The 68,510-nt window shown below is 39.3% G+C and overlaps 2 protein-coding genes across 4 annotated transcripts in view; both read left to right on the top strand.

Annotated features, from left to right (window-relative positions):
* The first annotated feature begins 9,075 nt into the window (after nucleotides 1–9,075).
* CTSS (cathepsin S) lies at nucleotides 9,076–45,368 on the top strand. 2 transcript variants are annotated; one of them, XM_025378823.1, is made up of 8 exons: nucleotides 9,076–9,335; nucleotides 10,520–10,646; nucleotides 17,090–17,212; nucleotides 22,780–22,929; nucleotides 26,244–26,471; nucleotides 28,088–28,253; nucleotides 30,406–30,508; nucleotides 44,602–45,368. In XM_025378823.1, exons 2-8 carry the CDS (start codon nucleotides 10,521–10,523, stop codon nucleotides 44,699–44,701), a joined length of 996 nt encoding a protein of 331 aa, XP_025234608.1. In that variant the 5' UTR covers nucleotides 9,076–9,335; nucleotide 10,520; the 3' UTR covers nucleotides 44,702–45,368. The 2 variants fall into 2 exon arrangements, with proteins under 2 accessions (XP_025234608.1, XP_025234617.1); XM_025378832.1 differs by lacking the exon at nucleotides 22,780–22,929.
* A 10,940-nt stretch (nucleotides 45,369–56,308) lies between these two features.
* HORMAD1 (HORMA domain containing 1) overlaps nucleotides 56,309–68,510 on the top strand; it is a 19,691-nt gene continuing 7,489 nt past the window's right edge. The window contains exons 1-9 of one of the 2 annotated variants that reach the window (XM_025378804.1): nucleotides 56,309–56,341; nucleotides 58,233–58,377; nucleotides 60,544–60,607; nucleotides 61,104–61,140; nucleotides 63,239–63,259; nucleotides 63,522–63,548; nucleotides 65,091–65,158; nucleotides 65,647–65,798; nucleotides 67,244–67,500. In XM_025378804.1, the coding sequence (XP_025234589.1) occupies nucleotides 56,309–56,341; nucleotides 58,233–58,377; nucleotides 60,544–60,607; nucleotides 61,104–61,140; nucleotides 63,239–63,259; nucleotides 63,522–63,548; nucleotides 65,091–65,158; nucleotides 65,647–65,798; nucleotides 67,244–67,500 (804 nt within the window). The remainder of the gene's footprint in view (nucleotides 56,342–58,232; nucleotides 58,378–60,543; nucleotides 60,608–61,103; nucleotides 61,141–63,238; nucleotides 63,260–63,521; nucleotides 63,549–65,090; nucleotides 65,159–65,646; nucleotides 65,799–67,243; nucleotides 67,501–68,510) is intronic. The other variant, XM_025378813.1, reaches the window with a different exon arrangement.

The following is a 68,510-nucleotide window of genomic DNA, read 5'->3' as shown; positions in this document are numbered from 1 at the left end:
AGGCCGGGCGCGGTGGCTCACGCCTGTAATCCCAGCACTTTGGGAGGCCGAGGCGGGCGGATCACGAGGTCAGGAGATCGAGACCATCCTGGCTAACATGGTGAAACCCCGTCTCTACTAAAAATGCAAAAAAAAATTAGCCGGGCGAAGCGGCGGGCGCCTGTAGTCCCAGCTACTCGGGAGGCTGAGGCAGGAGAATGGCGTGAACCCGGGAGGCGGAGCTTGCAGTGAGCTGAGATCGCGCCACTGCACTCCAGCCTGGGCGACTAAGCGAGACTCTGTCTCAAAAAAAAAAAAAAAACAGTCTTTATTTAGTCCAAAAGATGGCCACGCGCAGTGGCTCACGCCTATAATCCCAGCATTTTGGGAGGCCAAGGCGAGTGTATCAACTGAGGTCAGGAGTTCAAGACCAGCCTGACCAACATGGAGAACCCCCCCATCTCCACTTAAAATACAAAATTAACTGGGTGTGGTGGTGAACACCTGTAGTCCCAGCTACTTGGGAGGCTAAGGCAGAAGAATCACTTGAACCCAGGAGATGGAGGTTGCAGTGAGCCGAGATTGCACCACCGCACTCCAGCCTGGGCAACAGAGCAAGACTTCATCTCAGAAAAAAAAAAAAAAAAAAGGGAGGGGGGAAATATAGAACATCAAAACATCTCCTCTGATACTCTTCCTTTTGCTTCTCAAGGTGGCAGCTTAGACCACTGATTTTTGGCCATTTTTCTTTTCTAATATATGCATTAAAAAGTTATAAATTTCTTTCTAAGCACTGGTTTAGCTGGATCTCACACATTTTTATATGTCATTTTAAAAAATTATTGCTCGGTTCAAAATATTTTCTAATTGCCATTATGATTTCTTCTTCTTAATAACCATAGTTATTAAGAAGTATATCACTTTTAATGGGAGGTTTTCTAATTACCTTTTTGTTATTGGGCCTAGCTTAATATCACCGTGGTCAGAGAACATACTCTAAATAATCTGAATATTTTATGGCCCAGCACATACAGAGTCAATTTTGTCAAATATTCTGTGTGCCCTTCAAAAGAAATTTTCTGAGCCCAGTGCAGTGGCTTGGGGCTGGGGTCCCAGCTACTTGGGAGGCTGAGATAGGAGAATCACTTGGGCCCAGCAGTGAGCCATGATCCTGCCTCTGCTCTCCTGCCTGGGTGAAAAAAAAAAAAAAAAAAAAAAGGATTCTGTTGTTGAGAACAGGCTGTATAAGTCTTAATTAGGACAAGTTTGTTAATTGTGTTATTCAGATCTTCTATATCGTTATTAATTTATTCCATTTGCTTATTCTACAAGCTATTGAAAGAGGTATCTCAAAGCCTCCCACTATGATTGTAAATTTTGTCCATTTTTCCTTTTAGCTCTGGCAATCTTTGCTTTATGGAACTCTGAGGCCGTGTTTTGAGGAGCATACAGATTTAAGATTTTAATCTCTTCCTGGCGGATCTCTTTATCATTTATTTCTTTATCATTATGAAAGTTCCCTCTTTAGCCTCATAATGCTTCTTGCTTTAAAGTCTACTCTGACTGATATTTGAATAATTATACCCGCATTTTGCTGTTGCTTGCGTTTGTGTGATCTAGCTTTCAGCTTCCTATTATGGTCAACCTTTCTGTGTTTTTGTATTAAAGATGTTTTTCTTGGCCAGGTGCAGTGGCTCACGCCTGTAATCCCAACACTTTGGGAGGCTGAGGCGAGTGGATCACCTGAGGTCAGGATTTCAAGACCAGCCTGGCCAACATGGCGAAACCCTGTCTCTCCTAAAAATACAAAACTAGCCAGGCGTGGTGGCACGCCTATAATCCCAGCTACTCAGGAGGCTGAGGCAGGTGAATCATTTGAACCCGGGAGGCAGAGGTTGCTGTGAGCCGAGATCGCGCCACTGCACTCCAGCCTAGGCGACAGAGCAAGGCTCTGTCTCAAAAAAAAAAAAAAATGCCAGTAGCATTAGTATTTCAAATGAATATCCTAAATGGTAGCACTTGCTCATAACCATCTATCTTAATACTGAGTACTTCATTAGAAACTTGTTCTGCAAAAGGAACGGACTTAGGAATAATTAGTTGGAACTGTAAAATCTTACATTTTACATGGAGCAATATTATAATTACATTCTAATGCTGGTGTCTTCTACTGTTTAGTTGCCATTAAGTCAGCATTCTCTTACTTATGCCTAGGGAAAGTGAGCCACGGGCATGTTAACTTACTTGTTCCAGGCCTTATAACCAATAGATGGTAGAACCAAGACATATGCAAAAGCTTTTAGGCTTTTTACTCAGCCCACGTCCTGACAATAGAAAATACAATAGCAGTTAATATGTCACTTGTTCTTTTTCTCACAAAAGGTAATTCATCTCTATTCTCCCTGCCTTCCATAAGTAAAATTTTTGTTTCTTCTACAACCTACATATTAACCAGGGGTCATGTGTATCAACAGTCTCTGCTTACTTATTGAGTCTGAAGGCAGGCTGGGAAGAAGTGGGTATGTCCCTGAGAGCCCTGTTCAATTTGGGGACCAACTCAACTTAGTTTCTTGGTAAATTTGGAATTAATTTATGGATTTAGAAATAAACAAGGGAAGACATTTAGATGGCCATTGCCGTCCTGAATCCGGTTTAGAGTACCACTAGAAAACACAATTAACCTCGAATTTTTTTCCCACTTGGTAGAGGATTACCGGAAACAGCTAGAGACATAATTTCATACACAATTCCATGTAGGCAATACCCAGGAATGGAGGCAGAAGGTGTGCCGTTGTCTAATCACCACGTTTATGCTCTGTACTAAGTGTAGATTTATAGACCTCGTCAGACAGAGAAATAATGACTGGAAAAATACGTGATCCCTTGTAAAAGCAGTTGTCTACCATTTTAATCTTGATGGGAAGAAATTTGTTCCTCTGCTAATTTCCTCATTAAGGAAATTGAACTATATATTTCTGTGGTTAGAAATACATATAAAGGAATCAAGGCTAAAAGCAAAAAACATCAGATATGAGATGAGACATGTAAAGAAGAATAGCGAAGGCAATCTGAAATTATTGAGAGCTCCACAATAGCTCTCTTCTTGACTTTCCTGTTTGCAGCCTGAGAAAAGCACCTTCCCCATTCTAGCTTCTGACACTCCACCCTTGTTTTTCCAAACTCAACACAGCTGTGGATGTCATTACCAGGTTCATCTAGCTGGGTACTACAGTTTATTTAAAATGTGCAGGAAGTGGCCAGGCGCGGTGGCTTGTGCCTGTAATCCCAGCACTTTGGGACGCCGAGGTGGGCAGATCACCTGAGGTCAGGAGTTCCAAACCAGCCTGGCCAATGTGGCGAAACCCCATCTCTACTAAAAATACAAAATTAGCCGGGCGTGGTGGCGCATGCCTGTAATCACAACTACTTGGGAGGCTGAGGCAGGAGAATCACTTGAACCTGGGAGGCGGAGGTTGTAGTGAGCCGAGATCGTGCCATTGCACTCCAGCCTGGACAACAAGAGTGAAACTCCGTCTCAAAAAAAAAAAAAAAAAGAATTGCAGAAAATTCAAAGAATCTATGAAAGGCCAGAAAGTCGGTGAGGTTTGTTTATTGTATAACCACAAACATCACCAAAACCACACAGAGAGGACTGCTCAAGCTATGATGCCACTGAGCACACACAATATTTGACATAAACACTACAGCTTGAACCGGTGACACTGGGGACCAGATGTTAGAATATCTGCTGCTGCTGCTGCTGCTGGGAGACATCGCTACTGCCATTCTCACCAAAAGGAGGATTTTACATACTTCTGGTTCATCACTTACCCACTTGCAAAATGGTGTTCTATACAGGTGTGTCTGACTGGCAAAGGCTAGGTCTCATGTCTGTGCCTTAACTGCATTGGAGCCTTGAAGATGGAGTTTTGGCTTCAGTTTGGAGAAGCAAAATTTAGAACGTGGGAAATTCTCCAGACATGGGAATATTGTTCAAAAGATGCGAGGTGGCCATAAAAATAAATGAACACTGTATACTACTGTGGAGTTATCAGGATTTAATTGCTAAAGTATAGTTTCTAAAAAGTTGAGAACAAATATACAACTAACGCATCAAAGATTTTCTTTACCTCATTAATTAATAAGGGATCAGTAAGATTAAAGTCAGTTCAAATAAGAATTTGAGGCCAGGTGCAGGGGCTGGTGCCTGTAATCCTGGCACTCTGGGAAGCCGAGGCGGGTGGATCGCCTGAGGTCAGGAGTTTAGGACCAGCCTTGCCAACATGATGAAACCCTGTATCTACTGAAAACGCAAAAATTAGTTGGGCATTGCGGTGCATGCCTGTAATATCAGCTACTGGGGAGGCTGAGGCAGGAGAATCACTTAAACCTGGGAGGCGGAGGTTGCAGTGAGCCGAGATCCGAGATCACACCACTGCACTCCAGTGTGGGCGACGGAGTGAGGCTGTGTCTTTAAAAAAAAAAAAAAAAAAAAAGAATTTGACTGACAGAGATCTACGTTCTCTGTATTTCTCTATTCAGTAAAATCTACAATACAAAATTTATTTGCATTGCCATGTATAGATATCATTTGCATAGTTATCAGTTTTTTACAACTTAACTTTAAAAAGAATCAAACAAATCATATAAAGGTCCACTAAATAATACCCAGCACATCACTGAAAGGACACCTGATAATCTCTTTTGCCTGAATAATTTTTCTTAATAAAATGTTAAGTGATTGACTGAAATAAAAAGAAATGCTAAGTGAAAAAACAAGATAAAGTATGTATAATATGTTAGTGTTCACTTAAGATGAAAGAATATTAATATATAGGCATATTTGCATAGTTTTAAAAATGGGAAGATAAACCATAAATTGTTTAAATGATTACCAATTAAGGAAAAAAGGAAATAGTGTAAAACAAACAAAAGGAGAAAGGCTAGAGTTCTTTGAATATACCTCATTGCGTTGATTTCACTTTGGATCCACATAAATGTTTTACATAATTATAAGATGAAATTACATAAGTGTAAAAAGCAATCCCTAAAAGGAAGAAGTAAAATGAAACAAATAAACCTGTGTATGGAGGTGGAGCATAACCATACCGGGAGCTATTCCAGGTGACTTCAAAACACAGTAATTGACTTACATCCTTAGCAGAATATGGCTTAATGGAGAAAAACCTGTCCCCCTCTACTTTAAAATCTCTAATTTGTTTTCATTAATAATCTTATTGGTCATAGGCTTGTTGTTGTTATTCTGCAATTTTACAGGATAAATCAAACAAGTACTTGAGTTGATACTTTAGAGAACCCAGATGTTTTAAGCATGTTTGAAAAGAAGTGTAGATACAAGATTGATGGGGTGAGTAAACCCTATAGTCTTGAATTTGAATTTGAAGTATCAGTGTCAGCTTGTTATCTATTTAATTTTTTTAAAAAAAGATATTTCCTAGTTCCATCTACTGAAAAGGCTTAGCAACAATGGTCAATCTGCTATCCCAAACACTGCTAGTTCCTAGATTATGGTATTTAAACATTGTTTCCACTAAAAGGAACCAGACCTCCTTGGAGAAATGGCTGATTCGAGGTCTGGGGCAGGAATTGTTCAAGACAAACCTGCAATAGTCTGTCATTATTAGAAAGAAAGGAAGCTTTTAAAGAGTACTAATATTATGCCAAACATACAAACTCTGTCTGCAATAAAGAGCCAATTTGAATAAATTCCTACTGACCAAAAATGAGACAATATGAGTATCAATAAGGAGAAAACTGGAATGGATTGAAACACATCAAATATGTTTAAATCCATGAATTCATAATGATATAAACATAACTCAATGGTTTCACAATATATGGCATTTATTTAAATCTCAATTCAAACAAGTAAAAAATGTATAAGACAGGGAAATGTGAACATTGATAGGATGTCTGATGACATTAAGAAATTATTGTCATAATTTCTTATGACAATAAAGTGGCTCACGCCTGTAATCCCAGTACTTTGGGAGGCTGAGGTGAGTGGATCACCTAAGGTCAGGAGTTCGAGACCAGCCTGGCCAACATGGTGAAACCCCATCTCTATTAAAAATACAAAAATTAGCTGGGTGTGGTGGCACACGCCTGTAATCCCAGCTACTTGGGAGGCTGAGGCAGGAGAATCGCTTGAACTTGGGAGGCAGAGGTTGCAGTGAGCTGGGATCACACCAGCGCACTCCAGCCTGGGCAAGTGAGTGAGACTCTGTCTCAAAAAAAAAAAAAAAGAAATTATTGTTCTTTTATTTTAGATGTGATAATAGTATTGTGGTATTGTATTTGTTTAATAGTCTCTGTCTTTTAAAGACACACACAGGGACATTTACATATGAAATGATAGAATGTCTGGAATTTATTTAATATAATTCAGGTAGTAGGAGTGGGAAGATTAATAAGATTGGCCATGTACTGATCCTTGTTGAAACAAGACAATGGTTTCATGGCAGCTCATTTTACTACTATCTTTACTTTTACATGTGTTTTAAATTTTCCATAAGAAGTATCTTTTTAAAAAAAATCTGTATGGTTACAAACACAAACATGTCTACTATAGCTGAGATGAATCAACATAATGATGCTACTTCTCCCCAAATGTATGCATATATTCAAATAAAAACTCTAATAGCCAGACTTGGGGGCTCATGCCTATATTCCAGCACTTTAGGAGGCCGATGCGGGCAGATTGCTTGAGCCCAGTTGTTTGAGGCCAGCCTGGGCAACATGGTGAAACCCCTTATCTACAAAAAATAAAAAACAAAATTAGCCGGGCATGGTGGTGTGCGCCTGTAGTCCCAGCCACTCCGGAGGCTGAGGCGGGAGGATCACTTGAGCCCAGGAGGTCAAGGCTGCAGTAAGCCATGATTGCATCACTGCACTTCAGCTTGGGTGACAGAACGAAACCCTGTCTCCAAAAGAAAAAAGCAAAAAACTCTAACAGAGTTTTTCAGGGAACTTGATAAACTGATTTGAAAAGTTCATATAAAGAAGACAAAATGCAAAGACAATGTTTAAAAAGAAGAACAATGATGGGGTGACCTAGATGACTTGCATCACCAGACATCAAGACATATTACAAAGCTGGTTTTTTTTTTGGTTTTTTTTTTTTTTTGAGATGGAGTCTTGCTGTGTCGCCCAGGCTGGAGTGCAGTGGCACCATCTCGGCTCACTGCAAACTCCGCCTCCTGGGTTCACGCCATTCTCCTGTCTCAGCCTCCCAAATAGCTGGGACTACAGGCGCCCACCACAATGCCTGGCTAATTTTTTGTATTTTTAGTAGAGACGGGGTTTCACCGTGTTAGCCAGGATGATCTTGATCTCCTGACCTCGTGATCCACCCGCCTCGGCCTCCCAAAGTGCTGGGATTACAGGCATGAGCCACCGCGCCCGGCCTACAAAGCTGTTTTAATTAAAACTGTGTGATACTGAAGTAGCAATTGATAAAAAGAACAACTTCATGAGCTCAGAAACTGACCTATCTATGTATGAGAATTTGGTGTATGATAGAGGTAGAATCAAAATGGGAAAACAAAGAAAATAAGTTCTCTACCTCATACCATACACAAAACTAAATTCCAGGTGAATTAAACACCTAAAAGCAGTAGCCATAGAAAAGATAAATAAAATGCTTTCTAAAAGTATAAAAATGAGTGTATCTTTATTACATTTGGATGAGGAAAACTTTCTTATACGAAACACAAACAGTATAGATTATACAGAAAAGCTGAATAAAATGTTCTACCTCAACACAAAAAAAAATTTCATATAGAAAAACTCACTATAAACAAGACTAAAAGACAAGTGGAATTTCATAGGCTTATTCAAAGGAAGAAAAAACAAAATAAAAGACAAATGGAAGACTAAGGGAAGATGTTTTTAAGGGTATATAACTGTCAAAGATTAGAAGCCAGGATATATTTTTAAAACACATACACCTTGGCCAGGCATGGTGGCTCACACCTGTAATCCCAGCACTTTGGGAGGCCGGGGTGGGTGGATCACGAGGTCAAGAGTTCAAGACCAGTCTGGCCAAGATGGTGAAACCCCGTCTCTACTAAAAATACAAAAATTAGCTGGACGTGCTGGAAGGCGCCTGTAATCCTAACTACTTGGGAGGCTGAGGCAGAGAATCGTTGAACCTGGAAGGCGGAGGTTGCAGTGAGCCAAGATCACGCCAATGCACTCCAGCATGGGAGATAAAGCACAGCTCCATCTTGGAAAACACACACACACACACACACACACACACACACACACACACACACCCCTCCCACAAATCCCTAAGAAAAAGCAACAATACAATAGAAAAATGAGCAAAAAAGATGAACAGGAAATTCACAGAAAATTCAAACGGTCAATAAATGTGTGAAAAGATCCTCGACCTCATTAGTAATTAGGAAAATGCAAATTTAAAAGATGATAGTTCATCTTGCTCCCACTCCACCCAGATAACCATTCTCAATTGGATATATTTGAGTGTATTCTTTTTTCCATGAATATACTAACACACACACACACACACACACACACACGCATATTACTAAACTACACATATAGTATATATTAATAAAGACATTTTGAGTTGATGAACGAAGGAATGGGTGAGTGAGAATCAGACAATATCAGATCATGAATGAATGGTGTTAAAAGCAGTAAGACAGGTTTTCCTAGGAAATCATAAAAGGAGCTGGGATTTTGGGAGCTTTATCTTAATCTCTTTATAACTAAGTGTTTTCCATGTAAAAGTTGGTGTTTTTAAAATTTAATTTAATTTTTTTTTGAGATAGGGTCTTGATCTGTCATCCAGGCTGAAACACAGTGGTATAATCATGGCTCACTGCAGCCTTGTCCTCCTAGACTGAAGCAATTCTTCCAACTCACCCTCCCTCTCAGCTGGGACTACAAGCATGCACCACCATGTCCAGCTAATTAAAAAAATTTTTTTGCAGAAACAGGATCTTGCTATATTGCCCAGGTTGGTCTTGAATTCCTGGCCTCAAGTGATCCTCCCGCCTCAGCCTCCCAAAGTGCTGGGATTATAGGCGTGAGCCACTGGGCTCAGACAAGGGCTCTTCTTGATGGCTTACTGTATCCACTTTGTCCCCAAGACCATAGGGAGACAACTAGAGGTGACTGTACTAGCTAGATTTTAAACGAAACTGAAATGAAAGTTCACTTCCTCATTATGGATACCTCATGTGACAAGTTCCAATTTCTTTTAAAGTCAGTTGAACTGAAATCTCCCTGCTGCTTTGAAATCTTAGAAGAGAGCCCATCAATTCAAGGATTCTTACTGTGGGAGCACCTGCTGGTTCTATCACGTATGTACTGTTTGTTCTTTTTCTCCCATTTGGTCTTCAAACACTCTGTTTGTGTTTGTAACTTGTTCTGCCTGCTAGGTTTTCAATCTTTGGTTTCAGGAAGTAAACTAAAAAGTCATATCGTTCAATTTGCTTCTCCATTTTTAAAAAGCTAATGTCTGCTTGAGCATCTAAGCATCTAAGTTGAGGCTGAAACGTGGCTTTCTTTGGAATATAATTAAAAGGTTTACATGTTTAAAATTCCAGATGTTTTCAATTGAAAAGAAACGGAAAAGAAAGTAGAATCCAGTTTGAGGGAGCTAGTCGCTAAATTTCTGTTGAAGTCTCTTGAATTAAATACAGAAGTGGCATTTTAAAGAGTAGTTAATTGCTTCATTTGAAACAGATGTCTGATCATTGGAAAAAAAAGATAAAAAGGAAAATAACCTACCTAAAGATGTGAATGAGAGTTGTCTTTTAACTATCTGTAAAGACTGTGGATATTTAAATAAGTCAGTTAAGAAGAGCTCATGTATTCAAAAATTCAGGAGATAAACTGATTTTTCAGAGGTTTGCCTCTCTTAAGGATGATTTTTTTTTTTTTTGAGAGAGAGAGAGAGAGAGAGAGAAAGAGATTTCCTTTGATTAGATTTGTTGGCAAATCCTGGAAAGTCCCTGTTTTCTAACCCCCTAGATGTGTTTGGTTTACCAGATACTGGGAAATTCCTGAAAATCACTTTTTAAAGTGGTACTAAGCATTGGAAGTAGTATTTCAGACATAAATCTGCAGCTATTCCCTGTGACTATATATCCCAGGAATTTTCCTGTATAATTCTCTTTATAATACTCTGTCCCTATTGAACAATGAGGTCACTTGGACACGGGAAGGGGAACATCACACACTGGGGCCTATTGTAGGGAGGGGGGAGTGGGGAAGGATGGCATTGGGAGTTATACCTGATGTAAATGACGAGTTGATGGGTGCTGATGAGTTGATAGGTGCAGCACACCAACATGACACAAGTATACATATGTAACAAACCTGCACGTTGTGCACATGTACCCTAGAACCTAAAGTATAATAATAATAATAAAAAGTCTGTCCCTTTGATAGACTTTGCATTGTTATTTTCTCTTATGAAAAAATATGGTCACAATATATGCAGCTAATAGCAACACTTCCTATGTTACCTTTCCTTACACAGAATGAAACGGCTGGTTTGTGTGCTCTTGGTGTGCTCCTCTGCAGTGGCGCAGTTGCATAAAGATCCTACCCTGGATCATCACTGGCATCTCTGGAAGAAAACCTATGGCAAACAATACAAGGAAAAGGTAGACTGGATTGCCACTCGAGCGATATGCTTTTAAAGGAGTACTGTTTTCTACCTCTCAAAATTGCGTTCTTACAGGCAGTGTTTTCAGTAAATATTTAGGCTGGGCGTGGTGCCTTGCGCCTGTAATCCCAGCCCTTTGGGAGGCCAAGATGAGCGGATCACCTGAGGTCAAGAGTTCGAGACCAGCCTAGCCAACATGGCAAAACCCCGTCTCTACTAAAAATACAAAAATTAGCTGGATGTGGTGGTAGGCGCCTGTAATCCCAGCTACTCAAGAGGCTGAGGCAAGAGAATCGCTTGACCCGGGGAGGCGGAAGTTGCAGTGAGCCAAGATTGCGCCATTGCACTCCAGCCTGGGCGACAGACTGAGACTCCATCTCAAAAATAAATAAATAAATATTATGTACTTGTTTCTTGCCAGATACTATTCTTGGTACCATACAGCAGGTGTCAAAACAAAATTCCTATTATGGAGCTTTTATTATAGTGAGAGAGACAGGAAATAAGAAAATAAACAAGCAGACATGTAGTATGCTAGATGGTGATAAGTGTTGTAGTTAAAAGTAACGGAAGGCATGGAGAGGAGGAAGGGCGCTGGGTGGCGGTAGTGGTGGTAAGAAGTCTATCTATATGACAGGAGGGTTAGGAAAGGCCTCACGGATAGGGGTGCCATTTGAGCAGAGAATTGATGGAAGCCAGGGAGCAAGCAAAATACTTGCTTGCTATCAGGCCAAGGGCAAATGAGCACAAGCTCCTGAAGAAGGGCCACATTTGGGATGGCTGAGGAGCGAAAAGGCCTTATTACCCACATAGTGCGGCTAGATATTGTTTCTTGACTATCACTTCCCATTTTGTACTTCTGTTTTTATTTCAAAGCACGCTTGCTGATGTTAAGACCTTAACCCTACTGCTTTAAATAACTAAGTCCTGTAACTATGTAATATTTCTGTTTGTAAGCTAGCATCATATATTTCTTTATTTGACATATTATTTTGTATAAAAATGACACTCTTAGTAGGTCATATACTCTAAATTTTATTTTTATTTATTTATAATTAAATAATAATTGTGTATATTTATGGAGTACAATGTGATGTTATGATACAAATATATATTGCAGAATGATTAAATTAGGCTAATTAACATATTCAGCACCTCACATACTTATCCTTTCTTTGTGATGAGAACATTTAAAATCCACCCTTTCAGTAATTTCGACATATAAAATACATTATTACTATTATCGGTAGCCACCATGCTATGCAATAGATTGCGAGAACGTATTCTTCTTGTCTAAATGAAACTCTGTACTCTTTGCCTAGCATCTCCCCTTTCCCTGTCTACCCTCCTCCCAGCCTCTGCTAACCACCATTCTACTCTCTATTTTTATGAGTTCAACTGTTTTAGAGTCCACATGTAAATGAGATTATGCAGTATTTGTCTTTCTGTGCCTGGCTTATTTCACTTAGCATAACATTCTCTAGACCCATCCATGTTGTTGAAAATGACAGAATTTCCTTTTTTTTTTTTTTTTTAAGGCTAATTGGTATTCCATTATACATGGAATACAATAAGTACGACACTTTTTTATCCATTCATCTTTTAATGGACACTTTATAAGGTTGATTCCATATCGTGACTATTGTGAATAATGCTACAATGAACCTGGAAGTGCAGCTACCTTGTTGACATACTGATTGTGCTTCCTTGGGACATATACCCAGAAGTGAGATTGCTGGATGATATGGTAATTATGTTTTTAGTTTTTTGAGGAATCTCCATACTGTTTTCCAAAATGACTGTACTAATTTACATTCCCACTAACAGTGTATGAGGGTTCCCTTTTCCCCACATCCTCACCAACACGTATCTTTCATTGTTTTGATAATAGCCATTCTAACAGATGTGAGGTGATATCTCATTGTGGTTTTACTTTACATTTCCCTGATGATTGGTGATGTTGAGCATTTTTTCATATATCTGTTGGCCATTTGTATGTGTCTTGTTTTGAGAAATGTCTATTCAAGTCTTCTGCCCATTTTTAAACAGGGTTATTTTCTTGATGGTTACTTTGAGTTCCTTCTATATTTGGGATATTAGCCCCTTATGAAATGTATGATTTGTAAATATTTTCTCCCAATCTATGAGTTATCCTTTCACTCTGTTAATTGTTTCCTTTATTTTACAAAAGCTTTTTAGTTTGATGGAGTCCTGTGTGTCTATTTTTGCTATTGTTGCCTGTTCTTTAGGGGTCATATTCAAAAAACCATTGCCTGGACCAATGTTGTGGAGTTTTCCCCTATATTTTCTTATAGTAATTGTGTAGTTTCAGGCCTTATGTTTATGCTTTAATTCATTTTGAGTTGATTACTGTATATGGGGTGACATAAGGGTTCAATTTCATTTTTCTGCATTTGGATAGCCAGCTTTCCCAATGCTATTTATTAAACAGACTATCCTTTCCCCATTGTGTGTTCTTAGCACCTTTGCTGAAAGTCGATTGACCATAAAATTGCAGGTTATTTCTGGGCTCTATATCCTATTCCACTGGTAAATGTGTCTGTTTCTATGCCAGTACTATGCTGTTTAAATTACTATAGTTTTGTAATATATTTTGAAACCAGGCATTTTGTAATGCCTTCAGCTTTGTTCCTCTTGCTAAAGATTGCTTTGACTATTCAAGGACTTTTGTAGTTCCACATGAATTTGAGGATTGTTTTTTCTATTTCTGTTAAGAATAACATTAGAATTTTGATAGAAATTGCACTGAATTAGTTTGCTTTGGGTAGTATGAACATTTTAGCAATATTAATTCTTCCAATCCTTGAGCATGGAATATCTTCCCATTTATTTATTTTATCTTAAATTTCTTTCTTTCTTTCTTTTTCTTTTCTTTTTTTTTTTTTGAGACAGAATTTTGCTCTTGTTGCCCAGGCTGGAGTGCAATGACATGATCTCGGCTCTCCACAACCTCCGCCTCCCAGGTTCAAGCAATTCTCCTGCCTCAGCCTCCCGAGTAGCTGGGATTACAGGCATGCACCACCACGCCCAGCTAATTTTGTGTTTTTAGTAGAGTCAGGGTTTTTCCAAGTCGTTCAGGCTGGTCTCAAACTCCCGACGTTAGGTGATCCTGACCTCAGCCTCCCAAAGTGCTCGGATTACAGGCGTGAGCCACTGTGCCTGGCCTATTTTGTCTTCAGTTTCTTCCATCAATGTTTTATAGTTTTCAGCATATAACATTTCAACTCCTTGGTTAAATTTACTCCTAAGTATGTTTTAAATGCTATTGTAAATAGAATTGTTTTCCTAATTTCTTTTTCAAATAGTTGTTAGTGTATAAAAACACTACTGACTTTTGTATGTTGACTTTGTGTCCTACAACTTTACTGAATTCACATATCAGTTGTAATAGTTTTTTGATGGAGTCTTTCCTTTCTCTCTCTCTCTCTCTTTTTCTTTTTTCTTTCTTCTTTTTTTTTTTTTTTTTTTGAGATGGATTCTTGCTCTGTCGCCCAGGCTGGAGTGCAGTGGTGCAGTCTCGGCTCACTGCAAGCTCCACCTCCTGGGTTCAAGCGATTCTCCTGCCTCAGCCTCCTGAGTAGCTGGGATTACTGGCACATGCCACCACACCCAGATACTTTTTGTGTTTTTAGTAGAGACAGGGTTTCACCATGTTGGTCATACTGGTCTCGAACTCCTGACCTCATGATCCACTCACCTTGGCCTCCCAAAGTGCTGGGATTACAGGCATGAACCACTGTGCCCAAACCTTTTTTTTTTTTTTTTTTTTTTTTTGAGATGAGATCTTGCTTTGTCACCCAGGTTGGAGTAAAGTGGTATGATCATAGCTTACTGCAGCCTCAAACTCCCAGCTCAAGTGATTCTCTTGCCTCAGCCTTCCAAGTAGCTGGGACTATAAGCACATGGCACCACACCTGGTTAATTTCTATTTTTGGTTTTTGTAGAGATGGGGTCTTGCCATGTTGTCCAGGCTGGTGTTAAACTCCTGGATTCATACAATCCTCCCATCTCAACCTCCCAAAGTATAGGCATGAGCCACCACACCTGGCCAAGACTTTCTATATGATCATGTCATCAACAAACAAAGGCAATTTTACTTCTTCCTTCTCTTATTTGGAGGCCTTGTATTTATTTTTCTTGCCTAATTGCTCTGGCTAGGATTTTCAGCACTATATTGACTAGAAATGGTGAAAGTGGGTACCCTTGTCTTTTTCTGATCTTAGCAGAATTGCCTTTAAATTTTCACCCAGTTGAGTATGGTGTTAGCTGTAGTCTTGCCATATATGGCCTATTTGTGTTGAGGAACATTCCTTCTACATGTAATTTGTTGAGAATGTTTGTCATGAAAGGATGTTGAATTCTGTCAAATGCTTTTCCTGCATCTATTGAAATGATCATATGGTTTCCTTGGTGCTGATGAATTTCACCCTCACCCACACCCTTTATGAAGAGGTTCCTCATTTCAAGGTTAACTGGAGTTAGATGTGCAATTAGCACCATTATCTGGTTAAATGAATGCTATCCCTCTGTTTAATAATTCCAATCCCTCAGGAGGAATGAACCTGACTTTTGATTAGTATCCTACCTTTATAATTGATCTCAAAGTGCACTTCTTTTTATTTTTTTTTCCTTTCTTGTACTTAGATTTGTTTGTCTTTATACCATTGCTTCTCATCTTGCGGTTTGGAAGTAAGCCCATCATGCATGCCCATTATGTCAATTACTGGGGTAACAGTAAAACCTTGCTCCAAGGGAGAGAAACCTGCATCCAGACTTGCTACCTAGCAAGTCTGGCTTCAGCTATTCTAGGAGGCACCATCCACCTTGCCTTCTACATCATTGTATTCTATGTGAATGAATCTCCTGAAGGACAAGAAAATTGACAGTCATCTTGTAAATTCACTGTGAATAAAATTAAAATAATAGAACCAAAAATAACTTTTCAAAAGACTATATATAAAGGAATAATATGTACACTAATAGACAAGAAAAAAATTAGAAATCTTAGAAATAAAAAATATTGTCACTGCAATAAAAATCAAAAGGATTTCCAGACTGTAAGGAGTTGGATAGTATCTGAAAGATACTACTGAGGGATTCACCCTGAATGCAGCACCTAGAAATAAAAAGAAAAATATAAGAAAACGCAAGTAAGAAGATGAAAGAGAGTTTGAGGCTCCAAAATACTTCGGATAGGAGTTTCTGAAAAAGAGAATTAGATGGAATGGTGGAGAAGTAATATATGTGGAGACACTGATTGAGAATATTCCAGATATGAGACAAGGTCCTGAGTCATCCAATCAAAAGTACACAGCTGAAGGTAAATAAAGAAACCTACACCCAGACACATGTAATGAAGTTGTAAAACATGAAAAAGAAAGAGAAAATCATGGCTGGGTGCATGGTTCACACCTGTAATCCCAGCACTTTGGGAGGCCAAGGGGGGACGATCCTTTAAGGCCAGGCGTTTGAGACCAGCCTGTCTCTACAATAAAATAAAACAAAATAAAATAAAATAAAATAAAATAAAAATAAGCTGGTTGTGGTGGTGCATGCTTACAGTCCTAGCTACCTGGGCAGCTGAGATGGGAGGATAGTTTGAGCCCAAGAATTTGAAGCTGCAGTGAGCTGTGATCATACCACTGCACTCCAGCCTGGGCAACAGAGCAAGACCCTGTCTTTAAAAAAAAAAAAAAAACAACTGGCTGCAGTGGTACACACCAGTGATCCCAGTTATGCAGGAGGCTGAGATGTGAAGATTGCTGGATCCCAGGAGGTCAAGGCTATAGTGAGCGGTAATCACGCCACTTCGCTGCACTCCATCCAGCCTGAGTGACAGAGCAAGACTGTCAAAAATAATAATAATAATAATAGTAAATTTTAAAAAGAGAAGGAAATTCATGTTTATCATAAAATAATATTAATCACCATCAAAGCAGTTAAGAGCAAGAATTAAAATTAATATGTGAAGTTAGCAGTTATATTGGATATATTTATGCATTTGCATGCTCTCAGATCCACATTTGGTAGAATGCTTCAAAAATGCTATTTTCGGGTGGTGCAGTGGTTCACACCTGTAATCCCAGTACTTTGGGAGGCCGAGGCAGGCAGATCCCCTGAGGTCAGGAGTTTGAGACCAGCCTGGCCAACATGGCGAAACCCTGTCTCTACTAAAAATACAAAAATTAGCTGGTGTGGTGGCATATGCCTGTAATCCCAGATACTCGGGAGGCTGAGGCAGAGAATCACTTGAACCTAGGAATCGGAGGCTGAAGTGAGCTGAGATCATGCCACTGGACTCCAGTATGGGTGACAGAGTGAAACTCCATCTTAAAAAAAAAAAAAAAATGCCATTTTCATTATCAAACACTTATTTGTCCAGGATGCAGTATGACTATGTTCTTCTTCATTATGTTTTAGAATGAAGAAGCAGTACGACGTCTCATCTGGGAAAAGAATCTAAAGTTTGTGATGCTTCATAACCTGGAGCATTCAATGGGAATGCACTCATATGATCTGGGCATGAACCACCTGGGAGACATGGTAGGTACATTACAAGGAATCCCACTTTCATGTCTGGGTAAACATCATTTCCTTTCTGTCTCCCCAAAAGCAATTTGAAGGTAAACAGCAATAACAAAGGAACGTATAGTACAAAGTTGGAAAACAGTAGAATTTAAGGACATAAGAACTTGTACAGAAATTCCTTACTTAGTTCTACTTTGACTGCTTTCTTTCTTTAACAAATCACTTCTTTAAAGGAAATTTTAAACTCACAGACTACCATTGTTTTTTTAAAATAAATTCTAGAAAATATTACCTAAAGATTATCGACAGGCTTTTATAGAAAGTTGCCATACTTATTTAAGTCTAGATTGACAATTTAGTATGATCCATCTGCTTTCTTAATGGGAGCATGTGGGTATTTAATCTCACAAATAATCTTCTATTGGTTTTCAGATTCTATTCTGTCCTACAAAACTTTACCGCTGTTGCCAAAGTGAAGAAGGGAACGCCCTAGGTAGACTAAACTCCTTCTTAAATGCAGGAATCTCCTTTGTAATTCTTTCTCACATGGGAAACCAGTTTAGTCCACTTTTTAGACAGCGCTTTTATAAAATTCTGCCTTGCTTTGAAACAAAAATCTGCCTCCCTGTAACTTCTAGTTTTTACCATTCTCTTTTCCTCCTTCCCCATGAGGGTGCCTAACTGGGATGCTAGTGTGAAGTGTGAAACTAAACAAATCCAGATAATTCACCCCACCAGATCCTAATGGAACCTCTCTTGGTCACAACTATTACTGGTTTTTCTCAGTTTTTTTATTCCATGTCAGTTTTAAAATATATTCACAGTTACAGTTATTAGGATATTAGAAAGAAGGATAGGCTGGGCGCAGTGACTCACGCCTGTAATCCTAGCACTTTGGGAGGCCGAGGTGGGCAGATCACGAGGTCAGGAGTTCAAGACCACCCTGACCAACATGGAGAAACCCTGTCTCTACTAAAACTACAAAATTAACTGGGTGCGGTGGCTTATGACTGTAATCCCAGCACTTTGTGAGGCTAAGATGGGCAGATGACCTGAGGTCGGGAGTTTGAGACCAGTCTAACCAACATAGAGAAACCCCATCCCTACTAAAAATACAAAATTAGCTGGATGTGGTGGCACATGCCTGTAATCTCAGCTACTTGGGAGGCTGAGGCAGGAGAATCACTTGAACCTGGGAGGCAGAGGTTGCAGTGAGCCGAGGTCACGCCATTGCACTCCAGCCTGGGCAACAAGAGTGAAACTCCGTCTCAAAAAAAAAAGGAAGAAAAGAAAGAAGGATATAAGTGAAAGAGATATATATATAGTCATGTGTCATATACATTTTGGCCACTGATGGACCACATATACCTCAGTGGTCCTTCAAGATTATAATGGAGCGGAAAAGTTCCTCTTGCCTAGCGAGTGATGTTGTAGCCACCATAGCAATGTAGCACAATACACTACTCACTTGTCTGTGGTGATGCTGCTGTAAACAGATCTACTGCTCTGCCAGTGGTGTAAAAGTATAGCACATAAAATTTTGCACAGTACAAAATGTTTCATAATAATAAATGACTATGTTACTGGTTTATGTATTTACTATACTATACTTTTAATTGTTATTTTAAAGTGTACTCCTACTTATACTTTTAAAAAGTTAACTGTAAAACAGCCTCAGGCAGGTCCTTCAGGAGGTATCCAGTAGAAAACATTGTTATCAGAGATGACAGCTCCATAAGTGTTATTGCCCCTGAAGACCTTCCAGTGGGACAACAGGTGGAGATGGAATGCAGTGATACTGATGATCCTGACCTTGTATAGGCCTAGGCTAATATATGTGTGTGTGTGTGTGTGTGTGTGTGTGTGTGGTTGTATATTAGTTTTTAACAAAAAAGTGTAAAAACTTTTTTAAAAAAATTTTTTATTATACTTTAAGTTCTAGGGTACATGTGCACAACGTGCAGGTTTGTTACATATGTATACATGTGCCATGTTGGTGTGCTGCACCCATTAACTCGTCATTTACATTAGTTATATCTCCTAATGCTATCCCTCCTCCCTCCCCACAATAGGACTCAGTGTGTGATGTTCCCCTTCCTGTGTCCAAGTGATCTCATTGTTCAATTCCCACCTATGAGTGAGAACATGTGGTATTTGGCTTTCTGTTCTTGCGATAGTTTGCTCAGAATGATGGTTTCCAGCTGCATCCATGTCCCTACAAAGGACACGAACTCATCCTTTTTTATGGCTGCATAGTATTCCATGGTGTATATGTGCCATGTTTTCTTAATCCAGTCTGTCACTGATGGACATTTGGGTTGATTCCAAGTCTTTGCTATTGTGAATAGTGCCGCAATAAACATACGTGTGCATGTGTCTTTATAGCAGCATGACTTATAATCCTTTGGGTATATCCCCAGTAATGGGATGGCTGGGTCAAATGGTATTTCTAGTTCTAGATCCTTGAGGAATCGCCACACTGTTTTCCACAATGGTTGAACTAGTTTACAGTCCCACCAACAGTGTAAAAGTGTTCTTATTTCTCCACATCCTCTCTAGCACCTATTGTTTCCTGATTTTTTAATGATTGCCATTCTAACTGGTGTGAGATGGTATCTCATTGTGGTTTTGATTTGCATTTCTCTGATGGTGAGTGATGATGCGCATTTTTTCATGTGTCTGTTGGCTGTATGAATGTCTTCTTTTGAGAAGTGTCTGTTCATATCCTTTGCCCACTTTTTGATGGGGTTGTTTGTTTTTTTCTTGTAAATTTGATTGAGTTCTTTATAGGTTCTGGATATTAGCCCTTCGTCAGATGAGTAGTTTGCAAAAATTTTCTCCCATTCTGTAGGTTGCCTGTTCACTCTGATGGTAGTTTCTTTTGCTGTGCAGAAGCTCTTTAGTTTAATTAGATCCCATTTGTCAATTTTGGCTTTTGTTGCCATTGCTTTTGGTGTTTTAGACATGAAGTCCTTGCCCATGCCTATGTCCTGAATGGTATTACCTAGGTTTTCTTCTAGGGTTTTTATGGTATTAGGTCTAACATTTAAGTCTCTAATCCATCTTGAATTAATTTTCGTATAAGGAGTAAGGAAAGGATCCAGTTTCAGCTTTCTACTTATGGCTAGCCAATTTTTCCAGCACCATTTATTAAATAGGGAATCCTTTCCCCGTTTCTTGTTTTTGTCAGGTTTGTCAAAGATCAGATGACTGTAGATGTGTGGTATTCTTTCTGAGGGCTCTTTCTGTTCCATTGGTCTATACCTCTGTTTTGGCACCAGTACCATGCTGTTTTGGTTACTGTAGCCTTGTAGTATAGTTTGAAGTCAGGTAGCATGATGCCTCCAGCTTTGTTCTTTTGGCTTAGGATTGTCTTGGCAATGTGGGGTCTTTTTAGGTTCCATATGAACTTTAAAGCAGTTTTTTCCAATTCTGTGAAGAAAGTCATTGGTAGCTTAATGGGGATGGCATTGAATCTATAAATTACCTTGGGCAGTATGGCCATTTTCACAATATTGATTTTTCCTATCCATGAGTATGGTATGTTCTTCCATTTGTTTGTGTCCTCTTTTATTTCACTGAGCAGTGGTTTGTAGTTCTCCTTAAGAGGTCCTTTACATCCCTTGTAAGTTGGATTCCTAGGTATTTTATTCACTTTGAAGCTATTGTGAATGGGAGTTCATTCATGATTTGGCTCTCTGTTTGTCTGTTACTGGTGTATAAGAATGCTTGTGATTTTTGCACATTGATTTTGTATCCTGAGACTTTGCTGAAGTTGCTTATCAGCTTAAGGAGATTTTGGGCTGAGACAATGGGGTTTTCTAAATATACAATCATGTCATCTGCAAACAGGGACAATTTGACTTCTTCTTTTCCTAACTGAATACCCTTTATTTCTTTCTCTTGCCTGATTGCCCTAGCCAGAACTTCCAACACTATGTTGAATAGGAGTGGTGAGAGAGGGCATCCCTGTCTTGTGCCAGTTTTCAAAGGGAATGCTTCCAGTTTTTGCCCATTCAGTATGATATTGGCTGTGGGTTTGTCATAAATAGCTCTTATTATTTTGAGATATGTTCCATCAATACCGAATTTATTGAGAGTTTTTAGCATGAAGGGCTGTTGAATTTTGTCAAAGGCCTTTTCTGCATCTATTGAGATAATCATGTGGTTTTTGTCTTTGGTTCTGTTTATATGCTGGATTACATTTATTGATTTGTGTATATTGAACCAGCCTTGCATCCCAGGGATGAAGCCCACTTGATCATGGTGGATAAGCTTTTTGATGTGCTGCTGGATTCAGCTTGCCAGTATTTTATTGAGGATTTTTGCATTGATGTTCATCAGGGATATTAGTCTAAAATTCTCTTTTTTTGTTGTATCTCTGCCAGGCTTTGGTATCAGGATGATGTTGGCCTTGTAAAATGAGTTAGGGAGGATTCCCTCTTTATCTATTGATTGGAATAGTTTCAGAAGGAATGGTACTAGCTCCTCCTTGTACCTCTGGTAGAATTCGGCTGTGAATCCGTCTGGTCCTGGACTTTTTTTGGTTGGTAGGCTATTAATTATTGCCTCAATTTCAGAGCCTGTTATTGGTCTATTCAGGGATTCAACTTACTTTAAAAGTAAAAACTTTTAAAAAATTAAAAATAGAAAAAGCTTATATAAGAAAGTGATAAAGAAGAAAAATATTTTCATACAGCTATACAATGTGTTTGTATTTTAAGGTGTTACTATAAAAGACAAAACATTTAAAAAATTAAAAGTTTATTAAGTAAAAAAGTTGCATTAAACCAAGGTTAATTTATTACTGAAGAAAGAAAAATTTTTTAACAAATTTAGTGTAGCCTAAGTGTTTATAAAGTCTACAATAATATCCTGGGCCTTCACATTCACTCTCCACTCACTCACTGACTCACCCAGAGCAACTCCAGGCCTTTCATAGTAAATGACCTATACAAAAGTACCATTTTTCCTTTTTTTTTTTTTTTTTTTTTGAGATGGAGTCTCACCCGTTGCCCAGGCTGGAGTGCAGTGGCACGATCTTGGCTCGCTGAGACCTCTGCCTCCCAGGCTCAAGTGATTCTCCTGCCTCAGCCTCCTGAATAGCTGGGATTACAGGCATGCATCACCACGCCCAGCTAATTTTTATATTTTTGGTATAGACGGGGTTTCACCATGTTGGCCAGGCTGGTCTCGAACTCCTGACCTCAGGTGATCTGCCTGGCTCGGCCTCCCAAAGTGCTGGGATTGCAGGTGTGAGCCACTGTGCCCAGCCCCCATTTTTACTTTTTATACTGTATTTTCACTATACCTTTTCTATGTTTAGACATATTTAGATACACAAGTACTTCATATTGTTCTACAATTGCCTACAACCTTCAGTACAGTACCATGTTGTGCAGGTTTGTAGTCTAGGAGCAACGGGCCCTTCCATACAGCCTAGGTGTGTAGGAGCCGATACACTCTAGGTTTGTGTAAGTAGACACTATGGTGTTTGCACAATGACAAAATCACCTAACGACGCATTTCTCAGAACATATTCCAGTCATTAAACGATGCCTGACTGTATATTTGCTTTGTAGACCAGTGAAGAAGTGATGTCTTTGATGAGTTCCCTGAGAGTTCCCAGCCAGTGGCAGAGAAATATCACATATAAGTCAAACCCTAATCAGATGTTGCCAGATTCTGTGGACTGGAGAGAGAAAGGGTGTGTTACTGAAGTGAAATATCAAGTGAGTATTACCATCCCAAGCCTCTGAACCCTAGGTAGAGCTCTTTAAATGCTTAGTCTAGCTACAGAATTTGACAGTGAATCTTACAGTCCCACGTGTTACTTTCTAATTATTTTCATTATTCTTGTCTTCCCAACTAAATTATAAGTTCCTTAAGGGCAAGGATCACATATTATATTTTATTTATACAGTTGGCCCTCCATATCCACAGGTTCCATATCTGCAGATTCCACCAACCGTGGATCAAAAATATCCAGAAAAAGGTGAAGATAAAAAAACAGGCCAGGCGCTCACGCCTATAATACCATTACTTTGGGAGGCTGAGGCGGGTGGATCACCTGAGGCCAGGAGTTCGAGACCAGCCTGGCCAACATGATGAAACCTCGTCTCCACTAAAAATACAAAAATTAACAGGGCCTGGTGGCACACGCCTGTAATCCCAGTTACTCAGGAGGGTGAGGCAGGAGAATCACTTGAACCTGGGAGGCAGAGGTTACAGTGAGCTGAGATCGCACCACTGCACTCCAGCCTGAGCTACAAAGCGAGACTCCATCTCAAAAAAAAAAAAAGTAAGTAAAGTATATGGGAAGACCAGGCATAGTGGCTTATGCTTGCAATCCCAGCACTTTTCCAGGTCAAGGGAGGAAGATCACTTGAGGTCAGGAGTTCGAGACCAGCTTGGCCAACATGGTGAAGTCCCGTCTCTACTGAAAATACAGAAATTAGCCTAGCATGGTGGCAGGTGCCTGTAATCCCAGCTACTCGGGAGGGTGAGGCAGGAGAATCACTTGAACCTGGGAGGTGCAGGTTGCAGTGAGCTGACATCTTGCCACTGCACTCCAGCCTGGGCCATAGAGTGAGATCCTGTCTTTAAAAACAAACACACACACACACAAAAAAACAAAAAAACACATATAGGAGGATGTGTAGATTATATGCAAATACTTAGTCATTTATATAAGGAACTTGAAAATTCTTGACTTTTGGTATGCTCAGAGGTCCTGGAACCAATCCCTTGTAGATACTGAGGGACAACTGGATTCTCCACAGTGTTTTTTTTGTTGTTGTTTGTTTTTTTGTTTTTGAGACAGAGTCTCCCTCTGTTTTGCCCAGGCTGGACTGCAGTGGTGCGATCTAGGCTCACTGCAACCTCTGCCTCTGGGGCTCAAGTGATCCTCCCACCTCAGCTTACATAGTGACTACAAGCACACACCACCACACCCCGCTTTTTTTTTTTCCTTTGTATTTTTAGTAGAGATGGGTTTTGCCATGTTGCCCAAGCTGGTCTCAAGCTTCTGAGCTCAAGTGATCCTCCCACTTCCGCCTCCCAAAGTGCTGGGATTATAGGCATGAGCCCTTGCGGTCAGCCTCCACAGTGCTTTTCTAAGTGATCATAGAACCACCTACTTAGACAAACACTGAACTAAGCAAATAGGTGTTTAACACAGACTTTCATTGCTCATGCTACGCATTGACTGCACTGGACTCTCCAATAAGCCAATTGCTTGAAAAGCAGTGTTGCGTGAGAGAGCCCTGGTGATCAGGAAGTTTCTCCATTTCACTTGTGAATTTCAAAGTTGAAGGAGAAGAAAGAACTAGAGCTAGAGTGGTCTATAAATTGTGCCACTCAAGTTAATTCATGGTTAGTCTTGCATCGTTAGAATATGAAATATGTGCCTTGTAAAATTATTGTTCCTATGCTGTTGTATTTTCCTTTAGTTTGCTTGTTTTAAAAAATTGCAAAAATCCTAAATTAGTTAGAGGTAAAACACATGTATCACCATAGAGGTCAGGGTAAGTGAGAGGAATCAGAGCATTCTGAGCAGCTACCCCAGCTTGTGATCAATGAAGAAAGTAAAAATTTATTAGGAAGTAAATGGTGGCCAGGCACAGTGGCTCATGTCTGTGATTCCAGCACTTTGGGAGGCAGAGGCAGGAGGATCGCTTGAGTCCAGGAGTTAGAAACCAACCTAGGCAATATAGTGAGGCCCTGTCTCTACAAAAAATAAAAATAAAAATTAGCCAGGCATGGTGCGCTCCTGTAGTCCCAGCTACTTGAGGGGCTGAGATGGGAGGACTGCTTGACCCTGGGAGGTTGAGGCTACAGTGAGCCATGATCGCACCACTGCACTTCAGTCTGAGTGACAGAGGGAAACCCTGTCTCAAAACAAAAAAAAGAAGTAAATGGTACTGCTAATCTCTTATTCTTTTCCACCTACATATTTTTCTTTCAACTAGTTTTGGATTTCTTACCTGAGGTTCTCTAAAATAACAGCTTTAGAAGACCCAATAAACCACATATTTAGATGTTAACTCTGAGTAAGTTAATGAACTTCTTTCTCTGGGTGCTTGCGTTTTAATGAACAATTTTGCTTCAATCAAAAGCAATGTCAATTTCTTTCCTTTGGGTGGAGAGCAAAGTGGGAGGAGGGGAGGAGAGAGAAAGAGAACAATTATGATGGGGCTCTGGACACTCTGCCCCTTTTAAAACTAAATCAGCTTTGCCTTTTTTTGTTTGTTTATGCCTCCTTGTAAAATTTTTTTTTTTTTTTTTTTTTTTTTTGAGACGGAGTCTCGCTCTGTCGGCCAGGCTAGAGTGCAGTGGCCGGATCTCAGCTCACTGCAAGCTCCGCCTCCTGGGTTCACGCCATTCTCCTGCCTCAGCCTCCTACAGGCGTCCACCACCTCGCCCGGCTAGTTTTTTCTATTTTTAGTAGAGACGGGGTTTCACCGTATTAGCCAGGATGGTCTCGATCTCCTGACCTCGTGATCCGCCTGTCTCGGCCTCCCAAAGTGCTGGGATTACAGGCTTGAGCCACCGCGCCTGGCCTATATTTTTTGATCAAAAAAATTCTGAAGGTAACAAAGGTTTGAAAAATGCCAACCTAGGAGTAAATTTCTTATGTTTCAGGCATCATTTGACAGGAGAAAGGGTATTTTAGGTCAAGGAAATCATCCCAGCTTCTCTCAAAATCTCATTACTATAGGCAACTATCTCCCTTACTTACGTGTGAAAATAGGTGCAATTTGGTACATGCTCAGTGAGTATTGTTTCTTAGTATATTTGAATATGGTCATTATGCTCTGAGCTTGGTCGACCGCAAATCTCTATCAAGGTTGGACCTTGCCTAGATAACCATCAAGTATTTAGTCTTCATTCCCATTGTTAAAGACAGAAGGAAACTGTAGTGGCGGAGCTCTTTCTGGGAACTCGGGACAGAGCTGATGTAGTTGAGCGTTGTCCAGTTTGGGTTATGGAAGTAATTCCAAATGATTTTCTGTGATTTGCGTTTGTGACCTTGTATCTGTTTTAGGGTTCTTGTGGTGCTTGCTGGGCTTTCAGTGCTGTGGGGGCCCTGGAAGCACAGCTGAAGCTGAAAACAGGAAAGCTGGTGTCTCTCAGTGCCCAGAACCTGGTGGATTGCTCAACTGAAAAATATGGAAACAAAGGCTGCAATGGTGGCTTCATGACAAGGGCTTTCCAGTACATCATTGATAACAACGGCATTGACTCAGACGCTTCCTATCCCTACAAAGCCACGGTGTGTCACAAGCAAACTTTTTGTGCTGCCCCATGATCTCATGTTATCCACTGACTGACTGCACTGGGCTTGCCACCACGCCAATTGCTTGAGAAGCAGTATTGTGTATGAGAGAGAACCCTGTACAAGAATTCTTAAATTCTCAAGAGTTCTCTTTCTGATGAAGTACTCTTCTTAATATATCAGTAGTACAAATAAGCAAGTAGCACTCATGCTTAAAAACCGATTTTAATGACTGGGTGTAGTGGCTCACGCTTGTAGTCTCAGCACTTTGGGAGGCCAAGGTGGGTGGATCACCTGAGGTCAGGAGTTTGAGACCAACCTGGCCAAAATGGTAAAACACTGTCTCTACCAAAAATAGAAAAATTAGCCAGGCATAGTGGCGCATGCCTGTGGTCTCAGCTTCTTGGGAGGCTGAGGCAGGAGAATCACTTGAACTCAGGAGGCAGAGGTGCAGTGAGCCGAGATCACATCACTGTACTCCAGCCTTGGCAATGGAGCAAGACTCTGTCTCAAAATTAAACAAAACAGATTTTAAGCAAACTATCCTTAAAATTACTTCACTGTAAACTTTTTCTTCTGCAGCCTCCCATGCTCAACCTTATTCTCAGATCATTAACCACATCATTCTTCCACCCACCGAGAAGCTAAATAATACTCTCCTCTTCCTCGCAAATTCATTATACATTTTGATATAACGATAGCCTAAGGATTGTGTCCATGTTACAGAAGATTTTAAAAATATAAAAATATCACTCAAAAACCTTCTACCTTAACCACTATTATTTTGGTTTATTTCTTTCAAGTTATTTTCCTGTTAAGCACTTAAAAAACATAGTTGGCCCGGTGTGGTGGCTCACATCTGTAATCTCAGCACTTTGGGAGGTCGACGTGGGAGGATTGCTTGAGCTCAAGAGTTTGAGACCAGCCTGTGCAACATAGTGAGACCTCACCTCTACTAAAAATCAAAAAAATAGCCAGGCATGGTGGTGCACACCTGAGTAGCAGTTCCAGCTACATAGGAAGCTGAGACGGGAGAATCACTTGGCCCAGGAGATGGAGGCTGCAGTGAGCCATGATTGTGCCACTGCACTCCAGCCTGAACAATGGAGGGAGAGCCTGTCTCAAAAAATAAATAATATAAATAAATACAAAACATAGTTGTATATACAACAAACATGAATTTGTAACTTTCCTTTTCCCACTTGAAATACACTTGTGTTTCCCATATTATGTGGTCTTTATATACCATCATTTTAACTGCAGATCATCTTGCAGGCATCAAAAAGATTTTAAAGCTCTCACCTAGAGTTTTTTATCTCTATGTAATATTTCCCTACAGTCCACCTCAGAGTCGAGGGGACATTGCCCTGGCAAGTTTTGCCTGTATGAGGATGTTCACAATTTGAAAGAATAGAATAGTTCTGTATTTCCTCCATTATTGCTGAAATCCGAGACTGTTAGGATTTGGAAGATTTGCAAAGGAAGGAACATTAGACACATGAAAAAGTTAAAGAAAGGACAGAAGACATATTTAAAATCTAGGCTTAGGATACTGGTGATTTATAAAGGAGTTGAAGTATACTTCTTTATCTGCTTTATACTTCTTTTTGCAGGATCAGAAGTGTCAATATGACTCAAAATATCGTGCTGCCACATGTTCAAAGTATACTGAACTTCCTTATGGCAGAGAAGATGTCCTGAAAGAAGTTGTGGCCAATAAAGGCCCAGTGTCTGTTGGTGTGGATGCGAGTCATCCTTCTTTCTTCCTCTACAGAAGTGGTAAAAAGATAAATAAATAAAAAATAATTAGAATTTAAAGAAAGAAACAAAGGATATTGGCTGAGCACGGTGGTTCATGCCTGTAATTCCAGCTTTGGAGGCTGAGGTGGGAGGATTGCTTGAGCCTGGGAGTTTGACACCATCCTGAGCAACATCGCAAGACCCCTATCTCTACAAAAAATAAAAATAAAAATAAAAATTAGCCAGGTATGGTGGCACTCACTTGTAGTCTCAGCTACTTGGGAGGGTGAGGCGGAAGGATTCCTTGAACCCAGGAATCTGAGGTTACAATGAGCTATGATCATACCACCGCATTCCAACCTGGGCAACAGAGTGAAAACCTGTCTCTAAAAAACAAGGAAGAAAGAAAGAAAGACAGAAGAAAGAAAGAGGGGAAGGGCCGGGCAGGGCAGGGCAGGGCAGGGCAGGGCAGGGCAAGGTGGGGCGGGGTGGGGTGAGGCGACTTTAAACCTCATGAACCAACATCTGCTGCCTTCAAACTTTTCTTCTGCAGCTTCCTCGCCTCTCTCAACCTTCTTACAATAGAAGAGAGTTAAGGTCTTGTTCTGGATTAGGTTTTGGCGTAAGGGCATGCTTGGCTGGCTTACTCTTTTATCTAGACCAATCAGATTTTCTCTGTATCAGCAATAAGGCTGTTTCACTTTCTTGTCATTTGTGTGTTCAGCAGAGTAGCATTTTTAATTTCCTTCAAGCACTTTTCCTTTACATTCACAGCATAGCTGACTGTTCGGTACAAGAGGCCTAGGCTAGGTTCTGGCCTGTCTTGGCTTTCAACATGCCTTTCCCACTAAGCTTAATCACATCTAGCTTTTAACTTAAAGTGAGAGATATGCAACTTTTCTTTTTACTCAAACACTTAGGAGCTATTATAGGGTTATTATGTGGCATAATTTCAATATCATTGTGTCTCAGGGGATAGGGAGGCCTGAAGAGAGAGACAGCGGTGTGGCCAGTCCGTGGATCAGTCAGAACACACACAACATTTGTGGGTTAAGTCTGCTATCTTATATAGGTGTGGTTTGTAGCTCACCCCCAAAATTATAAAGTAACATCAAAGATCATTGATCACAGATGAGCATAACAGATATAATAATGATGAGAAAGTTTGAAATATTGTGAGAATTACCAAAATGTGGTACAAGGACACAATGTGAGCACATGCTTTTGGGAAAATGGTACCAATAGACTTGCTGAATGTAGAGTTGCTACAAACCTTCAATTTGTAAAAAATGCAATATCTAGCTGGGTGCAGTGGCTCATGCCTATAATCCCAGTGCTTTGGGAGGCCAAGGCAGGAGGATGACTGGAGCCTAGGAGATTGAGGTTACAGTTAGCTATGATCATACCACTGTATTACAGCCTAGACAACAGAGCAAAACTCTGTTCCTTAAAAAAAAAAAAAAAAAAAAAAAAAGGTAATATCTGCAAAGCACAATAAAGCAAAGCACAATAAAATGAGATATGTCTGTATACACAGAGAATTACAATAACTGATTGTGTGCAAGTTTAAAAATACTTAGAAAAAAAACAAAAAAGAAAAGAAAAAAACTTAGAAAAAGGTGGTGTGCTTATCAAACAAGGTTTCTGGGGGAACCATGACTGGAGTGATGCTAAGCTTGGCAAGAACACTGACAAATACAGCATTGGTGGCAAATAATTATGAGCCCTAGTTTATGCATGAGAGTATACGTCCTTAACTTTTTTTTCTTTTTTCTTTTTTTTGAGATGGAGTCTCACTCTGTTGCCAGACTGGAGTGAAGTGGCACAATCTCAGCTCACTGTAACCTCCACCTCCCGGGTTCAAGCAATTCTCCTGCCTCAGCCTCCTCAGTAGCTGGGACTACAGGAGCGTGCCACCACGCCCGGCTAATTTTTGTATTTTTAGTAGAGACGGGGGGTTTCACCATGTTGGCCAGGATGGTCTTGATCTCTTGACCTCATGATCCGCCTGCCTCGGCCTCCCAAACTGCTGGGATTACAGACTTGAGCCACCACGCCCGGCCATGTCCTTAACTTTTTAAATTAATCTTGCTATGTAGTCAAAGCAGGCTAATAAAAAGTAATACAGTTTTTAAATGCCCTTTATTATCCTATAGTATTCACTCTTTTTTCCTACCCAATTGATTCTCAGGTGTCTACTATGAACCATCCTGTACTCAGAATGTGAATCATGGTGTACTTGTGGTTGGCTATGGTGTTCTTAACGGGAAAGAATACTGGCTTGTGAAAAACAGGTAATATATTTACACTTTATATTTAATTGGAATCAGGAATTTGAGGGAGTTTCAGCAAATACTCTCTTATGATTTTGATGATGATGATTATGATCATGATATTGACAATGATGAACTTTATAGCTTCTTACAAAGTGACATTCTAAATTTCTCAGTGCCCCCATCTCTTCACTTACTATTCCTTCTTCATCAGTTTGTTTTCATGGTTTGTCTTCTGTACTACTTCTCTGATCATTCCTTCTCAGCCTCTCTTACAAACCTATTCCTCTGTTTAGCCCAAAAATGTTGGTATTTCCCAAGGCCCTATCCTCTGCCCATTCCTCCTCTTATTTTATTTTTTCTTGGGTGCCATAATTCCACTCTTAGGACTCTAGCTATAACCTTTATATGCCAATAGCTTTTGAATCTCTAGCTCTAGTTCCGACATCTTCCCAGAACTTTAGACTTATCTGGACACACCCACTTGCACATATCTTAGTCTCTCCAAACTCAATACATCCAAATAATTCAGTACTCTCTCCCCCATGCTGTTCCTCCTTCAGAATTTCCCACATCAGTAAAGAGCCACACAACACAGTCACCCAGTAAGATATGATGGATTCATCTGAGACCTCCCCAAGTCTGACCAAGCAACCAATTAGTCAAAGCAATTTTACTTCATCTGTGTCCTTGATTCTGTCCCTTCTCTGTTTCTTCTATTACGGCTCTAGTTCAGGCATCTCTGGTGTGGACTATTGCTGTCCCCTTGTAACTGGTCTCCTTTACTCTCTCTTTTCTTCCCCTTTACCCTCAAATCCATCTTTCATACTGCTGCCAAACTTATTTGTCTAAAATATGAACGAGTCTGGGCTTATAACTCTTCTACTGAGTTTCATGCAGTGTAAAATTAATGTTCCCTGACAGAAGACAAGTCCTGTAGGCCGTGCTCCCTGCCTTGCCAGCCTCACCTCCTGGCATTCGTTGCCTCCTATTTTCACTCTGGTTATATTGCGCTATCCACAGTTGTAGTTCCCATACATTCCACTTTATCTGTAATACCTTCCTTTCTATCTCGGTTTGTGTTCCCTCTGCCTAGAATATCCTGTCTTCTCTTTTGGTTTACTTCTCCTTTTCTTCAGAAGCAGCTCAGGCACAATCTATTCCAGAAAGTCTTTCCTGAATCCTTGGGATGAGCAAAATGTCTTTTTTCTATGCTGCCAAAATGTCCTATACATACTGGATCACAGCATTTTAGGCATTATATTTAAATTGCATTTTTACCTGTCTGTCACTCCAATGTTCTGTACGTGCCTTTGGGGAGAGATTATGTCTTGTCTTCGTATCCGCAGCACAGACTAAGTGGGTGGCACCGAAAGGCCCCTCAATATATGTGTTGAACTGACATCTATATCACTCATAAACAAAAGGAACATAACTTCTAGAGGGAAAAAAGGGAGGATATATGAAGAGTTGAGACTTTGGGGCACGCTTGGAGTTTCTCTTTGTGTTAGTTTGCTATGGCTGCCATGACAAAGTGCCACGAACTGAGCAGCTTAAATAACAGAAATTTGTATCTCCCAGTTCTGGAGGCTGGAAGTCTAAGATCAAGGTGTTACTAGCTTCTCATGCTGTGAGGAAGAAATATTCGTGGACACAGGAAAAAAAAATTACTGTATGATCTTACTTATATGTGGGATCGGAAAAAGTCAAACTTACAGAAACAGACAGTAGAATGATGGCTGCCAGGGACTGGAGGCTGGGTAAATAAGGAGATGTTGATCAAAGAGTGTAAACTTTCAGGTATAAGATGAACAGGTTCTGGGAATCAAAGGTACAGCCCGGGTGGAGATGGATGCATTATTTCATTTGATTATGGCAGTCATTGCACAATGTGCACATACATCAAGTCATCACACTGTACACCTTGAGTTTATACAATCTGTGTCAATTAAATATGTTCTTTTAATTAAAAAAAAAATGTTTGATGCCTCTCCCCTAGCTTCTGAAAGTTTGCTGGTGATCTTGGACTTTCCTCGGCCTTTAGAGCCATCCCCCTGACCTCTGCCTTCATTTTCACATGACATTCTGCCTGTATGCATTTCTGTATCTATTCATAATTTTACTTTCTTCCCCTTCTTGAGACAGGGTCTCACTCTGTCACCCAGGCTGGAGTGCAGTGGGGTGATCAATGTTCACTGCAGCCTCAAACTCCTGGGCTCAAGCAATCCTCCCACATCATCCACCAAAGTAGCTGGCACTACAGGCATGCACCACCGCACCAGGCAAATTTTAATTTCTATTTGTAGAGACAGGATCTCTCTCTGTTTCCCAGACTGGTCTCAAACTCCTGGGTTCAAGTGATCTTCCTGCTTTGGTCTCCCAGAGCCCAGAGCTCTGGGATTATAGGTGTGAGCCACCGTGCCTAGCCAATTTTCCCTTTTCATGAGCATCATTCATGTTGGATTAGGACCCGCCCTAATGACCTCATCTTAATTTAATTAATTATGTCTACATCAACCCCATCTCTCAATAAGTTCACATTCTGAGGTACTGGAGGTTAGGATTCCAACATGAATTTTGCGGGGACACAATGCAACCCATAACACCCCTCAAATCTTTACTTGAAGTACGTAGTCTACAAATAAAACAAAAGGTGCTTTCCTACCCTTTTCCCATTGTGGCACACATAGAAGATGATGATATTTGTATGGCCATCTGGGAAAGTAGCTGAGAGGATCAATATCTTGGCTCACTGATAACCTATTCACGGCACTGGTCAGCTTGGGTGTAGACCAGTGATAGCTTTTTAAAATGAAGCCATTTCCCTCATATCTTATTGACTCTCTAAGGAACTCCCTACAGCAGGTGTTCTAAATTCTCTCCTCTACTGAAGCTGCTCTTGAAGATCATCTCATCTTTTAGTGTTGAAATTCAAAGCTGCTTCTCTTCACTCATTCATTCAACAAGCACTTACTAGGCATCTACAATGTGATTGGCATTATCTAGGCCCTGGAGATACAAAAAATAGTAAGAAACCATCCTGTCCTAAAGGCACTCACAATCTAACATGAAAAAAATATATATTTTTTATATATACATACATAATATATAATATATAATATACATTATATACAATTTGTATTATATATACATACTTCTATAATGCATATATAATACATATATAATATATATTATATTTGATTATGGCAATTATGTCTAGGGTTGATGTAGACATAATACATACATATACATACATATATAATATATAATATATACATACATATTATATATTATACATACATACATACATAATATATAATATATTACATATACATACATTGTATATTACATACATATTATGTAATATATATTATGTATATGTACATATTATATAATATATAATGTATACATACATTATATAATATATAATATGTATACATACATATAAATCTCTCTATCTATCTATCTATAGAGAGAGAGAGAGGCTGCAGTGAACATTGATCACTCCACTGCACTCCAGCCTGTCTCAAAAAGGGGAAAAAAAATAAAATTATGAAGAGAGACAGAAATTCATGCATATATATATATATATATATATATATATATAGGTTTTTTTCTTTTTTTGAGACAGAGTCTCACTCTGTTGCCCAGGCTGGAGTGCAATGGTGCAATCTCGGCTCACTGTAGCCTCCACCTCCCAGGTTCCAGCAATTCTCCTGCCTTAGCCTCCTTGGTAGCTGGGATTACAGGCGCTCACCACCACGCTGGCTAATTTTTGTATTTTTAGTAGAGATAGGGTTTCACCATGTTGGCCAGGCTGGTCTCAAACTCCCGACCTAAGGTGATACACCCACCTCGGCCTCCCAAAGTGCTGGGATTACAGGTGTGAGCCACCGCGCCCAGCCTAGATAGATTTTTAAATGATACAACAAACACATCGTGGTATAATGATACATGTCTAAATGCTATGGGAGGAGGAAATGCCTAACAGTCTAAACTTCCACAGAGAAGACGCTGTTTGCATCAAGTTTTCAGATGTATGGAATTATTCATGTATTGGAGGAAGAAAGTGCATTAGAGGTTGGAAAGTTGCTCAACGACCCAGAAAACATATGCAATGGCACATTTCTCACTATCTTGATTCATCTTGTTACATCAACTTTAGCCTCATATCTTACATTATTTTATCCACCTGTCTGTTACATGAGTTTGCTATATCAAAGCAAACTCATCTGCTCCTTCAGTTTCAACTATTGCCATTATGTAGATGATCCCCAGTTCATAATCTCTGAAAATGACCTCCTAACTGACAGACTTTCTTGTCCAACTTCCAATTTGGCAGCTCTACTTGAAAAATCCAAACTCCCCACCTACATCACCCTACTACCAACATATACACACGCTCATACTCAATAAGTTTACAATGTTCTTCTCTTCCTTTCAGCGCTCATCCCTGAAAAGGATTTTAGAACAAGCTCAAGGGAAAACTATTCCCTGTTTTGGGTAATATATTACCATCTTCAGATTATTAAAGCCTAAGCATCATTTTGGCCTTCTCCTTTTTCCCCCTCAACCCACACAGCCCTATCCATTTGGCCTCTGAATCATATTTTATATGAATTTTCTCTTTGCCATTCCCAATGGCTCTGCTGTAATTCAGATTCTATTCCAGCCATCTATAGAGGTATCTTCTTAAAATATAGATCATGTCAACTCCTGCTCAAAAATTCTAAATAGTTCACCATTGTCTAAAAATGAAGTCCAAACTCCTGGCCAGGCATTCCAGGTACTCCACTATCTAGTTTTTAACATAATCTTAGACATTTCTTCCACTATATTTTCATACACCCACAGTCATACTCTGGCCATAGTGAACTACTTATTCATCATTCCCTAAGTTTACAGATACATCCCTACCTCTGTTTCTTTATATATGCTGCTTCATCTTTCTGAAATGCCTGTGAAGCCCAATGCTGTCTACAAAAATACCACCCGTCTTGGTGAAATGGGCATTCTTATACAGTTTGACGGGAAAGTAAGCTGTATTTATTCTTTTTTTTGGGGGGGGGGGGACGGAGTCACTCTGCCACCAGGCTGGAGTGCAGTGGCATGATCTCAGCTCACTGCAACCTCCGCCTTTCAGATTCAAGTGATTCTTCTGCCTCAGTCTCCTGAGTAGCTGGGACTACAGGCACGTGCCACCACACCCAGCTAATTTTTGTATTTTTAGTAGAGACGGGGTTTCACCATGTTGGATGGGGTTTCACCATGTTTGATGGAGTTTCACCATGTTGGCTAGGATGGTCTCGATCTCTTGACCTCATGGTCTTCCCACCTCGGTCTCCCAAAGTGCTGGGATTATAGGCGTGAGCCACCGCACCCTGCCTATTCTCTTTCTTGAAAGCAATTTGACGATATGATAAATAACTTTTTAAATGTTCATATTCTTTACCCCCCCCCCTTGTTTTTGTTTTTTGTTTTTTGTTTTGAGACAGAGTCTCGCTCTGTCACCCAGGCTGGAGTGCAGTGGCACGATCTCGGCTCACTGCAACCTCCGCCTCCCGGGTTCAAGCGATTCTCCTACCTCAGTCTCCCGCGTAGCTGGGATTACAGGCACCCACCAACACGCCTGGCTAATTTTTGTATTTTTAGTAGAGATAGGGTTTCACTATGTTGGTCAGGCTGGTCTCCAACTCCTGATCTTGGGTGATCTGCCTGCCTTGGCCTCCCAAAGTGCTAGGATTATAGGCGCAAGCCACTGTGCCCAGCCAGTGCCCCATTACTTTTTTTTCTTGGAATCTATATGAAGAAAATAATCCTAAATATGGGAAAACTTTCATACCCAACTTAGTTGAATTGTAGCATTATTCTTTAGTGAGTAGCCAAAAATGCCTAACAATAGGTATATGATTAAATAAATTATGACATAATCAACTCCATGCATTAGAAATATTCAGACTATTATTAATAACCTAATAAAATACTTGGGATATATATTTAAATGAAAAAAGATACACATAAATATAAAATTTATATGTAGTATAAATATTAGCTGAATGTGGTAAGCTCATGCTTATAACTCGAGAGCTTCGGGAGGCCAAGGCAGGAGCATCACTTGAGGCCAGGAGTTTAAGGCCAGCTTGAGCAACATAGGGAGACCCAGTCTCTACAAACAAATTTTAAAAATTAGCTGGGCATGGTGGCATGTGCCTGTAATATCAACTACTCGAGAGGCTGAGGTAGGAGGATTTTTTGAGCCCAGGAGTTTAGGGCTACAGTGAGCCATGATCACACCACCACCCTCTAGCCTAGGTGACAGAGCAGGACCCTATCTCAAAAAAAAAAAAAAAAAATTAAGTTAAACATAGTATGTCCAACCAGGCTTACTGGCTCATGCTTGTAATCCCAGCACTTTGGGAGGCTGAACTGGGAGGATCTCTTGAGCCCAGGGGTTCAAGACCAGCCTGGGGAACATAGACCCCATCTCTGTACAAAAATAAGCCAGGCATGGTGACACACACCTGTGGTCCCAGCTACTTGGGAGACTGAGGTGGGAAGATCACTTGAGCCCATGAAGTTGAGGTCGCTGTGAGTGAGCCATGATCACATCACTCAACTCCAGCTTCATTGACAGAATAAGATCCTATCTCAAAAAAAAGAGGAGGGAGGCCGGGAGCGGTGGCTCAAGCCTATAATCCCAGCACTTTGGGAGGCCGAGGCAGGCAGATCACGAGGTCAGGAGATCGAGACCATCCTGGCTAACTTGGTGAAACCCTGTATCTACTAAAAATACAGAAAAAAAAATTAGCCGGGCGTGGTGGCACATGCCTGTAGTCCCAGCTACTCGGGAGGCTGAGACAGGAGAATGGCATGAACCTGGGAGGCGGAGCTTGCAGTGAGCCAAGATCGCGCCACTGCGCTCCACACTCCAGCCTGGGTGACAGAGCAAGACTCCGTCTCAAAAAAAAAAAAAAAAAGGAAGAAAAAAAATAAAGATATTAATTTTAAAATGAAAAAAAAAAAGTCATTACAAATCCTATTCATTTTTAAATCCTACCTCAAATACTATCTCTTTCATACCCCATTCACTTAGAATTGTTTCTCTATTTCCTAAGCTTTGGCAATGCTTTATGAATTCTATGATAGTATTTTACACATATCCTTTGTGTTATAGCTATTTGTGCAAACCATGCTCTATTCACTAAAATGTAAACTTCTTCAAGGTAGGATAGTCTCTTGTTCATTTTTGCATCTTCATTCAGACACTGATTCAACAAACATATATTGAGTACCTACCATGTGCCAAGCTAGGAACTAGTAATTGGAAATGAAAAATGCAGCTTTTCTACCATCCCTCAAGGTACTCCTAGTCTAACGGAGTAAAGGAAACAGGCAGGTGCATGTATAGTCCGTTTCAACTCAATGTGATAAATGCTAAAATAGAGGTGGCATAGGTTGCACTGGAGGCATAGAAGAACTTCGGCAGGTGATTTAACTTCTTTAACTTTTAGTTTCATCACCCTTCTTACAATGGAAGAGAGTTAGGGCCTTGCTCTGGATTAGGTTTTGGCTTAAGGGAATGTTGTGGCTGCTTTGCTCTTTTATCTAGACCACTCAAATCATATCAGCGATAAGGCCAGTTCACTTTCTTCCCTTTCTTTTTTTTCTTCCTTTTCTTTTCTTTTTCTTCTTTCTTTCTTTTTCTTTCTTTTTCGTTGTTGTTTGTTTGTTGTTATTGAGAGTCTCACTCTGTCACCCAGGCTGGAGTGCAGTGGCACAATCTCAGCTCACTGCAACCTCTGCCTCCCAGGCTCAAGCAGTCCTCCCACTTCAGCCCTCCAAGTAGCTGGGACTACAGGCACGTGCCACCAGGCACAGGTAATCTCTGTATTTTTAGCATGTTGCCCAGGCTGGTCTTGATCTCCTGAGCTCAAGTTATCTACCTGCTTCAACTTCCCAAAGTGCTGGGATTACAGGCATGAGCCACTGCACCTGGCCCGTTGTGTTGCTTTCTTATCATTCATGTGTTCACTGGAGTAGCATTTTAATTTCCTCCAAGAACTTTCCTTTTGCATTCACAACATGGCTAACTGGTTCAAGAGGTCTAGCTTTCAGCCTACCTTGGCTTTCACAAAGCATAATCATTTCTAGCTTTAATGTAAAATGAGAGATGTAGAACTCTTCCTTTCACTTGAACACTTAGAAGCCACTGAAAGGTTGTTTTTTGTTTGTTTGTTTTTGTTTTTTGAGACAGAGTCTCCCTCTGTTGCCCAGGCTGGAGTACAGTGGCGCAATCTCGGCTCACTGAAACCTCTGCCTCCCAGGTTCTAAGCAATTCTCCTGCCTCAGCCTCTGGAGTAGCTGGGATTACAGGCGCGCACCACCACACCTGGCTAATTTTGTATTTTTAGTACAGACGGGGTTTCGCCATGTTGGCCAGGCTGGTCTCGAACTCTTGTCCTCAGGTGATCCACCCGCCCCGGTCTCCCAAAGTGCTGGGATTACAAGCATGAGCCACCGTGCCCAGCCCATTGTAAGGTTATTAATTGGCCTAATTTCAATATCATTGTATCTCAGGGAAGAGGGAGGCCAAAGAAGAGAGATGAGGGAAGTGTCAGTTAGTGGAGCAGTCAGAACACACACCACTTATCAATTAAGTTCACCATCTTATATGCGTGTGGCTCATGGCACCCCAAGACAATTACAATAGTAACATTAAAGTTCACTGGTCCCATCCTGGGCAACATAGCAAGACTCTGTCTCTACAGATAGTTTTTTTTTTTTTAATTACCCGGGCATGGTGGTGCATATCTGTGGTCCCAGCTACTTGGGAGGCTGAGGCAGGAGCCTGAGCCCTGGAGGTTGAGGCTGCAGTGAGCTGTGATTGTGCCACTGCACTCCAGCCTGGATGACAGAGTGAGACCCTGTCTCAAAAATTAAAAAAAAAAAATCACTGATCACAGTTCACCATAACAGATTTGCTAATAATGAAAACCGTTGAAATATTATGAGAAATGCCAAAATATGACACAGGGACATGAAGTGAGCACAGGCTGTTGGAAACATTGTGCCAATAGACTTGCTCCATGCAGGGTTACCACAAATCTTCAATTTGTAAAAAATGCAAAATTTGCAATGCACAATAAAGCGAAGCACAATAAAACAAGATATGCCTGCATTTCTCAATACCTCTACTGTTACCATTAGAGTTCAAGCCACCATCTATCTCCTGGTCTATTGCAATAATCTTGTAATGGTAGCTGCTTCCCTCTTGTTTGCTTGCAGTCAATCCTCTATACATTAACCAGAGTTATCTTTTTAAAGCATAAAGTAGATTATGTTACCCTTCTACCCCAAACCCTCTAATGGCTTTCCTTCCCATTCAGAATAAAACCCATGACCTGTAAAGCATGACATTATCTGGCCTTAGCCTGCCTCTCCAACCACCTCTCCAACTACTCTCCCCTCTCTCATTCAGCTCCTGGCACATTAGCCTTTTTGCTATTTCTTGACACACCATGCTTATTTCTAGCTCTTTATCCAGGTCTTTGCCTCACTTGCATCTTTGCTCAAACATCCACTCAGCGAAGCTTTTCCCAACCATTCCGCCTCAAATTGAGCTCTGTCTCCTAACACTCTGTATCCCTTATCCTGCTTTATTTTTCTTTATTGTACTTATCATATTATATCATCAAGTATTTCTTTGTTTACTGTATGTTTCTCCTCTAGAACCTAGGCTTTAGAAAGACTTTGTCTCTGTAATCCTAATGCCTAGAAGAGTGTCTGGCACAGCCTAAGAAGCCCAGGACTTCAGTCTATTACAAAGGAAACTGGCATTGATCAACTTTCCCACTTTGCTAAGGGCTACGAGGCTTTCTGAGACCTAGGACTTTCTTTTTAAAAACAGGACAGTCCCAGGCAAACTGGGACTGGTGATCACCCTAGAAGAAGGCTATATATATATATTTTAAAGTAGACGGACTCAGCCTGGCTAGGTGGCTCATGCCTGTAATCCCAGCACTTTGGGAGGCCGAGGTGGGAGGATCACCTGAGGTTGGGAGTTCGAGACCAGCCTGGCCAACATGGAGAAACTCCATCTCTACTAAAAATACAAAATTATCCGGGCATGGTGGCACATGCCTATAATCCCAGCTACTCAGGAGGCTGAGGCAGGAGAATCACTTGAACCTGGGAGGTGGAGGTTGCGGCGAGCCAAGGCTGTGCCATTGCACTCCAGCCTGGGCAATAAGAGCAAAACTCCGTCTCAAAAAAAAAAGTAGATGTACTCTACTTGAGTCCGATCAGATGTACTCATACCTGGATAATAATAAAAATAGCTACCTTCACTTAGTAAGCATTGGCTATATACCAAATATTGTGTGAGTACTTTAAATACATTTTGTAATTTAATTTTTAAAGTACTCTTATGAGACAGGCATTTAGTTAACAAACTTACCTAAAGTTGAACAGTTTGAGTGAAAGAGCTATAGAATTAATAAAAAAATATACAACTTGATAAGTACCGGAATGAACATTTGGAGCAGACTTTGTATAATTCTGAAGGCAAGACTTTGTCCTCAGATACTTTATTTAGCTTAAGATTGTTTTTTTTTTAAATCAGTTTCATTGTTTAAGGGAAGTTAGCAGGACTTAGTCAAAAAGAAGTCTGGGATCTTTTGAAAAATTGGGGGCAATTGATCTTGGTTGGTAAAACTAAGAAAAGCAAATTATCTAGATGTTGAATGGGGTCTGGGATTCCTTGGTCTCCCGGACTGAATTAATACTGCTAGTAACTAGACCTTCAATTCAATTTTCATACTAGATCTCAGGTCCAAACTCAGTTCATCTAAAATTATTTATTTTACCTATTATTTAAGGTAGTGACCATAGTAAGATATAAATTACATGAGATTCTAGATGTACTGGTCTCAATTTCATTCCCCATATGATTTCACTCACAGAGATAACTGTAGGGATAGGCATAGTATAAAAGTTAGAGTGGGCTTTGGAATAAAATAATCCTATATTTGAACTCTGGCTTCACAATTTACTATCCATGTGACTTTTGGCAAGCCACTTTACCACTCTGCCCTTCTGTTTTTTTCTTTAGTAAAAGAAGATAATACTCACCTCACATGATGATGATTAAATTAGATAATTTATGTTAATCTGTTTGGCACAGAGTAAGTGCTAAATAAGTGGTGTCTATTAATATCAATGATAGCCTGGCCAGATTATTGTTATTGCTTTTGCTTATTAAACTAGATACTAAAAGAGCATTGCTGCAGCTTGGGCAACATAGTGAGACCTCTTCTCTACTAAAAACAAAAAATTGGCCGAGCATGGTGGTATGCACCTGTGGTCCTAGCTACTGGGAAGGCTGAGGCAGAAGGATTGCTTGAGCACAGGAGGTTGAAGAAGTTACAGTGAGCTGTGATTGCACCACCACACTCCAACAGAGCAACATGGTGAGACTGTGTCAAAAACAAACAAAAGAACCCACTACAGCCATTGGTTGATTAGAGGAGATGATGAAGTTTGAATTTTCTTGTAAAGGCATGGAGAGCCATCAAAAATTTCTAAGCAGTGGAGTGGCAATTAAGTGAAAGGAAGCAAAGAAAGGCGCTCATGAAAATGTTTGAGAAGGACTGACCAGAGAGAGATAAGAAAATCAGAACATAGTAGTGTCTTAAAGCCAAGAGACCAGTAAGGTGGGAGTAGACAACTGTGTTAAATGGTACAGAGAGAAAAAAATAGGACCTGCAAAAGGTCCAGTGAGGGCTGATACATAGAATATTTAAGGCCTCTTAAAGCACAGTCCTTTTAAATGGTGTCATTTGTCTTCCAACAATAAACCAGCATTTCTTAGGTTCTCCACTGCATGCAAAAACACAACCTTTGAGTCCCTGAGCCAAAATTTGTAACAGCTTCCCTTTGCCTTTGTAATTGAAGTACGTGTTCCTCCACAGGCTGTTCTAAGCTGTTCACAACATGACCCCAAACCAGCTTTCTATCCTCTTTTTCCGCTATTCTACTAAAGATATCCAGTTTTCCTTTCAACTAAATTTCTTACTGCTCTCCAGACACACTAGGCATTTTCTCAATTTCACACTTTTATTTGTATCCTAGAGCACTTAATGAATTTTGCCTTGTATGATATTTATATACCTACCACTACAAAATCTCAGAATGATAAAGAGCTTCAGAAATCATTCCTCTTACAAGGATTTTCTAAGTTTTTTCATCAGTCTTGGTAAAATAAGAAAAATAAGAATATTTTGGTAACTTTTTCATTAATCTAAATTTATTTACTCAAAAGACTATCCTTAAAATAGAGATTATGTCTTTGGAATTTTTGCTTTTGGTGTTAAAATGAATTTTCTTTTACAACATAATGGTGACAGTAAGTAGTATGGTTTTTATTTATTTTCTTTTTTTGAGACAGTCTCACTCTGTTGCCCAGGCTGGAGTGCACAGGTGCAATCTTGGCTTCCTGCAACCTCCGCATTGCCTCCCAGGTTCAAGCGATTCTCATACCTCAGCCTCTCCAGTAGCTGGGACTACAGGCTCATGCTACCATGCCCAGCTAATTTTTGTATTTTCAGTAGAGATGGGGTTTCACCATGTTGGCCAGACTGGTCTCGAACTCCTGACTTCAAATTATCTGCCCGTCTCTGCCTCCCAAAGTGCTGGGATTACAGACATGAACCACCGTGCCTGGCCAATAGTATACTTTTTTAAAAAGATGTCCATACAGCCGGGCGTGGTGGCTCACGCCTGTAATCCCGGCTCTTTGGGAGGCCAAAGTGGGTGGGTCACTTGAGGTCAGGAGTTGGAGACCAGCCTGACCAACAAGAAGAAACCCCGGTCTCTACTAAAAATACAAAATTAGCCATCGTGGTGGCACATGCCAGGAGTAGTAGTCCTAGCTACTCGGGAGGCTGAGGCAGGAGAATCACTTGAACCCGGGAGGCCGAGGCTGCAGTGAGCTGAGATTGCACCATTGCACTCCAGTCTGGGCAACTAAGAGCGAAACTTCATCTGCAAGAAAAAAAAAAAAAGGTGTCCATACATGCTAATTTAGAAATTGATAACTGTATATCGATCTGTAAAAACCTTTTGAACTCCTCTAAGTCCATGAAATCAAAAAGTAAAACACTGATCTACTCGAACCCTAATCCGACCCATGATTTCTCTCTGCAACATCGCTAACAATTAGCCTCCGCTTGCTTGAACACTTCCAGTGCCAGGTAGAATATTCCTTTTTTTGGTTTTGTTTTGCTTTGTTTTGTTTTGAGACAGGGTCAGGCTGGAGTGTCAGGAATGCAGCGGTGTAATCATAACTCACTGTACTCTCAAACCCCTGGGCTTAAATGATCTTGCCACTTCAGCCTGCAGAGTAGCTAAGGAATACAGGTACATGCCACCATGCCTGGCTAATTAAAAAAAAAAAAATTGTAGAATCAGGGACTTGCTATTTTGCCCAGGCTGGTCTCAAACTCTGACCTCAAACAATCCCACTTCAGCCTCTCAAAGCACCTGGATTACAAGTGTGAGCCACCATGCCTGGCTCATTTTTCAATAGCTTTAATTATAAGAAAGTCTTATCGCAACTCCACTTCTAGATCAAAAACTCTTTCAGAGCTGCATTTTTGTTGTTGGCTTTAGAATTCCCTCCCCTATAGCTTTTTCACAGTAGTAACTCAAAAATATTTCTTAATTGGCATTCTCTAGAGGAATTTAAGTTTGATGGAAAATCATTACCCACGATACTGTTATAAAAAAATTTAGAGATAGAGCCTTATAAAAGATACTAATAATCTTTCCTTAGAGAAGTCATATTTGCAAAGTAGGAGGATTAAAGGACTGGGATGGATCTTACTATAGTTTTCCTTAGGTATTAAGTCTATTCATCAATATAGCACTAAAGCTTTCCAAACCATTATTTTGAATTGCCTAAAATCCCTGGAGAAACTACTATATTATTTCATTCTAATTTTGTTTTACAGTCTTTCATATATAATCACTTACAGGAGAAAAACAATGAGATAAAAAGTTGATAACATGATTTGATTGCATGCATTTGTAATTTTGTGTTATTTCTTTTTTTAAAGCTGGGGCCGCAACTTTGGTGAAGAAGGATATATTCGGATGGCAAGAAATAAAGGAAATCATTGTGGGATTGCTAGTTTCCCCTCTTACCCAGAAATCTAGAGAGGATCTCTTCTTTTTATAACAAATCAAGAAATATGAAGCACTTTCTCTTAACTTAATTTTTCCTGCTGTATCCAGAAGAAATAATTGTGTCACGATTAATGTGTATTTACTGTACTAATTTAAAAATATAGTTTGAGGCCAGGCACGGTGGCTCATGCCTGTAATCCCAGTACTTTGGGAGGCCAAGGCAGGCATATCAACTTGAGGCCAGGAGTTAAAGACAGGCCTGGCTAACATGGTGAAACCCCGTCTCTACTAAAAATACAAAACATTAGCGAAGCGTAATGGTGCATGCCTGTAATCCCAGCTACTTGGGAGGCTGAAGCACAAGATTCCTTGAACCCAAGAGGTTGAGGCTGTGGTGAGCTGAGACCACACCACTGTACTCCAGCCTGGACAACAGAGTGGAGACTCTGTTTCCAAAAAACAGAAAAGATAATATAGTTTGATTCTTCGTTTTTTAAAATTTGCAAATCTCAGGAAAAAGTTTGCTAAGTAAATTAGTAGTGTACTGTAGATATAACTGTATAAAAATTGTTCAACCTAAAACAATCTGTCATTGTTCATTGTTTTATTTTATACTCTTTGTCTTTTTAAGACCCCTGATAGCCTTTTGTAACTTGATGGCTTAAAAGTACTTAATAAATCTGCCATTTCAAATTTCTGTCATTGCCACATACCATTCTTATTCCTAGGCAACTATTAATAATCTATCCTGAGAATATTAATTGTGGTATTCTGGTGATGGGCTTTAGCAACTTTGATGGAAGAAAATATTAGGCTATAAATGTCCTAAGAGTTCAGATTGTATCTTTGCACATAAAAGGATTCAAAACGCCATGTGTAGCGGCTAATGCCTGTAATCCCAACACTTTGGGAAGCTGAGGTAGGAGGATAGCCTTGAGCCCAGGATTTCAAGACCAGCCTGGGCAACATAGTGAGACCTTGTCTCCACAAAAAAAAAAAAAAAAAAAGGAAACTATCCAGGAGTTTCCTTTTTCTAAAGCTAGGGCCACAACTTTGGTGAAGAAGGATATATTTGGATGGCGTGTGTGCCTGTGGTCCCTGCTATGCAGATGTCTAAGATAGGAGGATCACATGAGCCCAGGAGGGTGGAAATGCAGTGAACTGTAATTGCACCACTGCACTCCAGCCTGGGTGACGGAGCAAGACCCTGTCTTAAAAAAAAGAGGATTCAACACATATTTTTAAATTAAATCATGTTAAAGTAAACAAATGCATAAAAGACAAGCACTTTGAAAGAATTATTTTAATGATCAACAATTTAATGTATTAGTCCAAATTATTTTTACCTAGTGATCAACAATTTGACCAGGGCCTTTTTTTGGCAAATAACTGAGCCAACCAGAATAAAATAACCAATACTCCACTGCTCATATTTTTATCTAGTTCAGATGGATCTTCCTCACAACTGCTCTAGATTAGTAGATGCATCTAAGCAGGCAGCAGGAACTTTAAATTTTTTAAGTTCATGCCTATGACATGAACAATGTGTGGGATAATGTCATTAATACATCTTAAATTGACCTAAACTAATTTCACAAACTCTGGTTCCTTCTCCATAAAGCACATTTTCAGGAACAAGAATTGTTAAATATAAAAACATAAATAATACCATAATACATGGCTATCATCAAATGTGTATAGAATATTATAGTTAAAAAGTATTTAGTTGATTACTTTTCAGTTTTTGGTTTTTTTTTTTTTTTTGAGATGGAGTCTCACTGTGTTGCCCAGGCTGGAGTGCAGTGGCGCCATCTCAGCTCACTGCAACCTCTGCCTCCTGAGTTCAAGCAATTCTTCTACCTCAGCCTCCCGAGTAGCTAGGATTATAGGCGTGTGCCATCATGCCCAGCTAATTTTTGTATTTTTAGTAGAGACAGAGTTTTGCCACATTGGTCAGGCTGGTCTCAAACTCCTGACCTCAGGTGATCTACCCATCTCAGCCTCCCAAAGTGCTAGGATTACAGGCGTGAGCCACTGAACCCAGCCTACTTTTCAGTTTTAACATAATTTTTGTTTTATCCGCAACTTTTCAGGTATTGAAAGTAGAACAAAAACATGGGTTCTTAGTCTTTAGCAATCTGATAAATCTTATGAATGCCTTCTCAGAATCATGTTTTTAAATGCATAAAATATGTAGGATTACAAAGGAATCTAATTATATCAAAATACAGTTATTAAAATGTTAAAAGATAAGTTTGTTATATACTAATATGCATGCATCTTTATAAATGCATTAAATAAGAGTTAATATCTATCCTAAATTTGAAGTAGTGATGAGCATAATGAAAACAGATGCAAAAAAGTAATGTGATATGAAAATATCTGGGTTTTCTTTTGATGATGAAGTATGGCTAATATTACTGTGGTTTTTGAACTATGTTCAGAATTGAAGAAAATCCTTTCAGTTTGAGGTTAGTGATGGGGTTCAGGACACCCTACACAAAATATAGCACCTTGACATATTGAATATTTTAAGCTGAAGGCATTTGAGGAAATTGCAGAAGCAGGAAGGTGACTCTGACCTTCTGCCTGCCCTTCTCCCTAGAAGCAGCCATTAAACCTGGGAATAATTTTCTGATCTTCCCCTGAAGTACATCATAAGACTCTCATGTAAGAGGTGCTCTCACGGCACCCAAAGAAAAGGAGCATCCTTACCTCCAAAAGCACAGGGACACAAAGAGGAATCTAAACAAACAGGCCTGCTCAGTTTCCCCCAGTGTATTACATTTAGCTTGTTCACACTTTGCCCTATGACATTTCTCCATCACTGGCTGCTCTTCATCAAACCTACTATAAAAAACATTCAAGTTCAACTGTTTCTTTGGGCCTTTATTTCCTTATGGAGGCTCTCATGTCATGCAAAACTTATGTTAAATAAATGTGCAGGCTTTTCTCTTGCTAATTTCTCTTTTGTTATAGGGATCTCAGCCCTAAATCTAGGATGGATAGAAGGAAAGATATGTTCTCCCCTACATTAGTAAAAATAAAAATGGAATTTTTTACCCATACAAATTCACAAATTCCCTGAATTCTATCCAAGAAGCCTTTGAGAGTTGTGGCTCTCAAGTAAAGAATGCCTGAACTAAACAAGTAGAATAATGAAATATTTTTTAAAAATTTCACTGTATGCCCAATATAAAGGGAAATTGTTAAAAATAAGTCATTTCAAACTTATAGACATAAAAAATTATCTAAAAATATAAATTTAAAACAAAAACATTTAGGATTTACAGAATGATGGAAAAAACTCTGAAACAATTTTTAGACAGCAGTATGCAAGATGATTTGAAGAAAAAGTTTTAAAAGCCAGGTACAGTGGCTCACACCTGTAATCCCAGCACTTTGGGAGGCTGAGGTGGGAGCATCACTTGGGTCAGAATTTCGAGAGGCTGGTCTTGAACTCCTGGACTCAAGTGATCCTCCTGCCTCTTGTTATGAGCACATAAAAAGATCTCCATCTCTACAAAAAATAAAAAAATTAGCCAGGTGTGGTGATGCGTGCCTGTAGTCCCAGCTACTACAGGAAAGGCTGAGGTGGCAGGATCACTTGAACCCGGGAGCCTGAGGCTGCAGGGAGCCATGATAGTGCCACTGCACTCCAGCCTGTGTGATCTTGTTTCAAAATAAATAAATTGGCAAATAATAAAATAAATAAAATTTTAAAATGAGACAACCTAGGCCAAGCGTGGTGGCTTATGCCTGTAATCCTAGCACTTTGGGAGGCCGAGGCGGGCAGATCACTTGAGGTCAGGAGTTGGAGACCAGCCTGGCCAACACAGTCTCTACTAAAAATACAAAATTTAGTGGGGCATGATGGTGGGCGCCTGTAATCCCAGCTACTTGGGAGGCTGAGACAGGAGAATTGCTTGAACCCAGGAGGCGGAGGTTGCAGTGAGCCAAGATCGTGCCATTTCACTCCAGCCTGGGCAACAAGAATGAAAGTCCGTCTGAAGAAAAAAAAGAAACAATCTAAAAGATATTCTAGTAGTCTATATGTGTGGTGATAAAACCCTAAACTACCTAAATATATCATTTTCTGAAAACAGCAAAAAAATAAAAAATAAACCTGGGAGCCATCACAGAGTAAAAGTTGACAGAATTTTAAACTGTATAATAAAAGTAAGGAAATGGTGCTCACTTTGGCAGCACATACACTAAAATTTGAATGATACAGAGAAAATTAGCCAAAAAGAATTGAAAAATTATATTTAAAAAAAGAAACAAGAAGATTTAAATATTCCAGAACTAGGCGTCCATGAGACAATGCCATTAAAACATGTAACATAAATATAACAGATACTTAGTATTTCTTTTCTCTTTTTTTTCCTTTCTTTTTTTTTTTTTTTTTTTGAGACAGAGTCTCACTCTGTCACCCAGGCTGGAGTGCAGTGGTGCCATCACTGCTCACTGCAGCCTTGAACTCCTGGGCTTAAGCTATTTTCTCACCTCACACACCTTCCCCACCCCTCCAGTAGCTGGGACTAGAGGTGCAAGCCACCATTTCTGGCTTATTTGTGTGTGTGTGTGTAAAGATGGGAGTCTCAATATGTTGCCCAGGCTGCTCTCCAACTCCTGGCCTCAAGTGATCCTCCCACTTTGGTCTCCCAAAGTACAGGGATTACAGGCATAAGACTTACTATTTCTTTGAATCAAATTATGCTTTTCTGACTCTTCTCTTCTAGATGAGAATCTTGATGATGCTTCAAGTATGCATACTCTAAGTTACCAGAAAAACTATAAATCAGAACATGTAATAAAGGGGGCCGGGCATGGTGGCTCACGCCCGTAATCCCAGCATTTTGGGAGGCCAAGGCGGGCAGATCACCTGAGGTCAGAAGTTCGAGGCTAGCCTGGCCAACATGACAAAATGCCGCCTCTACTAAAAATACAAAAATTAGCCTGGCGTGGTGGTGGATGCCTGTAATCCCAGTTACTCTGGAGGCTGAGGCAGGAGAATTGCTTGAACCCAGAAAGGGGAGGTTGCAGTGAGCTGAGATCACACCACTGTACTCCAGTCTGGGCGACACAGCAAGACTGTCTCAAAAGAAAATGAAAAAAAGTGAAAATAGGCCTGGCATAGTAGTTCATGCCTGAAATACTTTGGGAGGCTAAGGCAGGAATAGCACTTGAGGCCAGTAGTTCAACATCAGTCTGCTCAACATAGCAAGACCCTGACTCTACAAAAAAATTAAAAAGTAGCCGAGTGTTATGGCACACACCTGCAGTCCTAGTTGTTACAGAGGCTGAGGCGGGAGGATTGCTTGAGCCCAGGAGCTTGAGGCCGCAGCAAAGTATGATTGCACCACTGCACTCCAGCCTGTGAGACTGAAAGAGATCCTGCCTCTAAAGAAAAAAAAAGTGGCTGGGCACAGTGGCCCACGCCTATAATCCCAGCATTTTGGGAGTCCAAGGTGGGCAAATCACCTGAAGTCAGGAGTTCGAAACCAGTCTGGCCAACATGGTGAAATCCCATCTTTACTAAAAATACAAAAATTAGTTGCATGTAGTGGTGCATGCCTGTAATCCCAGCTACTGGGGAGGCTGAGGCAGGAGAATTCCTTGAACCCGGGAGGCGGAGGTTGCAGTGAGCCAAGATTATGCCACTGCACTCCAGCCTGGGCAAAAGAGTGAGACTCCATCTCAAAAAAACAAAACAAAACAACAAAAAAACCACACACAAAAAAAACAGTGACAATTATAATTCAGAATAATTATTAGACCAAGATTTTCACTATTTTTAATCCTGTTCACAAGGTTCTAGTCTTCATTTCTCTCCTAGTTGAATGACTTTGGGCAAATCTTTTCATATCTAGGGTGGCTGTTTTCTCCTTTGTAATGAAGATATGTCAAAGTTTACGAATACAGGCTTATCTTGTTTTATTGTACTTTGCTTTACTGTGCTTTGCAGATATTGCATTTTTTTATTTTTTATTTTTATTTTTTTACAAATTGCAGGTTTGTGGCAACCCAGCATCAGATAAGTCTGTCAGTGCTGTTTTCCCAACAGCATATGCTTACTTCATGTCTTTGTGTCACATTTTGGTCATTCTTGCAATATTTTAAACTTTTTCATTATTATTATTATCTGCTATGGTGATCTGTGATCAGTGATCTTTGATGTTACTATGATAATTGTCATAGGAAGCCAAAAACCGAACCCATGTAAAATGGTGAATATAATCAATAAATATTGTGTGTGTTCTAACTGCTCCATTTACTGGCTGTGTCCCCATCTCTCTTCCTCTCCTTGGATCTCCCTATTTTCTAAGACACAACAACATTTAAATTAGGTCAATTCATAACCCTACACTGTTGTCTGTGTGTTCAAGTGAAAGAAAGAGTTGCATGCCTCTCACTTAAAAGCTAGAAATGATTAAGCTTAGTGAAGAAGGCATGCCAAAAGCCAAGATAGGCTGAAAGGCCTCTTGTGCCAAATAGTTGTGAATGTAAAGGGAAAGTTCTTGGAGGAAATTGCAAGTGCTACTCCAGTGAACACATGAATGATAAGAAAGTGAAACAACTTTATTGGTGATTTGGAGAAAGTTTGAGTGGTCTGAATAGAAGATTGAGCCAGCCACTACATGCTTTTAAACCAAAGTCTAATCCAGAGCAAGGCCCTAACTCCTCAACTCTAAAAAGGCTGACAGAGATGCAGAAGCTGCAGAAGAAAAGTCTGAAGCTAGCAGATGTTGGTTCATGAGGTTTCAGGGATGAAGCCATTCTCCATAACACAAAAGTGCTGAGATCGCGCCACCACACTCCAGCCTGGGTGACAGAGCAAGATTCCATCTCAAAAAAAAAAAAAAAAGTGCAAGGTGGAGCAGCAAGTGCTGATGTGGAAGCTGCAAGTTATCCAGAAGATCTAACTAAGATAACTGATGCAGGTGGTTATCCTAAACAGCACTTTTTCCACGTAGGTGAAACAGCTTTGTGGAAGACGATTCCACTGAAGACCTTCATAGATAGAGAAGAGAAATGAATGCCTTCAAAGCTTTAGCGGACAGGATGAATTTCTCCTCACAAGAGGATAATGCAGCTGGTGACTTACATTTGAAGCCAGTGCTCCCTTAACATTCTGCAAATTCTAGGGTCATTAAGAATTATACTAAATCTACTCTGCCTGTGATCTATAAATGGAACAACAAAGCCTGGATGACACCACATCTGCTTAAAACATAGTTTTCTGGATATTTTAAGCCCATGGTTGGGACCTACTGCTGCTTATAAAAAAAGATTCCTTTCAACATATTACTGCTCATTGTCAATGCACTTGGTCACTCGAGAGCTCTAATGGAGATGAACATGGAGATTAATGTTGTTTTCATGCCTACTAACAAAAAGACCATTCTGCAGCCCATGGATCAAGGAGTAATTTTGACTTTCAAGCCTTATAAGTTAAGAAATACATTTTGTAAGGGCTGTAGCTGCCATAGTGATTCCTCTGATGGATGTAGACAAAGAAAATTGAAAACCTTCTGGAAAGGAGTCACTATTTTTGATGGCATTAAGAATATTTGTGATTCATAGGAGGGGGTCAAAATATCAATATTAACAGAAGAAATCTTGGTCTAATAATTATTGTGAATTATTAACTTTAGAAGAAGTTTTTCCAATCCTCATGGATGACTTTGAGAAGTTCAAGACTGCCGTGGAGGAAGTAACTGCAGATGTGGAAATAGCAAGAGTACCAGAATTGGAAGTAGAACCTGAAGATGAGAAGATGGGACTGAACTGCTACAATCTTATGACAAAATTTGAACTGCTGAGGAATTGCTTCTTCTTTTTTTTTTTTTTTTAGATGGTGTCTTGCTCTGTTGCCCAGGCTGGAGTACAGTGGCATGATTCAGTTCACTGAAACCTCAGCCTCCTGGATTCAAGCTATTCTCCCACCTCAGCCTCCCTAGTAGCTGGGATTACAGGCGTGCTATCATGCCTGGCGAATTTTTGTATTTTTAGTAGAGACGGGGTTTCACCATATTGGCCAGGCTAGTCTCAAACTCCTGGACTTTGTGATCTGCTCGCCTCAGCCTCCCAAAGTTCTGGGACTACAGGCATGAGCCACCACTGCCGGCTGAATTGCTTCTTATGGATGATTGAGGAAAGTGATTTATTGAGATGGAATCTATTCCTGGTGAAGATGCTGTGAACAAGATTGAAATGGTAACAAAGGATTTAGAATGTTACATAAACTTTGTTGACAAAGTAGCAGCAGGGTTTGAGAGGATTGACTCCAATTCTGAAGGAATTTCTACTGTGGGTAAAATGCTGTCAAATAGCATCACATGCTACAGAGAAATCTTCTGTAAAAGGAAGAGTCAATCGATGTGGTGAATGTTATTGTTGTCCTAATTTAAGAAATTGCCACAAACACCCCAACATGCAGCAAACAACTCCCTGATCAGTCAGCAGCCATTGACATCAAGGCAAGACCCTCCACCCGCAAAAAGATGATTATTCAGATGATCATTAGCACTTTTTAGCAATAAAGTATTTTTAAATTAAAGTATGTGCATTGTGTTTCTAGACATTATGCTCCTACACACTCAACAGACTACAGTAAGCATAAGATATGTACAATAAATACATTAAGATATTAAGAGTGTAACCATAATTTTTTTTTTTTTTTTTTTTAAACAAGAGTCTCACTCTGTCGCCCAGGCGGGAGTGCAGTGGCTCAAACAGGGCTCACTGCAACTGCAAACTCCTGGGCTCAAGGGATCCTCCTGCCTAAGTCTCCTGAGTAGCTGTGACTACAGGTGTGTGCCACTACCTCCGCCTAATTTTTTTATTTTTTGTAGAGGCAGGGTCTCACTTTGTTGCCCAAGCTGATCCCCAATTTCTGGTCTCAAGCAATCATCCCGCCTCAGCCTCCCAAAGTGCTGGGATTAGAGGCATGAGCCACCGCATCCAGCCAACATAACTTTTATACACATGGAAAACTAACAAATTTGTGTAATTTGCTTTATTGTGTTATTTGCTTTATTGGATGGTCTGGAACTGAACTTGCAATATCTCCAAGGTATGCCTGTAATTGAATGTTTACACTGGTAAGAAATGTATTTGGATATATAATAACCTGTAAACTAAGAAGCTTGTACTACTGAATAATCTCCAACTATTAATACCTACCCAATCTGATCTTATTTTATTTCTAAAAGAGACAAATTACATTCAAAGCTATCCATTGTCCCCAATGACATAACGCAGTGGAAATAGCTAAGTAGAAGACTGCTAAAGCAACTGGTTTCCTGAAGACACAGGAGACTGGAAGGTGGGAGTGCAATTTGTAGTAGTTCCAATAAGAAAATAAAAAGTCAGCCGGGTGTGGTGGCTCACGCCTGTAATCCCAGCACTTTGGGAGGCCGAGGGAGGCAGGTCACCTGAGGTCAGGAGTTTGAGACCAGCTTGGTTAACATGGCAAAACCCCCTCTCTACTAAAAATACAAAAATTAGCTGGGCGTGGTGATGGGCGCCTGTAATCCCAGCTACTTGGGAGGCTGAGGCAGGAGAATCGCCTGAACCCTGGAGGCAGAGGTTGCAGTGAGCCAAGATCATGCCACTGTACTCCAGCCTGGGCTACAAGAGCAAACCTCTGTCGAGAGAGAGAGAGATTGACAGAGAGAGAGAGAGAGAGAGAAACAGAAAGAAAGAAAAGAAAGAAAATCAGAAGTCAGAAAACAATCAAATTCAGTAACTGCACATGCAGTTACTTTAACCTTCCCCCTTCTGTGTGACTTTTCCCTGCCTGAGACGTGGCGCTGAGCCTTCCCGTGTCTGAGGCTCCCAGTGCGCCTTGCGCTGCGCTTTGGCGGGAAAGGTGACCTCAACTGGGGGTCAAAAAGTCACTGTCGCGCCCCAGCGGGTGACCGTTGAAAGAAAGCGCATGCGCATCGGGCAGAGCGCGTGCAGCCGCGTGCAGCTCTTCTGGTCTCCGGTGCCCGCCCCTCAGACGTAATGTAATATATATTAGTGTGTATATATGTGTGTGCGCGCGTATATTTTACTTTTTAATCTCTTTTTCTGTCAGCTTCCCCCTACTTTTAAGTTTCTTAAGGTCTTAGTGGTAAACATTTGCGAGAAAAATGTATACCCACTTACTTGTCAACAGAGGTTCTTGAGATCGGGTGAGTACGGACGGCGAATTCAGGATTTGTCAGAATAAATTTAAACGTTTAACGTAAATAGGTTCCTCCATGAAGTTTGCCTCTTCAGTAAACTCTTCAAGCTGAATTGTCTGATTAAGAAAAGTGAAATTGGGGCCGGACACGGTGGTTCACGCCTGTAATCCCTCCAAGTTGGGCGGCTGAGGCCGGAGGATCATTTGAGACCAGCCTGACCAACATGGCGAAACGCCGTCTCTACTAAAAATAGAAAAAAAAATAGCGACCGGGCACAGTGCTTCATGCCTATAACCCCAGCACTTTGGGGGGCCGAGGCGGGCGGTTCACGAGGTCAGGAGTTCAAGACCAGCATGGCCAAGATGGTGAAATCCCGTGTCTACTAAAAATACAAAAATTAGCTGAATGTGGTGGCGCGGCTGGAGTCCCAGCTGAGGCAGGAGACTTACTTGAACCCGGAGGCGGACGTTGCGGTGAGCCGAGATCGCGCCATTACACTCCAGCCTGGGCGGCAGAGCGAGACTCCGTCTCGGAGGAAAAAAAAAAAAAAAATAAATATATATATATATATATATGCTGGATGTGGTGGTGGGCACCTGTGGTCCCAGCTACTCGGGAGGCTGAGGCGGGAGAATCATTTGAACACGGGAGGCGGAGGTTGCAGTGAGCCGAGATCACGCCGCTGCACTCCAGCCTGGAGACAGAGCGAGACTGCATCTGGAAAAAATGAAAAATAAAAAGAAATAAAACTAAAAAAATTTAGAGGGTTTGCCAGGCAGTTTTTTTATTACTTAATACCTACGTGTACAATGTTGTCCGTGTATGAATGTGTATAGGGAATAAAAATAGGAAGATTGTGCCTTTTTTTTTTTTGAGACGGAGTCTCGCTCTGTTGCCCAGGCTGGAGTGCAGTGGTGTGATCTTGGCTCACTGCAAGCTCTGCCGCCTCCCAGGTTCACACCTTTCTCCTGCCTCAGCCTCCCGAGAAGCTGTGATGACAGGCGCCCGCCACTACGCCTGGCTAATTTTTTTTTTTTGTATTTTTAGTAGAGACGGGTTTCACCGTGTTTGCCAGGATGGTCTCGATCTCCTGACCTCGTGATCTGCCCGCCTTGGCCTCCCAAAGTGCTGGGATTACAGGCGTGAGCCACCGCACCCGGCCGATTGTGCCTTTTTAAAAAGTTCTCTTAAATAGTTTCTTAATAACCCTTTTGTTTGAGACTTGCTAGTCAAATGGCTTCAAATCAGGACCCTACTCAAAATAGTTCTACTGCAATATCGACCTCTATGTTTTTGAAGATGTTATTTTAATTAAAGAAATTCAAATTTATTCACATAAAATTCTGTTGAATTTTATATGTGGTAAACTGAAATGTTAGAGAAAAAAAAATGAGTTCTAAGTTAAAGCTTGTATTTGTGTTACAAGGTTGAATTAAAGAAAATACTTTATCAGAAGAAGATGGCCACTGCCCAGCTGCAGAGGACTCCCATGGTATGATTTCTTGTATTTTGATATATCTTAATGTAGCCGCTTTTATTGTTTCTTGAAGTCTCAGCTACTCTGTTGTTACATTTGGAAGTTAGGGCTCAACTATTTGAGGGTTTTATAATACCAGGAAACTGCATGTTTTAAGAAATGAAGATATTTGCTAAAGCATTTTGAATTAATTGAAAGTTCTATTGGATGTTTGCTGCATTGAATTAAATTGCTCATTCACATTTAATTTACATTAGATATTAATGAATACTACTTTGTTGCTTTGATGAAATTATTGGTCATAGTGGTCCACCTCCAGAATATGAATGTTCAATATATAAGCAGAATAAAAATAAATAAATAAGAAAATGAGGCCGGCCGGGCGCGGTGGCTCACGCCTGTAATCCCAGCTATGAGGGTGACTGAGGCAGGAGAATCACTTGAACTCAGAAAGGGGAGGTTGCAGTGAGCCGAGATAGCACCACTGCACTCCAGCCTGGGTAACAGTGAGACTCTGTCTCAAAAAGAAAATTAATGTTTGAAACCCAGAGACAAATATGTGTTTGTTATCTTTGTGTAGGATTTTGCATTACACTTAATCTCTGTTAAACCTACTCAGTGACCAAAGAGAAAAATCAATGTTATCTATCCATGTATTATGCATTTACAGGCAGTTAATCTGCAAGGGGATTCTTAGGATTTTTAGGTACTTTTTGAGCTGAGGCTGAGGTGAGAGTATCGCTTGAGCCCAAGAGTTTGAGATCAGCCTGGGTAACATAGTGAGACCTCATCTCTACAGAAAAAAAAAAAAGAAAAAAAAAAAAAAAACTTTAGCCAGGCATGGTGGTGCATGCCTGTAGTCTCAGCTACTTTAGAGGTTGTGCGAGGATATATGAAATGTCATATATGAAATGTCTACAATACGCAAATTTATAGGGACAGAAAGCCTAGTGGGTGGGACATGGGATGGGATAAGGGACAGGGAGTGATTGCTAATTGGTATGGGTTTCCTTTTTGGGGTGAAGAAAATGTTATGAAATTGATGGTGGTGATTGTTGCATACACACCTCTGTGAATAAACTAAAAACCATTAAACTGAAAAACAGTTTATATGGGTGTCCCAAAAAAGTGTTTTTAAAATACCAGCCACTATTAATATTTGTTTTATTCATTCTCAAAATACTAGTATTTGATATATTTGAATATAATCTGAAGAATCATATAATTATTCTATACTTTTATTTTTTGAGATGGAGTCTCACTTTGTCACTCAGGCTGGAGTGCAGTGGCACAATCTTGGCTCACTGCAACCTCTGCCTCCTAGGCTCAAGCAATTCCCTGCCTCAACCTCCTGAGTAGCTGGGATTACAGGAGTAGCTGGGTTTACAAGCGCCCGCCACCATACCCAGCTATTTTTTGTATTTTTAGTAGAGACAGGGTTTCACCATTTGGCCAGTCTGGTCTTGAACTCCTGACCTAGTGATCCTCCCGCCTCAGCCTCCCAAAGTGCTGGGATTACAGGTGTGAGCCACTGCACCTGGCCTATACTTTTTTAATGAAATACTTTGTGTCCATCAACTTGCATCCAATTGAGGTTGTAGGCAGCTATGATCGTGCCACTGCACTCCAGCCTGGGCAATAGAGTGAGACCCTGTCTCAATTTTTTAAAAATTTTTAAAAATTAAAAAGATTTTTAGGTACTTTTTGCTTGTGTCCTTTAGGCTATTACCCTAGAAACACCCTCACATTTTATATCCCGCTGTGACTTTTGGGGGATTACTAACCAATATAGGGAGGAATTATTGGGGCGAGTACTATGCTTATACAAAATTAGATCTATGTTAAGAGAAACTACTTTATTTTTAATAAATTTAAATAAAGTGTTCTATTTTCCCTTGAATTTTAGAGTGCACTGGTATTTCCCAATAAGATATCAACTGAACACCAGTCTTTGGTGTTAGTGAAGAGGCTCCTAGCAGTTTCAGTATCCTGTATCACGTATTTGAGAGGAATATTCCCAGAATGCGCTTATGGAACAAGATATCTAGATGGTAATATAATATTTATTTTAAAGCTTTATTTTAAAATGATATTTTTATTTTTGTTTGCTCTAAAACTATAATTTTTGACTTAGAAATTTTATTTTAATAGAAGCTTTATTAATACAATTCACATACCTGACAGTTCATTGTTTAAAAGTGTACATTTCAATGATTTTCAATAAATTCCCAGAGTTGTACAAGGATCACCACAGTCAATTTTAGAACATTTCTTCATCCCAAAAAGAAACTCCATACCCATTAAGCCACTATGCACTTCTCCTCAACCTTCCCAGTCCTAGGCAATCACCAATCTACTTTCTGTCTGTACAGATTTACTTATTTTGGACATTTCATATAAATGAAATAATATAAAATGTGGTCCTGTCCAGGCGCAGTGACTCACACCTGTAATCCCAGCACTTTGGGAGACTGAGGAGGGCGGATCACAAAGTCAAGAGATAGAGACCATCCTGGCCAACATGGTGAAACCCATGTCTACTAAAAATACAAAAATTAGCCAGGCATGGTGGTGCATGCCTGTGGTCCCAGCTACTTGAGAGGCTGAGCAGGAGAACTGCTTGAACCCGGGAGGTGGAGGTTGCAGTGAGCTGAGATTGAGCCACTGCACTCCAGCCTGGCCACAGAGCGAGACTCTGTCTCAAAAAAAAAAAAAAAAAAAAATGTGGTCCTTTGTGACTGGCTTTCAACTAGCATGTTTTCAGGGTTCCTCCATATTGTAACATGGATAAGTGCTTCATCCCTTTTTGTTGCTGAATAATGTTCTATTGTATGGCTGTACCACATTTTACTTATCCCTTTACCAGTTGATGAACATTTGGGTTCTCTTTTTGGCTATTATGAATAATGCCACATTGATGTACATGTTTTTGTTTGGATACCTAAATGGTTTTAAAATATATATATTCAATACCTTTAGAAGCACTTAATCATAAAATTTTTCCTCAGTTTCTCAAGTATAATTTTACCTGAAATTATGCTTATAATGATGAAAGAAATCCATAGAAAACATTCTGTTATTTATAACTTTGTATAGTAGTAGTGTATGTTCTTGTGCTATTTTAAGGAAGTAAAAATACAGCCAGCGCCAGGCGTGGAAGCTCATGTCTGTAATCCCAGCACTTTGGGAGGCTGAGGCAGGAGGATCACTTGAGGCCAAGAGTTCAAGACCAGCCTGGTCAACATAAGGAGACTCCATCTCTATTTTTTTAATTAAAATAATAATAATAATAATAATAATACAGCCAGTTTATACTACAATAATAACTTATTTCTCAGTACATTATACATGCATAATATTGTACACCAGTTATGTGCTGGGCAATATGGTAAGCACTATGTTATGTACGATATCTTGCTAATTCATGTAACAGTCCTACAAATACCTGTTTTTCAAATAAGGAACTTGAGAATATGAGATACTCTCAGTCTTTTCCACTGTGTTACATGTTGCTTCTTTGCAGGCCTCTTTGTTTTTGATAGCCAGTTAACTTCTTGGCCTTTACAAGTATTTTACTGGGATAAGATTCTAAGATCCTTGTATAACAATGGCATGGAAGCAACATATCTAATTTTATGGATTCCATAATTTTTTTATGAAATGTTTTTGTAACCATCAACTTGCATCCTAATTATTATGCTGGCATTTTATAATAAATATTAAAAGACTACTTTCATATAACCTTTCTTCCTTTAATTACATTGATAATATTAATCATCTGGGTATTAATTATTGCTATTAATAATTTACCTGTGCTGGGCACGGTGGCTTACGCCTGTAATCCCAGCACTTTTGGAGGTCAAGGCAGGTGGGTCACCTGAGGTCAGGAGTTCGAGACTAGCCTGGCCAACATGAGAAAATCCTGTCTCTACCGAAAAATACAAAAATTAGCCGGTCATGGTGGCACACCTGAAGTCCCAGCTACTGGGGAGGCTGAGGTGGGAGAAAGGCTTGACTTGGGAGGCAGAAGTTCCAGTGAGCCGAGATCATGCCACTGCACTCCATCCTAGGTGATGGAGTGAGACCCTGTCTCAAAATAATAATTATTATAATTATAATTTACCTGTAATACACAGCTGAAGAAAATAAACTTCATTTAAAATTTCTAGTTGTTTACTTTTCTTAAGTAACTCTATATTTCATCTTTTTGTGTTTAGATCTTTGTGTCAAAATACTGAGAGAAGATAAAAATTGCCCAGGATCCACACAGTTAGTGAAATGGCAAGTAACAGAATACCTAAAGAGAGAAAATTATTTTTGCTTATATTACTTTTTTTTGTACCTTGGATACCTTTTGGTGTTTAACCAAATTTTAGTGAATCACCCTTTAATACTAGATAGCATTTTTGTAGGTCATTAAGTTTTCCACTGACGTTTTCCTCTCCTTGAAGTCTGGGTATTTAGAAAAATAAATTCTAAAAATAAATGTTCCTTTATTTTATGCCCCATGCAAGCAGGCTTTATTTATTTTATTATTGTTCCCCACAAATAGCTGTCAGACATTTTGTATTTTCCCTTCCATCCCTGTCCATCATTTTACATTTCTGCAACATTGTTTTTTATGTTTTGTCTTGTTTAAAGCTAGTTAATAAGAAGGGAGCTTTAATAAGACATTTTTGTATTATTTAGTAATGAGATAATATGGAAATTTATGAAAATAACTCTTTTCTGGAAATGCATTCAGTCTAAAAATGAATCCTTGATTTTTTTTTTTTAGGATGCTAGGATGTTATGATGCTTTACAGAAAAAATATGTAAGTCTTGCAATCTCTCTATCCTTTTTTTTTCTATAGTTTGTGATCTACAAATCTAACTGGTATCATCATGTAGTAAAACATTCATTTGAACTAACTTGAGTATAAGTCAGTCTGAGTTACTGATTTCAGCCTAAACATTTGAATATTTTAAAGACTAATCATCAAGTCATTTAAAGCTAATGGAATTAATACTAAACAAACTTTTCCAAGCTAGTTTTTTAAACACTTATTTGTATTAATAACACATGTTAACTTATAAAAAATTAATGAATTAAAGAGTCTTTTCAAATAATTTATTCATTAGTTTCACATGCCCTCTACAAACTTGTTTATAGTAATAATTTAATAAATTATTTCCTTATTAGGGTTCAAAAATAAATTTCCACATAATCTAGGTTAAATAGTCACAAATTCTGAATTAGCAAAATTAAGAAGGTTTTAAGATGGATTGTAAGCCTTTTTGCATACTTAGTATAATATAGTATCAACATGTATAATGAAGTCCAGCACTAGGCTAATTGTGAAGAAGATGAATTTTTATTTATGGTTCCTAACCTTCCCCATTAAGGTGTAGTAAATATTGAGCTCCTGTTATGTGCTAGGCATTTCTTCTAGGTAGGAACTGGTTAAGCTAACAGTGATCAACAAAACAAAAAGAGTCCCTTGTGTAGTAGGAAAACAAGTAGTTAATAAAACAAATCATGTACTTTTCAATAATGTTAAATGCCATTAAAATTTTTAGCAAAAGTATGTGGTAAATGGAAAGGTAAGGTAACTTTAGATGGGATGGTCATAGGAGCTTCTCTGAGGGAGTGACATTTAAGAGACCTGAATGAGAAGAAACCAGCTAGGCACTGATTTTAGGAGAGAATATTCCCAGCAGAGCAGCTAATGCAAAGAATTAGAAGGAAGTTTAGAGAGTTCCAGGAACAAAAAGAAGGCCAATATGACTGAGGGCAATTGTGCAGTGGGGGAGAATAACATGAGATGAGCCTGGGCAGATAAGCACGGCCAGAGCACTCAGTGGATTTTATTTTAGGTGCAAAGAAAAGCCATTCTAAGGTTATATGTAGAAACGTAATATTTGATTTACATTTAAAAATTGTTTTAGACCAGGCACGGTGGCTCACGCCTGTACTCCCAGCACCTTGGGAAGCTAAGGCAGGTGGATCACCTAAGGTCAGGAGTTTGAGACCAGCCTGGCCAACATGTTGAAAACTTGTCTCTACTAAAAGTACAAAAATGAGCTAGGCATGGTGGCATGCCTGTAATCCCAGCTATTCAGGAGGCTGAGGCAGGAGAATCACTTGAACCTGGGAGGTGGAAGTTGCAGTAAGCTGAGATCATGCCACTGTACTCCAGCCTGAGGGACAGAGTGATACTCTGTCTTAAAAAAAAAAAAAAAAAGTTTTAAATCACTTTGCCCACAACTTAGAGAATCTGCTGTAGAAGGAGAATAAGATTGGGAGTAAGGAGAACAGCACCTAGGCCATTACTGTAGTACTGGTGAGAAATAATGGTTGCTTAGACCATGATAGCAGAGAAAGGAGATTCAGAATGGATTTGGCAGTAGAACTGATTGGATTTGTTGATGGACTGGCTGTGTAATATAAGGAAAAGATCAGAATCAAGGATGACTCTTAGATTTTTGGCAGATCATTTGATTAAATTACTTTCTACGATTTTCTTTTCCTATGGTCTCCAAAACTTCCTCCCTGGGGCCCTGAACTCTCGGCTGTTTCTTTTTTCAAAATCAGTTCTCATTGTTTTCGGTATAACACATATATTGTGTTATTTCACAATATATATTTTTTTCCTTATAACTGGCAGTAATGTCCTTTTTGCTTACATCAATGAAATAAAGTGCTGACATGAATTTCAGTCATCAGTGATTTTACTAGCAACAGATTTCAGGGGATAGGGAAGCATATGTAAGGTCCTGCATTATAGGCATTGATCTTATGCAGTCAAGATCTGCAATGATTATTTGTTATTAGGAATACATGTTGAAATAGGACAAAGAATTCTTATGATTCATAATGAAAAAATATTTTGTAGACTACAAGTAAGATTTTTGTTCTTTGTTGTATTTCAGCTAAGGATGGTTGTTCTAGCTGTAAGTATTTTTAAATTGTGTGTTCTTTTTAAAATGCTGCCAACTTTGGCCTTACTTAATTAAATAACACTAAAACTATCAATTGATTGTGTCACATTATTCGAATAACTGATCTATTCAATGGAATGAAAAAGTAATATTTTGGGTGGTCATTTTTATTTGTTTGTTTTGCTGAGTTCCCATGAAGTTTAGTCTAAACATCTTAATTTAGCTCTTGAATACTTAGCCTTAGATAACTCAATTGTAAATTGTTTTTAAATAGGTATACACAAACCCAGAAGATCCTCAGGTAAGTGTGCTTGAGTTACTAATGAAACATAATGCCTCTAATACCTAAAAAGAATATAAAACATAATATAAGAATATCTTATGCTTTTAATTATGCTTTAATCAATATACTTTCATGTATATTTTCACATTTGAACTTCATAAAACTCTTCTGAGGTAAGGCAGGGCTTGGATTGTTACCTTTAAACAGATTAACATGACAGAGATTATGTGACTGATCTTAGGCCACAAAGCTTACAAACTGTCAGAAATAACTTAAATCTCCTGACGTCTAATTCTTTACAGTATTTTTTATACTATATTTTAGAATTATGAAAGGGCTTGAGTTTTAGGAAAGTAAGAAAGTCATCTTTAAACTTAGAATATTCATCCCAATTCAGTCATGGCTAACTATTTATCTTACAATGAAAGGAGAGAAGGGAGAACATGAAAGGGAAAACCGGAAGATAAGAAACAAGGGGGAAAGATCTACTGAGTGCTTACTCTATATTAGGCTCTGTTCTTTGGGGCTTTATGTGCATTATCTCATTTATTCATCCCAGCTTTCATGAGGTGACCACTGTTAGCATCTCCACTCTACAGATTAGGAAATCTAGGTACAAGGGATTTCTTGCCTAAGGTCATAGTGGCAGAAGAGGCAGAACCAGGTTTTGGACCTAGGAAGGCCAGTTCACGATTTGGGTGTTTACCCATTAGGCTATAGTTGTTAAAATGTTTCATTCAGTCAAGGAGAGGTAGATTTAAACTGGTGTTAATAATAGATGTTTAAAAACATCACTATGTAAGCAATGAAATATAAAGAAAGCAATAAAAGTTTTCATGCTTCAGGAGGGCTGAGAATGTGTCTTTTCTTTGATACTCAGGCCTGCAATTAATGCTTAATATGTGTCCATGCTGACAAAGCAGATCATTTGGGTAAAGGCTGTGAATTAATAGATTGTTCAGAAAACTAATTGATTGTTCAGAAAATGTTCATTTATTTTCATATGTTTTATAATTGTGCATTTTTTCAATCAGTAAATTAGCAACCTTGTTGATACAATAACATTTATTGAATGTTTACTATATGTCAGGTACTTTATAAAGTACCCTGTATAAAGTATCCCATTTGTGAATATTTATTCACAACTACCAATGAGATATGTACTGTCTTTAATCCCTTTTTTAGCTGGGGAAACTAAAACTTAAACTAAGGCTTAAGTGGCATGCCTGTGGTTACAGTATAGCAAAGATTTAAGCCCTGTGTTAGCCACTCTGCTGAGGTATGTTGCCTCCCTTATCTGCCTGCTAAGGAGTTCCTTCCATGTGGTATAAATAACATACATTAAAATGAGTTGGGAAATAGATGTCTCTCCAAGACTGAAGCCCCATATCCAAACCATGAAAACTGAACACGAGGAATCAAAAGCTTCAATGGACCAATAGGGATTAATATGGCAGAAAAAAAGTATTGACTAAATGTTGTGTCATACAAAACAGAATATAGCTATTTAGCAGCTAGTACTGAATATCAGAAACATAACTGCAATATTTTCTATTTAAGACAATTTCAGAATGTTACCAATTCAAATTCAAATACACCAATAATGGACCACTCATGGACTTCATAAGGTATTGTTCTATAGTTTTCTTTTTGTATTACAGATTACCACTTATTCATATTAATGCTATATAGCTAAACTTCAGAATTCATTCTGAAACTGCAGGGTCATCCCCAATTAACCATCAAGATGTGGCTATGCAAAATGGAGTGGTGACTTGGAGTAGCTTCAAGCCAGATTCTGTGGTTAATTATAAGCAATTTTAATTGTGGAAAGAGAACTTAGGTGATTAGAAATATAGAAATACAATTTTAAAACATTATTTGCTTTCTTTAAACACTTTATGTAAAATGCATTTAAGTAAAATTAAGTTATTGATTTCTAGCAATGATATTAATATTAAAATTTTATAATAATGACATTAAAACACATGGTAACTTTCAAGTTAACAGCTTAATGCTATAATAGAAATAAGAATCTCAAATAGTTAAAATGTAAAGTTATGATACTAGAAGCCACAGGTTTCATAAAAGAAATTAATATGTGATTCTCTTCTAGTAAAAACCAAAGCAATGAATCTAGCATGTCATCTACCGACACCAAGAAAGCAAGCATTCTCCTCATTCGCAAGATTTATATCCTAATGCAAAATCTGGGGCCTTTACCTAATGATGTTTGTTTGACCATGAAACTTTTTTACTACGATGAAGGTACTATTTGCAATACATCCTGTTTCAGTTGGTACCTATGTTTTATTATTATTGAAGCAATTGGTTTCCATTCCAAATATTTTTAGCACCTAAATTTTTTGAAATTATAAAATTTACATTTAATATCACTATTCAAAAAGAAAGATTTGCAAAATTAAGCTTTAAAATAGATGCTTCTCTAGTGATAGGAATAAATCCATGTGAAGTATAACCTCACTCAATTAAATAAATTTAACAATGAGTTAACAGTTTTCACTTATCAGATTGGTAAAATGTGTTAATCCATTATTGATAAGGATGTGGGGAAACAGAAACTTTTTTCTTTTTTGGAGACTGAGTCTTGCTCTGTCGCCCAGGCTGGAATGCAGTGGCACAATCTCAGCTCACTGCAGCCTCCACCTCCTGGGTTCAAGTGATTCTCCTGCCTCAACTTCCTGAGTAGCTGGGACTACAGGCATTCACCACCATGTCTGGCTAATTTTTGTATTTTTAGTAGAGATGGGGTTTCACCGTCTTGGCCAGGCTAGTCTTGAACTCCTGATCTCAAGTGATTCACCCACCTTGACCTCCCAAAGAACTGGGATAACAGGCACAAACCACCGCACCCGGCCAAGCAGGCACTTTTATACACTTGAGGGACTGTATACAGGTTCTACATTTTTAGAGGACAATTTGGCAGTATCAAAATTTTAAATCTTTAATCTAGAAATTCTATAGTGAGAAAAATATATTGAAAATATAATTGTGCAAATATGCAAATATATAAGGATTTTGATTATAGCATTGGCTAAAATAGGAACAAACTGGAAACAACTTAAGTATCCTTCACTGGGGACTGAGTAAATAAATTATGGTCCATCTGCATAATAGAATACTACACAAGCTGTTAAAAAGAAGGTGCTGATAAATTACATTATCCAAGATATATTATTAAGTTAAAACCAGCTAGATATGGAACGGTATGATCTCATTTGTGTTTCTGAAGGAATTTTATATATGTAATTCCTAAAACCTATGTAAATATGAAATATCTTTTATTATATGCATGTCTTCTAGAAGAACATAAAGCAACAAAAATAACAACTAACATTTATTGAGTATTTACTATGTGCCAGTTCTGTTCTCAACATTTTACAACACTTTATTTTATTCCCACAATGACCCTGTGAAGTAGGTACTATTATTTTCACTATTTGACAGATGAGAAAATCAAATCAGGGATGAAAAAAATTTACCGAAGGTCACAGACAGTCAAGTGAAGAAAACAAAGCTTACCTTCAGGGATTAAAATGGGGACTTGGACATAGTAGGAGAGTGATTCTTATGTTTTGCATTATGCTCTTATATACTATTTGAAATACCTGCAATCTGCATGTGTTTTTATAATAATAATAATATTTTCTTTAATTTCATGAACAGCACGGTTTACACTTACTTTTTTGCAGTTACACCCCCAGATTACCAGCCTCCTGGTTTTAAGGATGGTGATTGTGAAGGAGTTATATTTGAAGGGGAGCCTATGTATTTAAATGTGGGAGAAGTCTCAACACCTTTTCACATCTTCAAAGTAAAAGTGACCACTGAGAGAGAACGAATGGAAAATATTGATTCAACTATACTATCACCAAAACAAATAAAAACACCATTTCAAAAAATCCTGAGAGACAAAGATGTAGAAGATGAACAGGAGCATTATACAAGTGTAAGTGTATTTCGAGAGTTATAAAGAACAATAATAACAAATGCTTTACTCAATTCTGAAGATTTTTTATAGCTCCCATTAACATTTGTGTAAATTCTCTATTATAATCGTGAACTCAAGGTTGGAAGGGTCCTTAAAGTCTAGGCCTATGGTTTTAAAACTTTTTATTTAGTCCAAACATTATACTAGAACTTAAAAGCATGACTATTCTGGTTGAAGCAGGGAATGTTCCTGAAGGCTCTGCCACTCCATATGTCACTTACCTTCATAGTGGACTCTGAGGAAACCCCTCGGACTCTAGGGCATAATTTGAAAAGCATTGCACTAGTCCAACCCCTGGCTAATGATGGAATCTTTTCTACGACATCCCTATTAAGTGTTCAGGTAGCCTGTGCTTGAATTTCTCTGGGGCCTGGAAAGTAACTGTTCTGAAGCAGCCTGGAAGTTCCTGGAAGTCAGGAAGTATCTTATTCAACTTTTTAATCATCCTGTGCCTAGCACTTGAATTTGTAGTTAGTGCATCCTAAGTATTAGTCGAGTGAATGGATGAATAGAAGTATAAAAGAGTTTTTTAGTTGCCTTACTTCCAGCAAATGTGAAAGTCATTATTGCTTTAATCTTTCAGGCATTAACATTATATCCTTTAATCTCACTTCTCTTGTTTTCTCTGTCTCAATTTATTCTAAGTTATGACTATAATACCTATGTACAGAGATTCACTATCCTGATTAGGCTCTCTGACCACATCTTTACACATGGAAAATTCAATCAATTTTCAACCAATTCAGTCAAAGAAAAAAAACTTTTTTCTAAGACCTAAATCCCAGTCTTGCGTTATAACAAATATGGCTGAGGTGTTTGTAGCATTCTTGAAAATATTTAAATCTCTTTCACATGTATCACAAAGGGAACAATAATTGTAATGTAGACATTAAACCTGTTGCTATTTTTACCATAACATGGCTGAGCTGAAGAGTCTTTATTGCATATATATATATATATATATATTT

Source organism: Theropithecus gelada, chromosome 1 (genome assembly GCF_003255815.1).
Source record: "Theropithecus gelada isolate Dixy chromosome 1, Tgel_1.0, whole genome shotgun sequence".
NCBI classification, from domain to species: Eukaryota; Metazoa; Chordata; class Mammalia; order Primates; family Cercopithecidae; genus Theropithecus; species Theropithecus gelada.
The sequence above is the reverse complement of the archived record's forward strand: the minus strand, read 5'-3'. Positions and strand labels throughout refer to the sequence as shown.

Bases quoted from the DNA above. Each gene is read 5' to 3' on its own strand.
- CTSS (XM_025378823.1), top strand. From the start codon at position 10,521: ATGAAACGGCTGGTTTGTGTGCTCTTGGTGTGCTCCTCTGCAGTGGCG. The intron at 10,647-17,089 runs GTAGACTGGATT...ATTATGTTTTAG, and splicing joins GCAAACAATACAAGGAAAAG to AATGAAGAAGCAGTACGACG. The intron at 17,213-22,779 runs GTAGGTACATTA...TTTGCTTTGTAG, and splicing joins TGAACCACCTGGGAGACATG to ACCAGTGAAGAAGTGATGTC.